The sequence below is a fragment of the Cupressus sempervirens genome, chromosome 8 (genome assembly GCF_028749045.1).
Source record: "Cupressus sempervirens isolate cs-2001-9-10 chromosome 8, ASM2874904v1, whole genome shotgun sequence".
Lineage (NCBI taxonomy): Eukaryota > Viridiplantae > Streptophyta > Pinopsida > Cupressales > Cupressaceae > Cupressus > Cupressus sempervirens.
In genome coordinates this window covers 147074276-147146364 of record NC_143125.1, presented here as the reverse complement: position 1 = coordinate 147146364, position 72089 = coordinate 147074276, and the positions used below count along the sequence as shown (strand labels likewise).

General features: G+C 35.1%; 1 protein-coding gene across 4 annotated transcripts; it reads right to left on the bottom strand.

The window, feature by feature from the left end:
- Nucleotides 1-17548: 17548 nt before the first annotated feature.
- Nucleotides 17549-69552, bottom strand: LOC149541973 (uncharacterized). Of its 4 annotated transcripts, XM_089797020.1 has the most exons (9): nucleotides 68224-69552; nucleotides 67673-67789; nucleotides 27974-28033; nucleotides 27807-27877; nucleotides 27473-27684; nucleotides 27238-27340; nucleotides 26762-27132; nucleotides 26045-26579; nucleotides 17549-18876 (listed from the first exon to the last, which is right to left on the bottom strand). In XM_089797020.1, exons 1-9 carry the CDS (start codon nucleotides 68492-68494, stop codon nucleotides 17737-17739), a joined length of 2880 nt encoding a protein of 959 aa, XP_089653146.1. In that variant the 5' UTR covers nucleotides 68495-69552; the 3' UTR covers nucleotides 17549-17736. The 4 variants fall into 4 exon arrangements, with proteins under 4 accessions (XP_089653146.1, XP_089653144.1, XP_089653145.1 ...); XM_089797018.1 differs by having other exon boundaries at nucleotides 27807-28033; nucleotides 68224-69549; XM_089797019.1 differs by having other exon boundaries at nucleotides 26069-26579; nucleotides 27807-28033; nucleotides 68224-69540.
- Between the last annotated feature and the right edge of the window lie 2537 nt (nucleotides 69553-72089).

Below are 72089 nucleotides of genomic sequence, written 5' to 3'. Positions count from 1 at the left end.
GGCAAAAAAATAATTTTTTATTTATTTTGGGTTTTTTGGTCAATTTATTAATTAAATAATTAATAAATAAGGAAATAATGTTTAAATAAGATTTAAACATTTTTGGGAGGGATTCCTTAATTAAATATTTTTAATTAAGGTAAAGGGATTTAATGGCATAAAAATAAATTAATTAATTAAATAATTAATTAATTAATAAATGATGATGTCATCAAAAAAATATCAAAAAATAAAAATACTTTATTTTCTAAAGGTTTTTAGGTGTCTACACTAGTAACTTTAAAAATTACATCAATGTTGACAATAACCTTTCAATTGTGCAGAGTAACCTTACCATTCTCCCACGTCTTCAAGAATTGTTGAGTTATCTCCTTATCAATGCCATGGAACTTCCCAAAAAACTTCACAACACAACCTTTCTTTAGATTTCTCCAAGTTTTTTTTATTATCCTTCCACTGGCAATCCTTCGGCTCAAGAAAATTAAGATCAATCCCCATGGTCTATTTCATTCTATGAATATTAAGCCCCTATAATGCCAAAATGTTCATACTACTTGCTTTACTTATACAATCCTCTTTCCAATTTTTGTGAATCTTGAACCACACACAATCCCAACAGCCAATGTTGTTCCTCGTGAGCAAGGTACTGATGTTAAAAAAAAATGATTAGTTTTTTCCTTCATTCTAATTATTAATGACCCCTTCCTAGGAGTTTAATCTATCATGAATAATAGTATTAATGATCTTGCCCTCCATCTTTTTTGTGCCTTTCATTATAATGTTAGTACTCCTCGTTGCCAAATTAGCCAACCCATTAATAGTTTTATTTTCTTCTCTAAATTCATGAGACACATAAAATTTCTTCAAAAGTTTGGATTTCAATTTTGATTTTATCTATGATATGAATAATTGTGATGCTAGGATTTTTCTGCCCTTTTGTACTATTAAAAATATTTTTTTAATCTCTGACAAGCCAAACCCATTTACTACCATTTTCCCTAGCCATATTGATAGTAGTGAGAGTCATCATTGCTTCCATACAATGACTAGTTTGAATACCCAAAGGCATAGCAATCACACAAAGACAACTCCCAACCCTATTTCTCAATACACCACCATAGCCAACAATACTTGGGTTCCCTTTGGTAGCACCGTCAAAGTTTTCTTTGACCCAACATTGAGGGGGAGAAGTCCAAATCACATCTTCCCTATTTTTATTTTTATCTTTCTTGAACTTAGAGATCTCTCATCTCTCAAGGATTTCCTTACCATTCACCTTACAATTGTTTTTTTCATCATTAGAAATATAAAAATTTACATTAATAAAAAAGACAATTCTTTCCACATTATCTTTAGCCTTCCTATGCTTATCCCTGAAAATATGGTTGTTTCTCTCTTTCCAAGTATGCCAAATTATATGGGGATCTATGAAATTCCAAAGCTTTTGAAGAGTTGAGTTATTTACATGGCTTTTCCATTGCTCAAAAAAATCTTGAATGCAACTAGGAAAGATCTAGGGCAGGTCCATTTTAGCAAGGATCGAGTTCAAAATTTTCTTTGTGTATTGACATTTCAACAAAAGATGGTTAGCACTTTTTGCATCCTACTGACACAGATAATATCTATTAGGAATAATCATTCCCTTTTTAACTAGATTGTCAGTAGTCAAAATTTTATTCTAAGGAAAGAGGTAGTAAAAAGTATTGAATTTTGGAGTGAAGTCTTTGACCTAAGCCTTAGCCCAAAATGGTTTTCTGTCAGTTTTAAAACATCCCTTACAAGTAGAATTCACACTGTAGTTTCCATCTGGGTTAAGTTTTTAGATGAACCTATCCTCCACATTCTCTCTTATAAACCATTGACTAAGATTATTTAATATCAAATTTAGATCATAACTGATGACAGTCAATTTTACCCAAGTATCATTCCTCTGGTAGTTGGTCACATTCCTTCCAAACTTGATAATACAAGTATTATGATGAGAAGAATAGTTAGGGTAATCCTTCAAAGGTTTCTCCATCAACCATTGGTCATCCCAAAAATTGATCTTTAGACCATTACCCAAAACCCACCCAGTACCAATTTTTGTTTGATTTCTACTCTTCTAAATACCATTCCAAATAACTGAACCGTTAATTTTCTCTTCAGAATCTAAGAAGTAATACAAATTATTAAATTTTGAAAGATATTTATATTTAAGAATACTACTCCATTCATTGTTTGAGTCAAACACTCTCCATAACTGTTTAGCAAGAATAGCTTTATTCGTCAACCTTATAGATCTTAGCCGAAGCCCACCACAATTCTTTGGTTTACTGACATCTTCCCATTTGACCAGATGAAATATGTTCTTCTTCTTAGACCCCATCCACAGAAAGTTTCTTTGAATCTTTTCTATAGCATCAACATTTTTTGTCGATATAGAAAAAAGACTAAAGGCATAGATAGGAAGATTTTGTAGAGTAGCTTTGAGAACCTGAATCTTACTAGCTTGACATAGAAGAGCCCTTTTCCATCCTACAAGTTTAGCATTGAATATGTCAATTAAATTTTTCTAGAAAGAATCATCCACCTCCAATCCCAAGGGAAGACCAAGGATTTCTAGGAAAGCTCCTATCTTACAATAAAAAATATTAGCAATCCTGACTTGCCTATTAACATGAGTATTCATTAAAAAAATAGAGCTCTTAGACCAATTAATAGGTTGATTAGAGGCTTTAGTATAAGTAGTGAGAACTTCCTTAAATAGTTTTGCTTCATTTATTATCGATCTTCCCATCAGGATAGTGTTATCAACAAATTGCTCATGAGAGCAAGTTTTAGGCCCAGATGAGGAATTAAGACCCTTTATCCTATTAGTTTCAACAAAGTAACTTTTAAGTCTCTCCAAAGATTCAACCATAATAGAAAACATAATAGGTGAAATAGGGTCACCTTGTCTAATACCTCTAGAAGGTTTAATTTTTTTTTTGAAGAACCATTCACTAAAATAGGCGTTGAAGAAGTGGTTATAAGTTGTCTAATCAGATTGACAACTCTAATACTAAAACCCATCAAACTAAGAACCCGAAAGAGGAAATTCCAATCAACCCTATCATAAGCCTTGGATAGGTCAAGTCTCATAAGGAATCCTTCTTTGTGCGACATCTAGAGGGAATGAATATTTTCATGCACAGTAATAATAGAATCCATAACTTTCCTTCCTGGGACAAAACCATTTTGTTGCTCTGAGATAATAGAAGGAATAATAGCTAACAGTCTTGAAGTGAGCACCTTTGAGATAATTTTGTATAACAAATTGCATATACTTATTGGTCTAAAACCTTCCACTTTGTCAGCTCTAGGACTTTTAGGAATTAAGGTAATAAAAGTCACATCATTGAGTTCAGTAAGTAGAGTTTGGGACCCAAAAAACTCTTTGACAACATTAGTCACATCACCTTCCACAATATGCCAGAAATTTTGAAAAAAGAACATCGGAAAGCCATTTGGGCCTGGAGACTTTTCCCCTTCAAAAGAAAAGATGACCACTTTTATTTCCTCAACTAAGGGAATGACTATAAGATTCTTATTTTGATCATCATTTATACCTTTGGGAATTACTTCAAGAAGACTATCCTAAAAATGAACATCCAAATTTTCCTGCTAATGAAGTTTAGAAAAGCAATCAATCATAATCTTTTTGATTTGGTCATCCTTATTCTAGATACCATCCTCAGTTTTAATAGTGTTGATTCTTAAGGAAACTTTGTGCTTGGAAGTAGTCATGTGGAAGAATTTAGTATTTTTATCACCAGCTTGAAGATATAAGACCCTTAACCTTTATCTCCAATAGGTTTCCTCTTTGGAAATAACATTATGGGCTTTAGTAAGATAAGCTTCTTCCTTTATATTTAGTTGCTTCATAAATCCAATTATTTGGATAGCTTCTTGAACTAGAGATAAATTTGAGACAATCTCCTCCTTTTCTTTAAAAATGTCTCCAAAAACCTTTTTATTCCAAGTCTTGACTTTGGTTTTAAAATTACTAAGTTTTTCAGCAACTTTGAACATAGCAATTCCTTCAACCTATATATTCCACCATTCCCTTATGCTATCATCAAGATTTTTATGAAGGAGCCACATTCTTTCAAACCTAAAAGGGTGGTTGACTTACCTTGAAACAACCTCAGCATAGAAGCACAAAGGTGAGTAATATGACCCCACACGAGGAAGCGATAACAACTTACAAGTGTAGATTGACAACCAATTCAAAGAAATTAGAGCTCTATCAAGTCTACCTTGTACTTGATCATTTCCTACCCTTATGTTAGACCAAATAAATGAAGAACATCCAATAAGATCCACGTCCAACAGAGCATAATCATTAATAAATTCTATTAAGTCAAGTCTACTATCTAGATCTACAGTTATCTCTCCGGATTTTTCATTATCTTTGATAGGGGTCTTAAAATCCCCCATAATCATCCATTTGTCCATTAAATGTCTGTCTCTAAAGTTTTCAATTTTATTCCAAAAATATTTCCTACTATATCTAAAGTTGGGGGCATAAATATTAGTCGTTATCCATTCAAATCTATCTCTGATGAAAATGAACCTAATTGCCACCAAATTATTATTATTAAAGAGAGGGTTACCTAGCACATGATTTTGATTCCAGGAGATGGCAGTACCACCAGAAGCTCCTTCAGAGTCACTACCTTCCACTCCACCATTCTTAAAAATCTATATTCTCTCCACCTTTTCCCTTCATATTTTAGTTTCTTGAATCATGACAATATCAAGTTTGTGGTCTCGCACCATATTTCTTAAAATTTCTTGTTTATGAGGACTATTTAATCCTTTAATATTCCAAGATATAATTTTCATAACTTCAAAGATTGACAGACCTCCTAGATGGTTTTTTGTCTTCCATCCTCTATTTCCTATTGAAATTCTTGTTCTTGCTATTTTTTCCTTGACAATATTCCACAACTTGGTTTATTTAGACCAACATCATCTTTTCCAACATCTGACTTCACTTTTTGTCTCATGTTGGCACCTCCTTTGGATGTTCCAAAGATTTCTTTGTTGTCGGTCCCCTTCTTTCTCCCTCCATTCTTCTTGGAGAATGAGTGAGTCTATTCATTTATTATTTCTTCCTCTGGATCTAGAATCTCCTCTTACTAGACTACAATCTGTGAATCATTCATTTCTATAATAGCTTGGGATTTCCTTCCATTCTCACTAGGTGAGTTATAGATTTCAAAACTTTGATGTTTACTATTTTGCTGATTAACATCACCATCAGGTCCATTAATATCATTTATGTCTTTTGAATTGATATTGATCTCACTTTCCTCAATAACTATTTTTATGGGGTTGTTTCCCTTGATTTCCCCTTCCTCTTGATTTTCTTCATTCTCTTGATCTGCCTCTTTCGATGTTAAATCATTCTCTAGATTCACCTATTCTAATGTTAAGTTTTCTCCCTTGGATCAAATATTCTTCTGTCATTTTTTTCCATTTCTTTCACATCTTCCTTAGATTTTTATTTTTTTGCCATATTTTATATCATTTCTTTCCCTTATTTTTGATTTCTTCCTTAGCCAATATTTGAGGACATTGTTTGTCCAATGACCTACTTTTTTGCAATAAAACTAGGAGAATGGGAAGATTTCATAATCAACTTCGTGCCGATTTACCAAGTTTTGAGTGAAAGAAAATAACTTGAGGCGATTTGGAGTCTTCTTTAATGTTGACACAAATTCTAGCATAAACTCTTCTAGATCTAGAGGTTGTCATCGAGTCAATAGGTAAAAGTTAACCAAATGAGCTAGTCACCCCTTTAAAGATGTCCTCATTCTAGTATTCTAATGGGAGGCCTAGGAGTCTAACCCATACGGGGACAAAAGAAAAGATGGACTTATTCTTATCCATATTAGCAGACCATTTAACTAAAGCTAAAGAGACTTTTCTCATCATCCAAGGTCTCCCACACAAAACACTTGATAAATCTTCCTCGTTAGTAAATTCAAAGGAAAAGAAACCTTTGTTCATAGTTGCTATCTTTACTTGACCCTTTAGAGACCACTTTCTCTTAGAAAAGTTTCTCACCACATCAATATTAGGTCTTGATCCAACAAACTTACCTACTAGAGTTAGTTCCATAATTTTAACCAAATGATCTATTAATGAATCATGAATGTTAATGGAGAATATACCTTTAGAAGAATCAGAGATATTGTTAACCTCGAGAAAGGTTGATTTACCTAAAGGTTTAACCCCAAACAATGATCTCCACTTGGTACCACCTAGGTTAGTCTTTGGATTCGCTAACAACACTTTCTTCACAGGAATTTTCAACCCTGAGGAGTCAGTCAACATATTACCTATTGAAGCCCATATGTTTTTGTGCTAGTTCAATTTGATGCTAATCACGTTTTTCATGGACCCCAAAAGGTTGCTAGAATTCCCATGACATAGGCTTCAATACTTACCATCAATTCCATCTACCATAAGGCCCACATATGGGCCAGGATTGAAGCCAACCCTATGCCCACAAAAACCAAAGCTTCCAAAACCACCTCTTCCATGCCCTACTCCTCTCTCGCTCATTTTTTACCATAACCCTATCATATTGTTGTAAATGGTAGAATTAAGATTAAGTTCAGTGTATGATTAGTCTTGTTTTCATAATCTCATTATTAGATAAAACTGAAATTTACAACAACAAAAATTGGAGGGATTTGAGCCCTTCTCACCATCCCTAAAATAGAAAAGACCATTATATGGGGTTGTCCTCTATCTAATTTTTAGTTTCAAACTCAATCACATGTTATAAGGATTTATGTATTTTTGGACCTTTTAGGCACAATAGTGAGGCATATCTTACTCCAAGAAGCACCTACCCTCAAAAAATGGGAAGTGATTCTCAATTTTAAATCTCCAATACCATGCCACAATTATGAAAAAAAAATCATAGGTACACCAATTTAACTAATAAATCCAAAAACCTTCCCAAAGTAATGAAATGAGAATAATTTCTCGACTGCTATATTTCTTTTCTATGGAGAGATTTGAACACAACACTTTACAAGAGCCTACAAATCACTAAGTCATTATAATATGATACAAATATGATAAGTCAACCTTACTATATTGGTAAGGAGAAAAACTTACTTTAAAATTGAAGAAAAAAATGTTGTGAAAAGTAAGGTTACATCGACCTTAAAAAATGTATGTTATGTGATTTGTTCCAACATCCTTTTCAAAGTGTCTCTATGTTCCTAAGATGTCTATGGAAAATAATTTGTAATTGTATTCCACTTATAGTTTATAAAAAATATTCATATGTGGTGAAGGAGTTTATTAGTAATAATAATTAATTCGTTGTGACAAGATCCGGTTTCGCAATAAGTTGGGTACTTGGCAAGGAGAGATGTGTCTTTTAATTATAAATGCATGTGATTCATGTCTTCTCCAAGTTAAGTTTTTGAAAGGATTAGAAAACATCTTTTGGAATATAATAATTACCGACTTGTCTTTGCATATAAATATCTTCCTATAAATCCTAATCTGGAAAAGTTCTCTTTACATCTAATTGTTTAATACGCAAATATTCTAGTAACAATAGACTTAACATAGTTCTAATTGAAGTCATTTTAACAATAGGAAAAAAATATCTCGTCCAAATCAATACCTTTCTTCTAAGTAAAATTATTTACACCAAGTCTTTCCATTTACCTCATTTTCCCATTATCTTCTTCCTTCATCTTATAATACCAAATATTTTACAATGCTTGCCTACAACAAATTGAACCAAGTTCAAAGCCTAGTTTTGTATTAGAGATTATGACTCTTCATTTCTTTCTTCTACTTTCTAGTTTCAACCTATATTTCTAATTTTAAAAAATTAGTTTCACTTGAGTTACTAAAAAACCTAGAGTATTATTGAAGGGTTCACTCAAGTGACTAGATCTTCTTGCAAGAGTTTGAAGTACTTGGTATTGTTCTTGTATTGAATATTTTTGTTTATTTTTGGCACCTTTGGAATTTTATTTTTCTAATTTCATCAAACACCATATATTTAATGTTTTTTTTTTTCTTACTTTTGGCACCACAACTAATCTATGTACATGACTTTCTCGTTGAATAACACATATCTACTCCCAATGATTTAATGATTTGCATGATTCCAAGTGAAAACATAAATCATTAACTTTATATCTAATAGAAGTATACTTCTTGAATTTTGCTTGAAACTTTATCCAATCTTCTATATCATTATGGAAAATTATTTTGCAATTTTTTTAAATCATGAATAGATGACCAATCTAGTTTTGTTCTTATCAAAACTTAACAAAAAAAATACAAAATAGATATAAGGAATATGGATCTTCAAATAAGATAAAGATGAAATTGTTGAGAACTCTTATATAGGGCACATCAAAGATGATAATATCATTCTTAAACAAAAGTACAATGTTATTAACAAATAAAGATTAACTAGGAAGTGGTTAATAAGGTATAATTTTGAAGAGAGTCTAAGCTTATTGTTAAATTTTATGTATGACAAGCTTACTTGAGACATGTTTTTTAAGCATTGTCAAAACTTATGAGTTGATGTTTTGAGTAAATCTTAAACAGAAAAACTTCGTAGAATGAACTTTTAATCTTTGGAAATTATAACTAGGTTAGCGTTAAGGCCACTTATAAAGATTTGGTCAAACTCGATTGAATATTGTCATGCCCAAAACACCAACAAGTTTTGTTTTAATCTTTAAAAGTGATAATAGGATTAAATGTAATAAACAAGTATTCAAATAAATTCACTTACCTTCCTCATGCACATGTATAATTATAAAATTTAAGCACAACTCAAATGCAAATTTTCTTAACATACTTTAAACTTAAAATTGCATAGCTAAGTATATATCAACATGCTATCTGATTAATCTAATTTAAATGAATGTGATTACCAATCTAATTTCTACACAATCACATCTAATTGTTTTAAGTTACATATGCAAAACTAAAAACAAGCTACAAGACTCAATGCAAGCATATATACTCAAACACCATTTTATTGGCAAACCTGATTCAAAGGCTCAGCCAGGAAAGAACCAGGAAGAAAACTCGGCTTCGTTGCCATTACAACAAGGTTTTGAGATACAAATTACATAGGAGTTCAATCTCAAATTACAACAATTTCAATGGATTTTCTCCATGACCCTCATCAAGGGATTCATAACAATTTCTGCAACACATTTCTATGAACCGTGGAGGGAACAAATATCTGATCGGGTGACAACCAAGCATAACCAAGAGACAATCAACCAAGCATAATCATACGTGGTTTACACAATAGGATTCACCATGAATCAAAACTAGGGAAAGGTGGATTCTTCCAACCAGGAGAAGTCAAGCACAACACCAAACAAATGCCCAATCGGGGCTATATACCAAGAACTTCCGTTCTTCCATTTCAACATACCAAAATCATACCAGGTTTGTGCTGACAGGTAGGGGCCCATAACACCCTACCCTTTCTCCCTCTTCTCATCTTGAGAAGAGACTCTACACTGGATGGAGTCCGACTAAACAGACCTCTCCCAAAATTGGTCACTTCTGCCCTCTCCAAGGGTGAGTAATACCAAAACACCCATGCAAGGAAAAATCAAAATTTCAAACATAAACAAGAAAGGAAAAACAACCAAAATAACATGGTTATCAAATCTTCCCAACATACCCACATCCATACAAACAGTGAAACAACAACAAGGTAACATGAACATGAAACAAAACATAAAAACTGAATAAGGGAGATGAGAATTTCCTACCTTCACAAAGAGGTAATGGCAATGAACAAGTTTGAGTAGAGTATCCCTTTCCTTCCTTCAACCTTCAAGAATTCCTCTCTAAATGTAGAGATTGGGTAACAACCTCAACTAGTCCAACAAAGGCCTCTAAGTAAGCCTCTAACTCAACCACCAAAGGGGATCAATAACTACAACCACCCACCTACAATTCTAGAAACTCCTAACTCAACCCTTACTATGGTTAGACACTAAAAAGGAGGTGGGGTAAGACAACTCATGACAACCATTTGCAATTTTCGCACAAACGCAAAAAGGGACTTTTTGAGTAACCTCAAAAGTCAACAAAAGGGGCTTAGGGGTTGGAAAAGACCCCTAACCCATACCCATACCCCTTGGGTATAATTATTTGATGTTTTGAAGCCTTAGGAAAAGGTTTAGAGCCAAACAAAAGCTAGGAAATTAAATAAGACCATCCAACAACTCTAACAATGCAGATTAAGCACTACTCTGGATTAAGGGTGACTAAACTCGATTAAGGCCCAAATTAGCAAACTGACACTAACTTATACCAACTTGGGTCCAAAGGTTACACAACTAACCCTAAACAGCACGCTAAAGGGCATAAACAATTCACGAGTGCCAAGTGACACTATAAGAACATAGTTACAAACATTAACATTTATTGACCACGGAAAGATACATTCATACATCTCACAAAATAATTAAGTTACGAGCAACATGGTTTCCATGAATGACACATAGGGATCAGTTTCGTTCCTCCGTTGGGTTTCTCGGCTAAAATCCTGCACACTCATTGCAAACATCAATAGCCCCAAAAATCAAATGCACATATATTCAACACTTATCTGGATCATTACATAAATAAAAACATGAATCTCTCACATAATTAACTATTTAATTGATTTATACTCACATTTAATCATCAAAAATCACATAAATCAATAAAACATAACTTATTCATTAATTTAGATTAAAATGCTAGAAAAATCATCGTTAGACATGCATATACTTAACATCATAAGCATTTCCATTTAAGGAATACGGAACTATCACAACATAAAACTTAATCATCGAGATATCAAAATCAACACCCTTACCATCAGGTGAAAATGCCTTGTATCATCGTTAGTAAAAAAAAATCTTAATGTTTAAACAGTCGAGATAATGTAGTTTGTTCTTGAATTACGTAATTATTTAAAACATGAATGTATTAGGATCACAATTCTTATTAGGACATCTAAACCATAAAACATTATTTCATATCCATTCTAATCGCCTACAACAATTTTAAAAAGGAAATTCATATTTAATAAGTACATGTGAGGAGGGACCTTACATCCTCCCCCACTAGCCTTTGACTTACTCTTGGAAGTCACACAACCAAAATGTTCATGCCATGCTAGACCTCATCTAGACTTATTCCAAGATTTACTCTTATAAAAATAACAAGTAATAATACACATGCATACACGGGGATGATAACCTATTTACCTGAGTACCATTGTTAAAAGAGAAGTTCAATCCAAAACTCTAATTTGGTTACATTTTTTTAGGGTCAATTATTCCTTAAAGCATATTGGTCACATACAAACAACATTCTAATCTAGTACTAAAATACTTATAAAGTCTCTAATAATAATCAACAAAGTAAGGTATTCCAAAATCCACGTACCCACTCATAGAGTAATAGTTGTACGAGACTCCCTCAAATGAGGTTTCATATTAAGCAACTTGTCCCTTTATGAAGGGTTATTCATTTTTTTATTAGAATTTCCATGGCATATAGATTCTCGATAGGATACTCAACGAGTCCATCACTACACATGCACCTTTCCATCTGGTAGTCCTTTCAATTAACCCATAATCTTAACCAAATTTATGTTGGGGTTCAATTTCATTACTCATAACATCCAACAGATATCACTAGTCCTATACTCAAAGTCTTGGGAGAGGGTGGGGCATGACTATTCTCACTAATAACCCCAAACCCTAAAGTTGTGAATCCACTTGATTGTTAGGAATCCCTTTGGTAGGCCCATCATATGTCAGTTGCCAACAAAAATTTAAAAGAAAGTGTCTCATAATTTAAATCCAACATCAAGGATGAAACATCCAATGCAAAAGTCAGAAATCAAAGAAATAAAGAGTGGCCACAATAGTAAATTTTTAATCAAGAAATAAAGATATAACCAAGAGGCAAAATAGAATCATCAATAACACAGTTGGCTAAACAGCCCCACATCACATTGTTGGCAAAAAGGAAAGAACATTAAAATACCAAAATCTAAAATTAGACAAATAAGGAAATAAATCCAATTACTCACAAAATTTACATTACTGACATAAATGCGGCCATACCAAGGTCTCCGAGAAAAATGAGGAATCTTAGGTCTTATCATGCCTCGGGGCTTATAGTCCTCTTATTACTTAACTCTGATACCTAAACCTTAAGTTCGTGTTAGGTTGATGACTTCATCACAACTTTACCTTCTCTATATTGCAGGGTTATAATTGATCTAAGAATTTCAATGTTAGAGTCTACGAGCATTCACTTGATAGTTGAAAACTTCTTTCTCATGCTTACACAATAAGCTTGCAGACATAATTGAACTCACATAACCCTATCTCAGAAGTTTATATTTTTCACCATAAGGCTAATTAAAATCTACACTTAACATTTATCTAATATTAACAAACGACATTATCTAACCCAACTTATACTTAAAAATAAATAACAATTTTCTAACAACTAACACAACCATTATGCTAATACTAAAATTTAAAACAATTCCATACTTAAATAAAATATTAACTAAGTGAACTAATTCTAGCTTTACTTTATTAACCTTACTAACTCAAAACTATATATAATTTTATCACCAACACATAGTAATAAAATAACTTTAATCCAAACTAAGAACTATCTATTAATCTATCTTAATACAAATCTTATAATACATTCTACTAAACTAAATACTCTAAAAAAAATCCTAAGCAAACTAAAAACTAACAACTAACAACTAACTTTAACTTTAACATCAAAATATTTATTCTAACATCAAATTTCAAACTCTAACTATTAACTTATACAAAAAATAAATAAATAAATAAATTACTAACAACTTTAACTAAAATATTAAACAAATATAAATGCTAACATAAAAAAAAAAAAACTAAGTAACTAATATTTTAAAAAAAACATGTAATTTAAATTGCTTCAACATAATACTAACTAAGTTTCTAAAATTTTAATCAACTTTAATCAATTCTAACATTAATAACCTATCTAACCTAACATCCTAACTATAATGCTAACCCACCCCACTTATTCTAAACTCTAACCTACCCCATCTCCCTACTCCCACGTCCTTCGCACTAGCGCTTCAATGCGCTTAGTGCAGTGAGTATGCCCTCCAACGTGACACGTGGGTCAAAGACCAGCGAATTGATTGGGCAGAAACACATGGAAAAAGGTGGTTTAAAAATTTATTCTTTTAAACACTCTTCCCCCCCTACTCCCTAACGCCTTGCTACTCCATTGGTCGCTGTCAATGGTGCCACGAGACTGCACCGTACTCCATCGTAAATACTTGGACTAACACTACAATTGTTTGGGAATAGGGTCAGAATGGTCCATCCCATCAATGTAAAAGATGACGCCTACCCCCCATCAAATTAACATTTGGTTACAAGGACCCTTGCCCATTTTCCTTGGGTGGTTTCCTATCCTCACGTCGACCAAGGAACTTAAGGCTAAGTGCGCCAACCGAGGAGAGTAAAGGGAGTTGCTTTGAAAAGAAGCAAGGTGACATTTATTACTTTTTGACTTTAAGCTCCCACTACAAGCTGCGTCCAACCTTAAAGGAGCAAGGGATGATGTCAGTTATAATATGATGGAAAATTTTCCTATTCAATGTCCAAGTTAAGATAAGATACATGTGGAAAAAAAAAAATAGATAAGACTTTAAGGGGGAATGGGTAGTTATTACATAAAGTTTTATGGGTGGGACTTTAGGATATTGTAAGATAGATATTATTTACCCCTTTTTTTTTTAAATGGTGTCAAGGTGGATTCTAAGATAATATTCTCTGTTGTTTTTTTGAATTTAACAAGCTCTCGTACATTTACCAGCATCCTGTAAATGCCTATTTTGAAAAAATGTATATATTTTTTTGAAACTTTTCTCTTGTTCCTATATTTTTTCTTTTCTCTCTCTCTTTTTTCATTTTTTTATTTATTTTATTTTATTTTATTTTAGTGTTTAAGATTTTCAAATTTAATTGTATAGCCAAAGGAGATTTTTTTTTTTTGAATTATAACATAAAGTTTAGATGTCTTCTTAACACAATAACATAGGATTATTTCCTCCTCCAATACAAGAATGAGAGGAGATTCAATTCGTGTAGTTTTAAACGTTCACACTTTTCATGGACCCATTATTGCCCAAGTGTCACGAAACCGGGCGCTCTGATACCAAAATGTCATGCCCAAAACACCAACAAGTTTTGTTTTAATCTTTAAAAGTGATAATAGGATTAAATGTAATAAACAAGTATTCAAATAAATTCACTTAACTTCCTCATGCACATGTATAATTATAAAATTTAAGCACAACTCAAATGCAAATTTTCTTAACATACTTTAAACTTAAAATTGCATAGCTAAGTATATATCAACATGCTATTTGATTAATCTAATTTAAATGAATGTGATTACCAATCTAATTTCTACACGATCACATCTAATTGTTTTAAGTTACATATGCAAAACTAAAAACAAGCTACAAGACTCAATGCAAGCATATATACTCAAACACCATTTTATTGACAAACCTGATTCAAAGGCTCAGCCAGGAAAGAACTAGGAAGAAAACTCGGCTTCGTTGCCATTACAACAAGGTTTTGAGATACAAATTACATAGGAGTTCAATCTCAAATTACAACAATTTCAATGGATTTTCTTCATGACCCTCATCAAGGGATTCATAACAATTTCTACAACACATTTCTACGAACCGTGGAGGGAACAAATATCTGATCAGGTGACAACCAAGCATAACCAAGAGACAATCAACCAAGCATAATCATACGTGGTTTACACAATAGGATTCACCATGAATCAAAACTAGGGAAAGGTGGATTCTTCCAACCAGGAGAAGTCAAGCACAAAACCAAACAGATGCCCAATTGGGGCCATATACCAAGAACTTCCGTTCTTCCATTTCAACATACCAGAATCATACCAGGTTTGTGTTGACAGGTAGGGGCCCATAACACCCTACCCTTTCTCCCTCTTCTCATCTTGAGAAGAGACTCTACACTGGATGGAGTCCGACTAAACAGACCTCTCCCAAAATTGGTCACTTCTGCCCTCTCCAAGGGTGAGTAATACCAAAACACCCATGCAAGGAAAAATCAAAATTTCAAACATAAACAAGAAAGGAAAAACAACCAAAATAACATGGTTATCAAATCTTCCCAACATACCCACATCCATACAAACAGTGAAACAACAACAAGGTAACATGAATATGAAACAAAACATAAAAACTGAATAAGGGAGATGAGAATTTCCTACCTTCACAAAAAGGTAATGGCAATGAACACGTTTGAGTAGAGTATCCCTTTCCTTCCTTCAACCTTCAAGAATTCCTCTCTAAATGTAGAGATTGGGTAACAACCTCAACTAGTCCAACAAAGGCCTCTAAGTAAGCCTCTAACTCAACCACCAAAGGGGATCAATAACTACAACCACCCACCTACAATTCTAGAAACTCCTAACTCAACCCTTACTATAGTTAGACACTAAAAAGGAGGTGGGGTAAGACAACTCATGACAACCATTTGCAATTTTCGCACAAAGGCAAAAAGGGACTTTTTGAGTGACCTCAAAAGTCAACAAAAGGGGCTTAGGGGTTGGAAAAGACCCCTAACCCATACCCATACCCCTTGGGTATAATTATTCGATGTTTTGAAGCCTTAGGAAAAGGTTTAGAGCCAAACAAAAGCTAGAAAATTAAATAAGACCATCCAACAACTCTAACAATGCAGATTAAGCACTACTCTAGATTAAGGGTGACTAAACTCGATTAAGGCCCAAATTAGCAAACTGACACTAACTTATACCAACTTGGGTCCAAAGGTTACACAACTAACCCTAAACAGCACGCTAAAGAGCATAAACAATTCATGAGTGCCAAGTGACACTATAAGAACATAGTTATGAACATTAACATTTATTGACCACGGAAAGATACATTCATAGATCTCACAAAATAATTAAGTTACGAGCAACATGGTTTCCATGAATGACACATAGGGATCAGTTTCGTTCCTCCGTCGGGTTTCTCGGCTAAAATCCTGCACACTCATTGCACACATCAGTAGCCCCAAAAATCAAATGCACATATATTCAACACTTATCTGGATCATTACATAAATCAAAACATGAATCTCTCACATAATTAACTATTTAATTGATTTATACTCACATTTAATCATCAAAAATCACATAAATCAATAAAACATAACTTATTCATTAATTTAGATTAAAATGCTAGAAAAATCATCGTTAGACATGCATATACTTAACATCATAAGCATTGCCATTTAAGGAATACGGGACTATCACGACATAAAACTTAATCATCGAGATATCAAAATCAACACCCTTACCATCAGGTGAAAATGCCTCGTATCATCATTAGTAAAAAAAAATCTTAATGTTTAAACAGTCGAGATAATGTAGTTTGTTCTTGAATTACTTAATTATTTAAAACATGAATGTATTAGGATCACAATTCTTATTAGGACATCTAAACCATAAAACATTATTTCATATCCATTCTAATCGCCTACAACAATTTTAAAAAGGAAATTCATATTTAATAAGTACATGTGAAGAGGGACCTTACAAATATAAATTCACAAAATATATTCTATGTGATTGAACCAAACTTGTCTTCCCAACAGTGGCATGTTGTAAAGGTTAAGTTGATGTGTTGACATCCTTCCTGTTTAGATTCAAATCCCATTGTGGATGAGGTCCTTCGTTTGTGGCTTCACCAATTCATAGATTAGGGTCAAGGTCTTTACCCCTCTTTTAAAATTAAAAAAACTTGTTTATAAGACAACACAAAGTTAAAATTACGATTTCTAAATTTGGATTTTTAATTTAAGATTGAGACAATCATATGGAGTTGCAAACTATGATATTTTGGGAAAAGAAAAATGTTCGAAGATAGATTGACAAGGTGTCTTTATCAAAGGTTTTTATTTTTCTTGAACAATTCAAATGCCCTTGGTTGACTGGGGATTCATCAATATGTTGCCCACCGATTATATCATGCCTAGGTATTCAGGATAGGATAGTCACAAAATCTACAAATTTGATTTGCCCAATGAACTTTATTACTTAACATTGAGAACAATTGATACAACACAATATTTCATTTGAACATTAAAAGTAAACGACACTATCCTTTCTCTATTCTAATACATTACACTTTGAAATTTTGACTCTAGGTAAATAAATTTCAATGCATTAAACTTGACTTCTGAATTTTTTTAATGAATATATTTTTTTAAATTTTTAAGGTCAACTTAAATAATGGTAAGTAGGAGATAATGGTGTCATACCAATAGTACTATCCATTGTTTTTTTTAAATGTTGGTATCAAAAGCATCATATACATGAAAAGCTATGCTATTGACAATCGTGATCAATATGGAAGAACAAAGCTTTCTCATTTAATAGACCACCTATTTTTATGCAAAAATATTTTGATGTACAACTCCGGAATATGTTCCCACTTTCTTGCAATATCACCAGGAAGTTATCTTCCTTGGAAGAAATTGAACTTTTTTACAAATTACAGCCATCTCTTGAAAAGACAACACAAGCCATACTCACATGTTACAGCCATCTCTTGAAAACACGAATATAAGCCATCTTCACAAGCTGGCCAACAAAGAAGTAACCCAAAATAGCTATAACCAAAAAACCAAAGTAAGAAAATGGCAAGTTCTCCATGCCCATTATTTTGCCAATCACAGTAAATGGAAAAGCTATGCCTATTGCAGATATAATCACAGTCGCGCATATCAATGGCCATGAAGCTCTCCTTTGAATGAAAGGAATTTTCTCTGTCCTCATCATGTGGATGATGAGAGTTTGCATAAGAAGTCCCTCCACAAACCAGGCTGAATGAAAAAAATCTTGTTTGGCCACTACATTTGCATCATAATACCAACATATAAAAAAGAATGTAAGAATATCAAATATGCTACTTATGGGACCATTCCACAACATAAAAGTAGCTACATCATTTGCTGACCATTGGTGGGGTATTTTAACATATTCTGGATCCATTTTGTCCCAAGGAATGAAAATTTGGCTGATGTCATAAAGGAGATTTTGGGTCAAGAGCTGCATTGGTGTCAAAGGATCAAATGGAAGACAAGCAGTTGCAACAACCACAGAGACTACAGTTCCTAAATTGGCTGCAACTGCCATTTGTATGTATTTCATGCTATTGCCATGTGTGATTCGACCACGTTCTACTCCAGCAACAAGAACATTAAGGTCCTTTTCTAATAGAACTATTTGAGCTAGATCTTTGGCGACAGATGCACCTGAATCCACTGAGATTCCCACATCAGCACCTTTGAGAGCTAATGTATCATTGATTCCATCGCCAAGAAAACCCACAATGTGATTTCCCATTTTCAGTGACTCAACAACCTGCAGCTTTTGTATGGGTGTGAGCTTTGCTAAAACAGTTGCCTTCCTAACAACATCATGGAAACTTTCATCCTCAAGTAATGCAAGCTCAGGCCCGGTAATAACATGTGTTGTCAGTATGCCAACTTCTTTGCATACTTTTATCGTAACAGGAAGAGTGTCCCCTGTCAACACCTTCACCTTGACGCCCTTCTCTGCAAGTTGCCAAAGAGCCTCCTCAACAGATTCCTTTGGGGGATCAAAAAATGCTAGATAGCCAATGAACACCATGTTCTCCTCCGCAATATCATTGCAGCTGATTTCTGAGATGACCTAAAACAGGAAACAGAAATAAGAGGAAGATAGCATTCCTTTCTCTTCTTTAAATTTCATTTCATTACTTGAAAACTGTTTGGTTCTAATTGTCTACAGTATATATTTTTTTCTTTCTATTATGCATATTTTCTTCGTTGAATGGCTGTTAAGTGGGGCAGTAGGTGGGTGGGTGCATGTGTGCATGCACTGAAACCTAGAAAAAACTTTAGCGACAAATGTACCTAACTCATTTTAAGACTATACCAAGTCCACAAGTAGGCAGGAAAAAAGAATGTGTATTAACATTCCAATATGAAAGTGATAAAAAGGACTGAAATCTAAATCACTTATAGACTTTAAATTGAGAACTTTAAGGCATTGCCAACATAACAAGTCATAAAGGGTTCAAGCAAAGCACAAACGTATAAAGTGAAGGGCCTTCAAAAATGAATCTCAGGGTCCTCAAAACACAGTTTTAAAAACAGAGATAAGCAGGCTGTTTCTCCAGGAAGCCTGTTGGCAGATTGAAGAAAAGAAATTCACCATTACCAAAATAAGTTAATAGGTCTTTAAGATTACAATGAGGCAGCAGGTAAAAGGAGATCCCAAAGCATATCCCACTCAAGGATAAAGGTCTGTATAATTTACAATGTCTTCAACTCATGAAGGGAATAAGCTACTTAGAATAAATTAAAGCATCCTCGAAAAAATTTGAAACAGACAACATTGGTAAAGAATGTGGTTTAGAAACAAAGGTAAATATGTGACACTATCTCCAAGACTTAAGTAAAACAATGGTACTTCATAAAGGGTTACACAATGTAACGTCACATTTGTCTGATCATTTTCTCATCCCTTCCTCATGTATACTAGTTCAGTAAAGCTCTCCCTAGGCAAATAAATAGTTGCATCAAAATATAAGAAGAAATAACAAACTAACATTATCCTTAAAAGTGTTGATTAGGAATCCTCACCAACTTCCTGGCAGAGTAGGTTTGTTGGAGGTACATCAACAATGATGGGGTATTTGAGGAGTAATCCTACATCAAGATTCCTAAAAGCATTTCAGTGAAGAAGGAAAGCGGTCCTGGCATATGAGGCCAAAAAACCCTTGATTTCAGTGAAGAAATTGGCAAAAACATAGCTCTGCGTGAGATCTGCTGATGAGTAGTTCTAGCTGTCCTCCAGGTCCTCACCCTTGGGTGTGACAGACTTCGGGTATCAAATAACTTGGCTTGAAGAGCAATGACTAGTAGGACTAGAAATGTTGATTATAAGAAATCAATTAACGAGAGTTATTTACCACTACCAGTGTGCATATGATGAGAAAAAAAACAATATCCAGATTCTTCACAACTAAAGCAGAGAAGCACTGAAGTGGTCAACATATGAAAATAAGCAACTCTCTAAGTGTAATTACACGTACAACTTAACAATGAACATAATAATACAACACTAACAAGAATATATTCAATAATTAATAACTATCGAAATTGACAAACTCAAACAAAAGTAAATATTGATTGGGCACAAGAAAATTGACTACAATAAAAGAGTACTTATCCAGAAAGAGAACAGGTCCATAAAGGAGGTGAAGAGAAGAGGAACTTTTTTCAACTATATTCTCTTCTAGGTATGTTTCAATTAAAGAATAAAGAAATCTAAAATTCAATATACAAAAGGCCTGCAAGACATAGAATGTTTGAACAGTCTATCTCCTCTAAAATGTTCAAACTAAATAATAACACTGTATAGAAAACCCCATAAGATCTGTATCAAATTCCAATAGCTTATCTTCAAGTTATAAATAGCTTAGAAAATACTGAAGAACAAAATGCAGTGTTTGTGGTCAGAAACCTTAAAAAGATAAAAGAGACCAGCTTATGTTCTAAAAGTTGCCAAATCTTAATCTCGTGATGAACTAAACATACAAAGATGAAGTTCACTTCCATCTATGCCTCACTAAGGAGAAAAGCCAACAACATTAGTTGCTGCTCAGAATTGTAAGTCTGTCCCTGATCTAAAAGGATGAGAACTACTGAGGATAAACTTTGAGTCTATGTGACCAATGATACCAGATCAATCGAGCTCGGTAACAATTTGATTTTATATTCAGTGAAAGTGTTTTGATTTAAAATCCAACTCAAGACTAAAACATGATGTAGTACCTAGAATCTTGAATGACGCTCCTGCAGATGTTATTTTTAGTTCTAGCATTAATCTCTATCTTGAAGAAAAGAAGGCCAGAAGTCATATGGAGGAAGCTTGACGAACAAGATGTCAATTGTCTATAACTACACGTTTCAAATACTCTCTCTGATTAGATTGGCCCAAGACTCTTTAAGAAGCTAAAAATCAGATATTGCAGTTCGGAGAGCAGATCAATGGTCATGACTTTATCATTTTCTCATTTTATTCCTAATCCTCCATTGTCTATTTTGCTCACTCATTTTATTGAAGTGAGTAACTAGTGGCATCAACGGTTTGGCCACTTAAACTACCACTATAAGCAGCAACTCGGTCAGCATGACATGATTACAGGATTGCCTCCAGTTCATTTTTCTAATCGTGTTTGTCAATGATGCAGTCTTCTAAAGCATCTAGAAGAACAATTCACAAAAGCAAAAGTTTGGGGAGCTTCACAATTTTTTGGAGTTGGTACACAGTGATTTGAATGGACCATTTCCACAGCATCTTTCAGTAGATTTGACCTTTATTGATGATTTTTCTAGATACACTTTCCTATATTTTCTCAAACAAATGTCTGGTCTTTAATTTATTCTTGGACTTCAAAGCATCTGTAGAGAAACAGTCTAGGAAGTCTGTCAAAGTTCCACATAAAGATAATGGGAGGAATATGTTAACAACATATTTGAGCAATTTTGTACTTCAGAGGGCATTGACTTGCAGCATACAATTCCCTACGATCCTCTGCAGAATGGAGTTGCAGAACGGAAGAATCAGTCCGTGAAAGAAACTGCCAATTGTATGATACACTCCGAATCTATAGCACTGCCATATTATGCAAAACCCATTAACTGTGCATGTCATATCCAGAACTAAGTTCCTCACAAAGTTGTGAAGGGACTTACTACCTTTAAAGCTTGAACTAGTCAGAAATCCTCAGTTAAGCACTTTCGAGTGTTTGGCTCTCATGCTTGGGACCACATTATCTGCAGAGCAAGCATTGTATTTGTTGGATACCTAGATGATATCAAAGGCTATAGGCTTCTAGATCCTACAACTCATGATTTGTTCATTGGAAGGAGTGTACATTTTGAGGAGGTCATGCTAGCTCTTCTTCTAGCAGTTTTCCATCCACTATCACTTTGGAGCTAGTGCATCACAATGATAGTTCATTCTAGGATTTTAATCCTCCTTCAAATGAAGATTCATCTTTCTCCACTTCTTATAATGACAAGGATTCACATTCCTCCCACTGTTATCATTCAAAGGATGATGATTCTCCTCAAGTTGTCTTGAAAGACACTAGAGTCCATAGGTGGTTGGGTCGGCGGTCCTTCAAATGCAAGGAGGTCATAATTTCAGCTGCTCCACATCTCTTCACTGCTTTAGCTTCTAGTCAGCAGTCCTTTCGGGAAGCTTTAGGTATCCCAAAGTGGGAAACAACTATGCAGGTGGAGTTAAATTCCCTAGACAAGAACCAAACATGGGCTCTTGTCCTTCTTCCTAAGGGAATAAAATTTGTTAGATGAAAGTGGATATGTCGGCCAAAATTTTCTTCAAGTGGACCAACTGATAAACATAAGGCTCGCTTGGTTGCCAAAGGTTTCTCTAGATTCCTAGGAAGGATTGACTACTCTAAGACTTTTGCATCAATTGTCAAAATGAATTCCACATGACTTGTCCTTGTTATTTTTGCATATCATAGATGGGAAGTTCATTAGATGGATGTGAAGAGTGGATATTTTCATGGTGACCTTCAAAAGGAAATATACATGGGGCAGCTAAAAGGATTCATTCAGGATCCTTCACTTCTTTGCTCTCATAGGAAGGGCCTAAGGTGTAACCAAAAGGGGTTGCCAAGGTTACATAAGTAGGCCATCCTAGAATGGACCAGAGGAACTTTATGCTGAAGATTCAAGGAACCCACTTACGACCTCTCCCCAACTCCACAAGATGGGAATAGAAAATAGTTATGCATATTGTCTAAAACCCACATTGAGAGAAACAAAGCCTAAGGTGAAAGAAAAGGGGGTTGCTAAGGCTACATAAGTGGGTCATCCTAGAATGGACCAAAGGGTCCTTACATCAAAGAGCCAAGGAAAATACTTACAACATCCCCCCAACTCCACAAGATGGTATGTGTGGTAAGTGTTTTTTGGAAGATGAGGCAAGAGGAAAGTAGGTAGAAGTTTCCAAGTGGGAGAGTTGTGGTAGATATACCTTTTGGACATGGTGTAGATATGACTTCAGGCAGATCCAACATGTCTTTTCTTTCAAACCTTAATATACTTGTGGAGTATTATTGATAATCTATGAATATTATGTGGTTCCTAACCCTAATTGTATATGTGTGTGTGTGTGTGTGTGTGTGTGTGTGTGCATATTTGTATTTTTTTTTTTCAGGATTCAAGTCTCGAGGTGCATTATCACAAAGATGTTTGATTGGTGAGATGTAACCCTAATCCTAACCCTAGTTTGTTGCAATTCTGATAATTCACCTCGAGACTTGAATCCTGGAAAAAAAATTACAAATATGCACATATACGCACACATGTACTTGAATCCTGGAAAAAAAATTTACAAATATGCACATATACACACATGTATACATGTGTGCGTATATGTGCATATTTGTAATTATTTTTCCAGGATTCAAGTCTCAAGGTGCATTATCACAAAGATGTTTGATTGGTGAGATGTAACCCTAATTTGTTGCAATTATGATTTTAGGGTGAAGTAGGAAGAGGACATTACATCTTCAAATGTCTCTAAGCCCCTCACACTTAGTATGCCAAGATAGAATCCTTCCTTCTGAAAATTGGGTTCACTCGTTACCACTCTAATTTGAATGCCTACATTTTTCTATAGGATTATACTCTCACCCTTTTGGTACTCTATGTTGATGAGTTTTTTATCACAGGAAGTCACTCATCCACCATTCAATTAGTGAAAGCTTAGGCCTTTTGAACTACTTGGGGATCGAGATATGTCAGTCCTCTTTAGGGATATTTCTTGCACAACTTAAGTCTCATCTTGATCTGCTCTCTAGATTTCGTATAACTGATTGTAAGCCTACAATGACTCCATTTTGGGGGGATCAAACTTGAGATTCAATGTTCTTCACATTTGGTGGATGGTACTTTGTATCGATAGCTTGTTGGTAGTCTCATATACTTGACTCACATGAGACTTGACATTTCATATGTTGTAGGTATGGTCTCTCAATTCATGCAAGAGTCCTATGAGTTGCACTGGAAAGAAGCTGAGAGGATTATTCACTACATCTAGGGTATTCACAATTATGGGATTCACTATGTAGCTAGCATAGATATTGACTTAGTGGGGTACACAAATTCAGATTGGGAAGGTGATTCTCAAGATCACATGTCTACTTCAAGATATTGCTTCTCTCTTGGTTCTAGTCCAGTTTGATGATTAAGCAAGAAGCAATCTACAATTTCTCTTTGATCAATAGAGGTTGAGTATTGAGGAGTAGTCAATGCTTCTATTTAGACTATTTGGATTCAAAACATTCTCAATAAGTTTGGCATTTCTTTTCGAAAGCCTAAAGTCATCTTTTCTGACAACCAGAGTACCATACAGATCCCTCACAATCTAGTACATCATTAGAGGACCAAACATGTTGAGATCCATATGCACTACATTTTGGAGCTGATTCATTTAAAGATCATTGAGCTTAGGTATTGTTCGACATCAAATCATACTGCAGATATTTTTACCACCCTTCACTAAAAGCAAGTTCCTTCATTTGAAAGCTTTGTTGGGGTTGCAACAGGGGTCAACTTTGGAGGAGGCTTCTTAGTCCTCTTTACTCTCTTGACACTTTTGGGGAGTGTTCTCTCTCTTTTTTTTCGAGGGAGCTTATTCTCTTCTTGGGGGACTTTTTATACATGGGTAGCTCATATGGCCTCATTTGTTGGGACCCATCATCTTTTCACCCACCTACGCTGCACTTAAGGGGTGTGTTAGTGCAGTTATTTTATTTCCTAGTTGGTTAAGTATTTTCCTATTCCTAAGATTTTCCTACAAATTTAATTAAACTTGCTTGGATTTTATAAAGTGAGTATTAGTGTGAGTGGGTGCAAAGTGTAGGCATCTTGCATGGGAGTTAAACTTGCCTTTTAGGCTACAGTAGTGGTCTCTTCCCATTGGTTGCATTTGCCACCTCTCTCCTCTATCATTTCCTATATACAGCCACTGCTAGCTAATCTTATGGTATTCTATTGCATTGTAATTGCATTCTGCAGATTTTGCCCTTGCATTCTCCTAATGCTATTTTGCTCCTTTAGCATTTGCAATTCTCTCCTGGAGGCTAACTCTATTATTATTTGATCTAATATCATTTACATTCATAGTTTATTTCTATTCGTTTGCACTAGTTTTTGTTAGGTTATTCATCTTTTCATATTCTAATAACATTAAAGAACCTTACATGCTGTACAACTGAATGTAACGAATTTTGGCTGAAGGTGTATATGAAGTTGAACTAGTCTGAAGTTCAAAGCTGTTGTAAGCACTAGCACATTCTATGGCTCATATGTTATTTTTTTTAAGATACTTTATGCATTCCGAGACTGGTGTGATCTCTTTGACACATCTAAATTGTAACATGTTCCTTTTTAGTAACAGTTCATCAATAAAAGAGATACGTTAGAAGTATTCTGGAGATTTGGAGAAAATATTTTTGTAGGCAAAGCACAAAAAATGGTATGTACACATATGCATGTATATATTTATGCATTTGTGTATTTGTATACTTGAAGCAGAACACCAAAGAAATAAAAATATGACAACAGGTGTGCAAACAATTGACAGGGTGACTAAAATCAAAAGGAGATGGATTCCAGCAATGTTGAGAATTTTGGAGTGATGACAGTGCAAGCTTTTAAAACAGGGAACAAATAAGTTATTCACGTTTCCTTTTCATACAAGATATACAATGATTTTGAGCAATGCAGGCAAAAATAATGTTGCTCACAAGTTTAAGGGAATCTAGACATACTGACTTCAGCTTTCTTGTTGCCACAGCAATAACCCGCAGGCCATCATTGCTCAGTTCTTCAGCAATACTTAGCAATCTCTGATAATCCCGTGAAAGTAGAGGTTCTACAGCATCTTTATTGATGTCATTCTGAAAAAAACTGCAAACCTTCAGAACCTCTTCATAAGCTCCTTTCAACAGCATTATTCTCTGCGAATGAAATTCATGTTTTTTTCTACTGGCCTGATTACCATTGCTTTCCTCCAGTACAACTGACATTCTTCGTCGAGTGAAATCAAAAGGAACTTCATTTATTTTTTTCCATTTTGTGGGCTGAAATCTGTACCCACCAGTGTAAGCATACGCTAATATTGCATCATCCAGAGGATTTGTGGACCCCGTCTGAAAGTAGGAATTAAGAAATGCAAAATACAGAATCTTATCACTTGACATGGCCCGGCAATCAAGATGATGAACCAACACTAATCTATTCATGGTGAGAGTTCCAGTCTTATCTGTGCATAGTATGTCCCTGGATGATGGAAGAAAAAATAGTTATGAAAAGAATCCAAAAAGCAGATCTCATCATTTCTGCCTAGGAAATGATTATTGATGTGCATTATTGTGTTTGTAAGAAAGTAAATTATCTTAGAATTATGTTTGAGGAAGTATTCATCATTTCAAGATGGTTCAACACAATGAATAAATACTTACATGGCACCCATATTCTGAATTGCCACTAGCCTTTTCACAATGCACTTATCTCTTGCCATTGCAAGGGCTCCTCTTGCCAGATTGGTGTTCACAATTAGGGGTAGCATCTGAGGTGTGAGTCCAACTGCCACTGATACACCAAACAGAATACTGCGACCCAAATCTTTTGTTGTAAAATAATCCACAATTACGATAACAGGGACAATAGCAAGCATAAAGGAAATGAGCACGTAGGAGACACCCCTTACACCCTTCTCAAATGCATGTGGTGGACTTCGTTTTCCCAGGGCAGAGAGTATAGTGCTTATGTAGGTTTTGTCACCAGTGGACACAACAACTCCAGTACCAGAGCCAGAAACTACACTTGTTCCCTGCCAAGAGAATACAGGCACACTCATGTATCAGAACTTGCAAATAAACAACAATTTGAGAAAATAAATGCAACTAAATTTCATTCTTTTACTGTAGAGGATTACCATAAAGCATATATTTCTCAGCTCAAGCAAGGGAGTGGTCGGATCTTCTATGACATCTGCCAATTTCTCTACAATCCCAGATTCACCTGTTAATGAAGACTGACTGCAGCGAGACATGAAATTGTTAATTATGTTGCCAGAAATCATTTCCAGAATAGGCATGAAGATGTACAAAGAATAAACAATGTATAAAACATATATTCTGCAAAGAGAGCATTGAAATAGGTAATCATACCTCACAACAAGAGACTTAGATGATAACAACCGCACATCACCAGGAAAAAGATCTCCAGCACTAAAAATTATGATATCTCCTGGTACAACATCTTTCTGATCAATCTGAACTTGCAACTCTGTCTGGACCTCCCTCCCTGCACATCGTTGCACTTTTATTGATGCTTTAACTAGCTCGGATAGTTTTAGCGCGGCCACTGAACTGCTGAACTCCTGATATCAGATATAATACATAGCTTTTTATCTACGAATGTGCAAAATGCAAGGATTGGAATAAAGAAAAGAAGATCAATTCGAGAGAGTTATTACTTTGGCTCAAATCACAGAATAAGTACCTGGTAAAACCGCACACTAACACTTATAATAACCATAGTAACCATAATGCTTCCATTGGCCTTGTCATTTGCTATGAAACAAAGCGCAGCTAAGACAAAGAGAATAATATTGAACGGATGCCATAATGCAGTGGAGAAAATGTCCCACCAAGATGAAATGAGATTACCAACAGGAATGTTTGGCCCAGCTTCTTTTAGACGCTCTTCTGCTTCCTTGAAGCTGAGACCTGGAATGAAGAAGAACAACCTTGAGAAATATCCTGTTTGCACTTAAAATCATTTGATGTCAAGCAAAACTAGTTAAGTACCACTCTGCTTCGTATCTTATTTAGACAAGGTCTAAGCATTTGTGTACATGATGTTTTTTAAAATGGTGCTAGAGAATGCAAAATGCCAAAAAAACATACAGCAGCTCTCAAATAGTATACTACCGTCAAGGTTGAGCATGATTTAAAAATCAAATAGCATAAAATGGAGATTACACAAATAGGTTCCGACCATGAAGAAATAAGATTATGTATTAAAATGCTTCTGGAAAATAATATGTGAGCTTCTTGAAGAAACATTTAAGATCACCTTCCATCATCTACCATCAAGAAAAGGAAGAATCTTGATGGATCATGAAGTGGGATCCAAAAATGTTGATTAAAAAAGCTCACATATTTTTTCAGGGAGCATTTTAATACATATACAATACACTGTAGAAAAGTAAGATTGTGTTCATCTCCTGTAACTATTCTAATTGGCATAGACTTTCAAATATGCTCAAGGAGGAATGGAAAAAGCTTACACAATTCTGATTTATGAGCTTATTGCATTGTGTATACCAAGCAGACAATAGAAGAAATGTTTGGCTTGAAAAAACTGCTCGATTTGGTTTTAATCATCCTTCCTCAAGTAAAATAAATTCAACTGATGACACTTCATTTACGTTGGATCTTTAAAAATGACAGATATTTTGGGATATACTCTTAACAGCAAGCTCGGGTATCTCTATCCTTAACTAGTTGAAAAATAAGGGGTATATATGATTCACTTGATGTGTATTAGGTTACACTTTTCCTGGTATTTAGTTGACAATGTGATAATCTATGGATAGTAGGAAAAATAACACATTAATAATATTTTTTATGAGTTAATTGCTCCTTTCTGGAAAAACATTTTGGGATGGGGATGGTAGGGGACAGTGGGATAAGTTTCTAGGGCAGTAATTTTTTTTGCCAGGTATGGTAATGACAAAGGGAACGGCTATATAAAATAAAGGGCAATTTGCATATATACATAACATTCTTATGAAAATATGATAAAACATGCCATTTAAACATTATAAAACGGACAACGTTTCAATGTTTTAATACTAAATAGTCCACTGATTCAATAATCATTATACATTCATAATTCGGAATTCATTGCCAATGTATTTGTGATGTAAAAAATAACATAGAAAATGCCCAAAGACTAAAGTGCTACCATATGGTTTCATGCTTGATATAAAAACCAAAATACAGAAAAACATAGCACATTGTTGCTTCAGGTCATTTTGACGATTTTGATTTTCAGCCATACAACAGATATAATTGAAGAAATTGATTCCTACTTTTGTGTCACTGAAATATCAGCAAACAAACAGCTAGATACAATAGAAAGGAAAAATAATGGTAATTCAACTTTCATTAACTTGGGGAATAATAATTTATCTTTCTAGTAGCATCTAGCCTAGTTTCTTTATTTTCTGCTGACCACTTAGAGAGAATTGTATTAAAATGTTTTTTCAAACACATGCTCTAGCCTTCACTTGTCAAAAAATTTGGTCAAAATCTTAACGTCTGATTTTCTTACATATATATGTTGATAAAGATTTTCAATTTAAAAAATAGAAATTTTGCATTATTTACCTATTATTGCAACCTGAAGTAGCTAACTTATTATTGCAGCTCAAAGGTGTTAATGTTATTGTAGCTATGGCAGGATTCCTTCAGTCTGACATAAATAACATAAAGGTTGTGATAATATGATTATTGTGGTATAATAATTATACAGATAATATTATTGTGATACAATTATTATATTGTTATTGTGATAGTATAACTATATTGATGACGACTAATGAGTTATATGATACATGATCAAATATTAATTATATTAATTATAAATAATTATAATTGTATGAATTTGTTAATGTTTTTATAGCTTCAGTCGAATAAAACATAAGATGTAAACATAAAAGTTAACTCATTGATTATATATATATATATACTTTTTGTATCATATATATAATATATTTATATTTATAAGTATACGACATATATAGATTATACCTAAAATAATTATTTGTTGTTACATAGTTTCTTACTCCATCCTCTATGACATAAAGACCTAGGCTCGAGTACATTACAAGAGGCTCGCCTATGTGTGAATAAATGCTTACCTTCTTCTCCTCATTGGTCAGCGCATGTTTTTCTTATACCACTTGTGATCAGGTATCTAATATCTGATTGTTTTGCCACATTAACCTGAGGTGGTACAGGAATGCGTGAACTGGCATTGAACAGTTATCGTTAATGTTAATTGTTGTCCGCGTCCACCTTGTTGGTAATTGGTGTGTCAGTTTTATGTAAGGCTTTTCAAGCGGTCATGTCCCCTCTATGTTACTCCCCTCCTACTATATAATAGAGTATATGTCGATTACTTTGGTGATATGCTATAACAGATAAAGAAAGGAGTTTCAGATTATTATCGTTACTAAATTCAGAGATACCAGTTACCATTATTATCCAATAAACATTTAAAGGTGTAAAGTGGAATTACAAAAAGTGTTATAAGGATTATGAGTATTGAATATAAATTATATTTAATATATATATTGATCAAAATTATATTTTGAGATCATTTATATATTGACATATTGTTAAGAATTTAACCTTGATAATCCTCAGGTCGACTGGTACAGATCATACCTGACTCTTCTCTCTATATATACTCAGGATTGGCATTTGTAATAATTTATATATCCTTTATATGAGCCGGCGATCTGGAAATAAATGTTTAGTTTGTTCTTGACTAATCGTTAGTTAAATCTAACTAACACTTATCTCTTAGTCACCTACTTAGGATAATTAAATATTGGTTATGTGCCAAGGGTTATGTCCCTTAAGGCACATACCCTCTAAAGAGGATATATAGGCGGGTTATGACTACAGTTTGGAGACACACAGGATACATACAGTCTGATCTCCAAGCAGTCATATTCCCACGAGTTCAATAAGAAGATTATATCATTCAAGTTTGTGATTACTAGTTAGATCTGTAGTTGTCATCTATATCTGAACATAGAATTTGAATCAAGGTTCATTCTAAACCTAAATAAGTTCTGATCTTGAAGTCAGATTTATATCTCTGTAATGCCCCGCCAAGGGATCCAAAGAATTACACTAAGTTTGCCAAACAATTTTTTTTTTTTTAAAAACATGAAAGTAAAACCATACACAACACTTGCGGAAGCAATAGTAACATCCAGCTGAAAATAACATAACATAACAGATTACATTCTTTAAAGATCCCTTAACGTTGAATTACTTCTAACCATAACTTATTCATCTAACATTATGTCCTTAACAATGAAATAATAATGATGCATCCAATGTTCTTAAACCATATACAAGTGTACATTTTAGATTGCTCAATCATCCACTGTATATGTTACAAGGTATGAAAAGCTTAAAACAATAATCATCCATGTAATTAAAGTACATCATCATCCAATATTAATCCATGATGCAATAACGTAATGAAACCATAACCATACATGATACAACATCACAAAAGATATAAACATCCATCATGTAAGATAACCATACATCACAAACATAACTAACTAAATGCACGGTTCCTCCCAACCATAAATAGCATCATTAGACCATCGTAGATCCTAGCCATCCCTCCGTGCGTAGCATTCCAAAGCACCGAAGAGATCATCGGCTATTGACATAGTAGGAATGTCACTCCTAAAACATCCTACTAACATGTAATAGTAAAACATAAAATAACATCAACTAACATATGCAAATCATCAATACAAGAACATACCAGTAAATATATCCATCATAAGGTATATCATCTACCATAATGCTCCAAGAACAGAATGAAGATAAATACCAACCAATAATACTCCAGCCACGGTGTCTCAGACGGATCTCAAATGATAAGAGTGATAAAACACTACCACCCGACCACATGGAACCTAAGTGGTCCACTCCCACCGTGCTGAGGAGATAATCTCAAGTCCCAAACAGGCTATCAAAATCACATAGCACAAATCTCTAAAGTCCAGGAATCCTAAAAGTATACTAACTCAAGGTTCCATCACACACAAAATTGACATCTAATTCCCAGAGGCACAACAATGACATGTAGGAAACCTACTCTGCAAGCGGGAAAGTGTCATCGCATTTATCTCGTACAAGTTACCCTGGCAGTTAGCTAAACTCCACGGGTCCATACAGATCTCATGCGGCCACTAGTATCCTCTCATACTGACGAGGCATACTATGGAATGCAAGGTCGCAACCATGCGTCTCACTACTCCCATCCTAGCCTGTACAAGCGCTCAAGGCATGGGCGAGAACATCCAAAACAATTATCTTTTTAGGTTCATTTAATCCCCATTTAGTGTGTAAATGTTATCACTTATTAACCAAACTTACAATGAGTTATCCTGGCAGCCACTTAGGGCCCCGGCCCCCATTGCAAGCCACTTCCCGACACTACAAGTAGATAACCTACCCTAATGCTCATGGAATCATAAATCACCACAGTCTTGTACAAGCGACTGTAAAGAAAATCCAAAAGATAAACCATAAAAGAATCATCAAATATCCACAATAAGAATCATCAAATATCCATGATAAAATCATCAAATATGCATAAAAGCATCAAATCTCCATGAGCAATATCCATAGAAAATCATGACCACAACAGTTCTCTATTGGCAACTGAAGGCATCACTGATAATCATAAGTATCCATTGGTTCTCAATAACCAAAATAAATCATCACATCCATTGGTTCTCAACAAGCAACCAAGAATATCTCAAAATCATACTGATCGAAGACTCCAAAATGGTTGAGTCATACATGTCACAACATGACATCATCAAGAAATAAATCCACATCATAGTCCCATCATGGCGACTAGAAAATAATCCAAGGATAACTGATCGATGACTCAAAAATAATGGTAAAGTCAAGTATCGCAGATACATATACATCTCAGCTTCACACATAAAGACTGATGAACAATAACAAACATTTCATAGAGCATATGATCACATAACCATGGTTGGGCTTATAAAGATCGAGACCAAATAAGATCAACATGTCAACACATCTCATAACCCTCGAGCCTCTGGTAACAACCTAGGACTGGTCAACACTAGTCAACCCAAAAACCCAAAACAAAAAGCATATAGAATACACGATGCAAACACATGTTTTTGGTTTACTAATATCACATAGTTGAATAATGTGTAGAGTTTCAGTTTCCATTCTCAAGTGTAGGGGTTTCAGTTTCCATTTTTAAGAATACTTCAAATGTCTAAGTTTCATCATTTGACCTACAAATCAACCCATTTGATTCCCCGATAGCATTATCCTTCCATTATTAAGAACTACATTCTAAGAATAACTTAAGGATAAATATTCACCAAACCTGATCATCATTGACTTTTAATTAAATTGTTCTCTTAATTTGACCAAGATCCATATTACTAATTGAATAACTCTTCCTAAATGTTATTTCCACATTTCAAAATTAACAAAGGATCATTATTCTTTTATAAAAGAACCAATTATCAATCCTTAAATAAGAAGAATTATAACTTAATTAAAATGATCAACTTGATCAATCAATTAACATAGCTATACCATCCTTGACCAATTAACATTATAATAGTCCTCAATTAAATATTACTAAGTCTCACTATTAAAATCATCTAAGGTCATTATTCAAGTCAATAGAACAAGACCTATCAATTTTGATATCAATATTTTTTTACAATCTCTTTAAAAGATTCATAACAATTAAATCTCTATTTCATAACATGATTATTAATTAAATCCAATTAGCTCAAGTTAATTGATCTAATTAATAATCGCATAACCATATCATCAACCCAATGATTATCAGTTGACTAACATTAGTTGTACGTAAAAAGTCAACTTCAATCCAAATATTAATATTTCAATAATACTAATAATAGCAAGTTATTTTGAAACTCTTATCCATAATGACCACATTCATCATACTAACATTGATTAACACCCATTAAATAACGTTTAATATTTATTTATATATATATATATATATATATATACTAACTAACAATCATTGATTCTAATTAATAAATATAAAATACAACTTATTAATAGGATCACCAATATTCTATTAACATCTGAAATAAACTTCCAATGAAAACTTCCCCTCTAATTTGATCTCAAATCCATTGATCCTAACTTATAACATTATTTCAATTATTAATCAATGTCAATTACATTGAACTAATTAATAATTATATCGACTATTTATACTATCATTTATTAGTAACTTGTTATACTTAGCAATCATTAATAAATGATAGTCTCATTGATAATTTTAATAATTACTAATAACAATTAAGTTATTAATACTCAAACCATAAACCTTTCATTCATTCTCGAAATAATATGCCATATAATTAAAAGAAATGAATTAATAAAAAGGAAATTTAAGTGGCATATATATAAAAACTCACTTACAACCATATTTAATAATCATAAAACAAAATAAAACGTTTTAAGCGATTCTTATATCGCTAGAAGTTTATGCGATATTGATGTTTATATATTCGCTCTTTGTATTGACAAATTACAAAGTAGACTTTACAAACCGCGAAATCAGTGAATGACTGAGCGGATGCATCTAATAGAACCACATTCCCTACGATTAAACTTATCTTAAAACTACTACAAATGAAGCGATTATTAATCGCTCGGTCCCTTCAAAGCCATCCATATAGGTGAGAGGCCATGTGGCAGTTAGAGTACAACGTTATTGTTGCGGGCAAGCCGTGGGTTCTAAGATATGAATGTGCGGCCATCCTACCATACTGCAGGTACTCTGCGCAATAAAACTACTTGCCAACGCATGCATAGCATGGGGTGCAATTTAAATTTTATAATAATAAAACAAAACTTAAAACTTTACCAAAGCTTTTTAAAGGGGTCGCTGGCCTGATCCATATAGCCGTGTGACCATAATGACATCCTCTACGCACAATGCGCTGCGATATGCAGGTACCGTGCCAGCACAAAAATAGTGGGGGTACGACATCCCTCCCCAAAACAAAATTAATACACTTTTTTTTTTTTTTAAATGATTTGTTATATTAGTCGTTCCTCCATATTCAAAAGATTATATTTGCATTTTAGACTAGTATTTCGTTATTAGAAAATTTCTCAATAATAACAAAGTCTTTTTTTTTTTTTTTAATGATCGAAATTTGTTTTATTATAATTTTGTAAATCACAATATTTTAAAAAAATCAAATATACTAAATCATACAAATATATATAAAGATTAATTTATAATATAGGATTTCATAGTAGGAGCTCGAGTGAGGCGACCATAGTCTAATAGGTGAATTACAATCAATTATTCAACTTTTCGATATAGGAATCCCTTTACAATCTAAATTTCTCAATCTATTTAATTTGAACCCAAACCCGTTTAGATCTAATTTCTCTTAAATTGGATCTAGGGTTTTCTAATGTTTTCTACTCAACCAATAACATATCTAGATTTCAATTCCAAATTTCAAATTCATTCATGGAATATAATCAAACACATATAACAAACATGATGAAGACAGGAAGAGAAATGGTGCAAAGAGAATATGTGATTATCATGAGTGCACCTGGACACTGATGCTAATCCGCCATGCCTCAGAAGTCCATAGAAAATCCTTTCCTTCTCCATCATTCGCAATCCTTCCAAGATCCAAGCCAACCGAGAATCTCCAAGTGACTAAAATTGCTAGAAGAAGCATGGAAGCATATAGAAGCATATGAGCATGAAGAAGAATATGAACTTGTAGCTTGTAGCTTCCATTAAGCTTCTACTTCAGCTTGTCCAAACACACAATGAGAGCCTCTATTTAAAGGCCTCTAAGATGCATCTAGAGTGTCTCTAGAAACAACTAAAAGATAAGCATGACAACCAAGCATAAGCCTTCTCCAACCTTCTAGATAAGTCTTAAGGTTGTAGACACCATGTGCTCAAATAAAATGCTAACTTCTAAGTGTAGACAACTAGTGCATTCTTAGAGTGCAAACTTCTGTGTTGTCTACATGACAACTCTCGAGAATTTGCCAACTCCTATGTGAACAAATATTAAAAATAATGCACAATAATTAATATAATATTTAATTTATTCTTTCCAATTTAATTTATTTATTTATTAAATCTCATGCACTAACTTTAATAATTCCACTTTGCAATCTTAATATATTTATATTTTAATCACACGAGATTTAGAATCTTTTAAATATATCTTCCACTTATTTATTAGCTTTAATAATAATATTATTTAGTCATTTATTTAAAAATGAACTCCAAATATATTATTATTAAAATAAATATTGTCACATTCCAAATTTAATATTATAACTTTTATCTTCAAATTTAATTATTTTATTTAATTAATTTCCCAATTAATTAAATAAAATAAATATTAAAATATCATATTAATTTTCTATTAAATTAAACCATTAATTAAATCTTTTAATTAGGCTTAATTAATAGAAAATACATCAAAGACTCTCAAGGTAAAAATATGAAAACCCATCACAACCAAAATACATACAAAATCAAACCAAGGGTTTATATCACAAATTACGTTATCTAACGTATTCGGAGGGTACTCAACTCGGATACTTGTCCTAATTTTCCAATTAGAACAAATGGCTTAAAGGGTTGGGATTTGGACTTGAGAATTTATCTCCCCTCTCTTATCATTGAGATAGTGTGATAAGATACGCTCATCCTGGCAATTCAGGGAAGTCGATACCCGGTACCTGCAACCTGCATAAAAGCAACGCATGTACAAGCACAATATATACTAAGCTAAACAGGCAATGGCAGGAAGTGGTGCATCGTGTAGATCCCGACTAGCAGGTGACTGCGACTCCCTTCCTTAACCACATCAGACACGCCATACAAAAGCAAACACGCAAAGCAAACATGCACACCATACACATGCAAGTATGGGGTAAGTATCCATAATAAAACACATATGATAATAAATCATCTAATCTAATCATTATCAATAACTGAAATCACTTGAATAATCATCATGCATACATGAAATATAAAGTCTAAGTGATCTCATCATATAATAAACTGAATCCATAGCACAATATCTGATAATCCCAAAACAATGTTGCTAACTAACAACATAAAACTAGCTCTAAAAGAGTTCAGCAATGATAACAAAATGCGAACTAGGGGCAGGCACTACAATCTCAAAATTGCAGAACTGTACACATATAAGTATAATTCAAGGACTTAGGAATTCAATTGTAAATTAAAGTAAATCTGATCATTGATTTTTAATAGAATTAAATAATTGGACTAATTTGGAAGAGTAATTACCCTTGGTGAAGGGACATCGCCAATAGAAATAAATAAAAATTAAATCTTTTCCTCTTGGCAAGAAAAGAGGCACCACCAAGAGATTGAAACTTAATCATAAAGGATATTCCGATGTTTTGTAGTCTATGTTTGGAAGCAATTACTTCATCCGTATAAGTCAAGGGCAAACATTTATTTGGTGGAAGCTTTAATATATTGGCTGGTGGCACCCAGAGAAGAATAATATCACAGGTCATAGTTATTCACTCATACATAATATATGAAGGAAATATAATATTATATGACTGCTTAATAAAGAAGTTTCCTTAATATTACAGTGGAACTATTATGGGAGTCAAATATTTCAGAGCTGATAAAGTGGAGCTAATGTTCGTTTGAGATTAAAGAAGTTTCTATTATATGGCTCTGCAATTTAGAGACCACAGACAACTAAATGTTTCCTTGCAAAGCCTTCCTCCTTTGATGATGGGACTGAATCTCAAAAGCATAAAGGATAGTAGCAGTAGGAGTAGTTAAGATGAACAGCATAACAGAGATCTGAATTAGCTGAGTGTAGCCTTGGAGATTTCAGGAATTTGCAGAGAAGTGGATACAATAGGAATTTATGTGGTGTTGAATACAGAACAGTGTACCATTTTTTGGGGGGATTCTTATGGAGGAATAATTGAAACGATAATATGATCAGATAGAGAAGATAATAACCAGAATATAATGTGTCAAATATTATATCCCAATGGGGGTTCAACAAGGATATGCAATTATAGGATTGGCATTGTATTAACTGGAATACTGAATAGAAATATTAAATACATTATGCACAACTTGGAGCCATAGATGCAGATGAACTCTTAGAAGACATCATCAATACAGTAGAATCTTAGAGAAGTTGCCCGATGCAACATAAGAATACTATACAGTTCATGATTACAACAGAAGCTCAACACTCTTTAGTGACACCACTCAAACAGCAATTGCACCATTCTTTGGAGATTCGCAACAACCCTAGTAAGGGAAACAATATTGGCAGAAAAATATATTGAAACCATTGAATATAATATTTCCAAAAGACTATCAACAGAGGCAGTTAAATAAGTTCATTCTTTCCTTAAGTCGGAGATGAATATATTAAATGGTCCAACCAAAATGCTCAAGACTCTTCTATGCGGAGGGTCAATGCAGAAGCGTGAATTTGTGGGCGGAAAACATTATAGCCTGCAGTCAAGAAAGATGTAGAATTGAAATGCGTCCACAGAAGGGTTGGCATCTATAATATACTGACACAATGCTCATATAGTGAGATGGAAATGTTTTCGGTGGCTCAAGTATTGTTAAAATCATCATTGTTTGAAGAGATATACCAACACACTCTCTGATCCCATTGACCTCCATGACTTTATACCAGCATTGTTTGAGTATGTCTCCTTATATCTAATATTCCAAGATAGATAATCAGTGACTTTGACGGAAGCATTTTGACCCAATTTTGATGAGTTCATTTTAATCATTGGCTGGAGAATCTCAGGCCTTCTAGGAGTTAGCAAACACACCATGTTCCATGTTTGAGACTCACATTTTGCATCAGATAAATTGAATGGGCAGGAGTGTTCAAGGTGGGTCTAATTTATATTGTATATTAACCTTGCTCGAACTCCACTATCCTTCTTCTGTTGTCTGACGTGATATTTCCTTTGGTATTTTACTGTGGAGCCTGCTAGAACATTAAGGAACAATCTCATATTTGGCGTGAGAAGTTTTAGCATGCAGTCTCCTAAGAAACACCATGGCCAGAGTTGACTATATTTGCTGCATCAAGTGCAATGATTGTTGATAAGGAATGTGCACTTGTTGCAGTGACTTGTGGGAGAGTAGCTGATGTAGACATCCTTATAGAATCACTATTTGAAGCTCAGCATGTCTTTGAGAGAGCTATTGCTCAAGGGGTCTTGGGGAAACAATCAGTATTTATGGTTCTAGAAAGACAATGTGCTCAAAGATTGACGATGGGTTGTAGATGTTGTACTAGTTCTATTCAAAATCAAGGTTCCTTTCTATTTGGTACAGTCAGCCAATCGTTATTGAAAAAGGATGATGATTTTTCTGCAGTGCTTAATCTTGTAGAAGCTTTGTCTTCTTCTAGCGACTTGAGAGTTAGAGAATTTGTAAGTACATTGTACACTATAATGTTCAAAGTGTATGGAGGTGAAGGTTATTGTGAGAAGGGTATGCTTCTGTGACAGAGGAAGCAGCTAGAGGATTTGCTTGAGTTGACTTTCGAGGATCTTGGTCATATTGGTTCAAAGGGAGTGGAACATGTCAAGATGGTTGGTTTCTCTAGTGATCCGGGAATCACAGCAGTCAAAGGAGTATGATTCATGGAATGAAGTTCCATGTATGTAGGCTGGAAGGCCTTTATGCTGACACCTAGGTCATGATATTCCTAGATAGATGGATACATGGTGAGCTTGGAACTCACCAAAAGCCATGCAGATTCCAAACTTGTATTTCATGACAAGTCAAAGCATGTTGAGATCAAATATCACTATATTAGAAATATGGGGCAAATGCTATTCTATTGAGATACATTAGCACGGACGATCAGATGGTCGATATTCTCCCCAAGCTCCTTGCTAGAGTAAAGTTTGTGCATTTTGAGACAAGCTTGGAGTTGTAGAGAATAAAGCCGCCCTAGCTGAGAGGGAGTCTCAGCATTAATGATTTCTTGAGCTGTACTTTAATAGATTTTTCTCTAAGACAAAGGAATTTGAAGTGTCATCTCTCATAGTGCAATTTTCTCTAAGATGGAGAAATTTCAAGTGTCAACCCTCATAGTGCATTTTTTTCAGAGATAGAGAAATTTGAGATGCCAGCCCTTGTAGTGCATTTTTCTATGAAATGAAGAAATTTGAGGTCTCAGCCTTGTAGTGTATCTTTCTATGAGATAGATAAATTTGAGTTGTTAGCCCTTGTAATGCATTTTGCTCTAAGACGGAGAAATTTGAGGTGAAAGCCCTTGTTGCTCTTTCCGCTCATGGGAGTAGCCATAGTGGACGTCATGTTAAGAGATTCCATGACATCACATTGAGTAATTTTGTGATGAAAGCATGTGTACATATTTCTTTCCACACATGGGAGTAGCTGTGGTGGTTGTCATGTTAAGTGATTCCATGATGTTATCACATTGAGAAATTTCACAATAAACTTCCTTCCACACTCTAGGTGTAGTAATGGTAGATGCCATTACATAATTCAAATATCAAGAAGGATTCCTCCCTGGCTAAGAGGGAGTGTTAATGTTATTGTAACTATGGTCAAATTACTTCAAACTGACATAGATAACATAAAGGTTGTGATAATATAATCATTGTGACATAAGAATTATATTGATTATATTATTGTGGTATAGTAATTATATTGATATGAATTATATGAGATATAATTATACATTTGTTATATGGGTAATAATTATATATTACGATAATTATAAGAATGAATTAATTGGGCCTATTTGGAAGAGTGGTGGCCCTTGGTAAAGAGGCACCACCAATAGATATAAAGCAAGCTGCAAGATTAAAACTTCCTCTTGGCAAGAAAATTAGAGCACACAATCTGCATTGTTCAAAACTGGCATTTGCATGAGACAATTGGGTATTGTCTATGGTTGAGAGGGTAAATCATTGCAGGTGGTCAATCAGCACTAAAAATTACAAAAGGAGTTATGTATTCCTCAATAAATGTTCAACATAGTGGACAACTAGCAACATGAAAATAATATTCGAGTAAATATTTGAATTTCCAACAAGAAATATATTTTAGGGCAAATTTGGGAGGGGCTTACATAACAATAATAAATAATGTGTATTTTATGAGATTGTTTTTGCTGCTCACTCTTTTTCATCAGGGACAACCATCTATACCAAGGGTGATCAAGTGATGACTAAGTTGTCCCGGGACATATGACAGTCCCTAAAACAATTGCAACATCCTTGGATTTCTGGGATGTCTAGAGGATTAGGTAGGAAAATCTTCAGTATGACAACAAAGGTTTTAGGTTAGGGACATTTCCTCAGGTTACAGTGAAAAAATATGAATGCCTCATTACTCTATCCCAACGTCAAACCAAAAAAGTAAGAATTTCATAGCAAAACAATAGTTCGAAAGCACAAAATGTTTGGACTTAAATTAAATATTCAAAAGAAATGGGCAACATTAATGTACACAATCCACATTGCAAGAAACCATCAAAAAGTGTAAAAGTGCTATATTGAATCAGCATGCTACCAAACTAATAATAGTGTCCCCAAGAAGGAAAAGATCGACTCCTATACAAAAAATGAGCTATAATAATTAATGTAGCAAATTTTGGGCCTCCATCCCTTCACTAGTGCTTTAACCATACAGCCATACCCTTTTTCCTATGAGCCAAGTCATAGATTGATCAAGGGATCCCAAATCAAAGAGAAGAGCCACGACCTCCTTTGTGATGTACTGACAGGCAATTTCAACATATGAAGCCTACAACCCATAATACTTTCACCATACGACCATCCCTATGATTTCTCTAATGGAAATATGGCTTGTACAACTAGGTTGTTCACCCTCTTTACTCCTTGACACCCATATAGAACACTTAGCCCACCTATGTGTTGCCACTCTACACCATTACCCTTTGTTGCTCAGGTCCCCTTTGACTACCTTTGACACTCAACACTTAGCACCCTTTAAGACACTTTGACTCCCTTCAACACCTGTCGACACTCCGCACCCTTCAACACTCGCTAATAACCAGAATGAATAACAAAGAACAGAGAGTTTGTATTTTCAAATTATATATCTCAAATTACATCAGATTTGTCTTCAAGTGAAGACTTCACAAAGTTGAACAATAATGCACAAGTGAAATATTTGAAACGATATCTCCAAAGGCAAACTAGGGTAGTTGCTAACCACTGAAACTACAATTACAAACAAGGGAGGATCTTGCACCTCCAAAATTGTAATTACAAACTAGGGAGGGTCTAGCACCTCTAAAGCTGCAACAAGGACTCAATTCCAATTGGAATTGCAAATACGCAAGAAAATAACTCCATGATGAGTTCCTAGAATACAAATCATGGCCTTATAAAGAGCTCCAAGAAGTTTTCCAAAGGGGCTACAAATAGGCTGATATACTTTATTTATTATTTTATTACTTGGGCCCTTTTTATTTATTAATTAATTAAATAGATCTTTATGATATTATTATATATATTTTGAAACCACTTAATTAATTATTTCACTCCATTAATTTTGGGACATTACATGCTCTAGGAAATCCAACTCTTTTGATTCAATAGTAACTCATAACTTCCATGAAGTCTTTTCACAAAAAGAACAAAAGAACAACTAGATGTGCAGAAAAGTGTTGAGATCTTACATATCCAACCAAATTGTGATGTGAATATCAGGATTTAACTGTGTGATTTTGAGTCAAACTCGATGACCCATGTTTCATGAGTAGTGATTCAACATGAATCCATCTCTCATGAGAATAAATGGAACACTTAGCACTCATTGGATCTAGGTGATGCTCACAGGGGTGAAGCACTGGGACTTCCCGGGAACTTTTTATAAGATCATCTTTGAATCATCCAAATACCAAATCGGACAAGAAATGGACAAAATGGAACAAAGACTATGGCTGCTAAAGGAGCAACCCACTCTGCTGGTTCATGGATGCATATTTCAGACTGAAGGCCTCGTACTACTTAGTTCAAGATAACTATAAACCTATAGGATGAATGTATCTCATAATGAAGTCTAAGGGAAACTTCCTTGCAGTTTTCATCTCTAAAGAGGCTGTTCATAGAACATTGGAGCCCAAGTTTTGACACAGTGGAGGGCGCTCCTAGAATACCATGGTTTAGGTAAGATTGTGCCACTTTCTTCACAAAGATGGCATTCAATGCAGCAGAAATTTAAAAATTGGTGAATTTCAAAAGAAGATTTCACATAGTATACAGCATAGATACCCCTTGTTTATAGTCCAAACCACTTTGTGGGTCAACATATAATGTCACCTTTCTTGGCTAACTTGGAAAACCAGGACAGTTACCTAATTTCTCCTTCTTACTTTGTCAAATGATTGCAATTAAAACCAAGTAAAGATGTTACACAAGATATTAATTGAAATTCCTGATTTATATATATGAATATGTGCAAAATTAATATTGAATGGATAGCAATGTCGGTATAGAATGATTAAAGATGATATGAATGTTATTGCTTTACCACTTATAGTGATAGATGATTGATGCTATGTCTGATATGTAATATGCTTATGCAATTGATATGCATTTCTTTTAGGGTCTGTTTGGTTCCTGGAAGATGACGGGAATTGGCTTTTTCAAAATCTGGATTTCAAAATTTGTGTTTGTTTCAAAATTGGCAAAATGGAAGTAGCATACTAGACTTCCAATTTTGCCTCAAAACCAAGTTTTCCAACTTCCTACTAGCAAGTGGGAATTGAAAATCAAAACTAGGTTATGTTTTTAAGGAGTGTAAAAACAATAGATTGGACTACTTTTTGAAATTTGCCTTCAACTCCAAGCTTATGCATAAAAATGTGTCTTCACACACATCTTCCGAATGAAACAAATGGTTTAAGTAAAATCCCAAAAATTGGAATGAAGATTTACAAAACCTTGATTTGGCTAAACCAAGGTTTGTAGAAATCCCGGTTTTTTTAATTCCATGAACCAAACGGACCCGTAGCAATTGGATTGCTATGTCTAATATGTCCATCTGAATATGCAATGTGGAAACATCACTTAACAGTTATAGGTTGTTCGTTCTGTTTTGTATTTGTAATCTTGCAAATTTTAAGATGGATGCTATTTATAATTTACACTTCATAAGGCCTGCAATGTCTCCAATTATCACTTTGAGCGATGATATTTCTATGGTAAGTAGGAGATATTTTCCACAGCATGTCAAATTATGATATTGCTTTCAGGATTTAACTATGTAGTTTCTGAGTCAAACTCATCGACCCATGTTTCATGAGTAGTGATTCACAAATCCATCTCATGAGAATAAACGGAACACTTAGCACTCATTGGATCTAGGTGATGCTCACAGAGGTGAAGCATCAGGACTTCCTAGGAGGTCAGCCATCTGAACTTACAAACATGCAATGTTTAGGTTGTCTCCGACTGCAAACTTAGGATTCTATGCCACTAATATGCCAAGAGGCAATTCACTGAATTAGAGTAGATCAAATACTCGATAAAATAAAATAAATGTAATTTTTGATGATGTCTGAATGGACTATTGAAATTTCTTCTTATATTGCTATTCTTGAATGAAGCGTCTTTTGTAAGGGATGTGAAATATGTCCCTTCATAATCGTCCTCCATAATGATTCACTAATTATATATAACAAATTCTAATCACTGTACATAAATCGTACTCTTCCATTAACATTACTAATAGCTGACCAAGTTTAATCGCCTCAGCCTTATTACTTAATCGATGCACAAATCAATATTAATAATGCTCTTCCCATTATATTATAATCGATTCATAATATCAATTAAGTAATATCGATCAAGTCAATAACAATCTCCTTTATTAAAATTTGACCAATCTTAATCTTGACCGGTCAGCTTTTACACTTACCGTTATCACTGGCCTTAATAATTGATACTTCTTTTCAAGGTTATATTACTATCCTTAATTAACTACGCATATCTTTATGATTGATATGTTATGACTAAGATACTGATTCGGCCTCGCTAGAGGCAGATGCGGATGCGGACGAGTGTTGGATGGGTTTGGAAGCCCCGTGGATGCTTCCAAGAAGCCATCCGTAGGCTCCTGAATGCATCCAGGAGCCTGCAAATTGCTTCTTGGAAGTATCCATAGGGCTTCTGGTCACCATGAATTATCTACTCAGTTTCAATCAATATTCTCAGCATGTACAGTTTGTTCTATGGAGAATAAGGCCACAAACTCTTTGAACAGCAAATCTACCCCTCATTGCTCCCCAAATTGGTATTACTCAGCCATGTAAAGTATAAACAAGTTCAGACAGCATTTTATAAGTCTATGGAAATACAGACCTAGTAACATATAACCTAGCAGACCCTCAACGTTCTCACAATTTACAAGCTGTAAGTACGTATTCAAACCCTTAAATCTCCTTCGGTCTGCATGCCTTTGTAGTGAACAGCAGTGTCCATAGATGGCAATCAATTAAGGAATAATATTAAGCTTCAATCTGACATGTCTGAGCTTCCAAGAGATGGATGGCTGGGAATGACTATGACAGAAAGTGTACCTTCAAGCTCCTTAACTACTTCCCAAATTTTGCTATGAAGTTCAAACTATCAACCAGAAATCTAACACTTTCATGCATGTTTGTTACAATTTAATGATGTGTAAAGATTGGTTCTCATGAGAGTTTCCATCCTCACAAACCCTTGAACACGACCACTCCAAACAATTTGCAATTTACCAATTCAATCCAATATACCACATGAGCCTCACTTTTTTCTTTTATCCAGCATACCACATGAGCCTCATGGCTTCACTCTCTCCTATAGTCAATGTGGAATAAACTTTTCTTGTATTTTGAAAGGGTGAAGTATCGTCGTCATACTATCAAATGATTTGTTTTTGTATATTTCTTACATTTCTTTGCATGCATATATATATATATATATATATATATATATATATATATATATATATATATGTTAAGAGTTTTAGGTGACTCTACAACACCCCCAAGATCAAATGAAAGATCAAGATAACTTCCACAAGAGATTGGCAAGACAATTGCATGAAGATGCAAGAATGCTATTATTGATAATGGACTTGATTGACATCCAATGGATTGCTTTGAAATGTACATAATAGGCCTCCTTATATAGGAGAGGCGATAAGAGACAATGATAAGGAGAAGATAAGATATCACCCACACAAGGTAGAATCACATGTCCATGAAAGGTGAATCATCCACCATTATGCAATGAAGTATGTGCAATGATGAGGATGATAATGTGATATGTGCACTAAGGGTGGAATGAGATAACAACTATGACCACCTAGAGTGGAATTCTCCTACACCATGTATTTAATTGAGGTAGAAACTCCTAAGTGTCTCAATCACAAACTACTATGAAATGCATTATCTTAAGTAAGCCTAAGTGTAATTAGTGAATATTTAATTACACCAACACCCCCCTTAAGTGCAACTTAGTGGAATGCACTTAAACTCACAATACAAGATGGGTCCCGGCTACAAGGCCATTTTAGGTAACCATGTACAATATGCAAAGCAATACATGAAATGTAATCTCTCATAAAGTGGAGAAAGAGAGAAAACCTCATGGGAAAAACCCTCCTCCAAAAAGAGAGATGAAAACAAGATGCATGGATGGATGTAGTACTCAAGAAGCCCCAAAAATTGCATACATCATGTATATAAAAAGAATGATCCTCCCATAGGAAGGAAATAAGAAGACATGATATCCCCCCCATAATGAAGAAGATCCAATGTAGATGAAGAGTACCTGCAAACAAGAGATAATAAAATGCCTGCAAGAAACATGTCTCTCTTTAGGAAGAGATAAATACATCAAAAGATGAAGAAGCCATTCCATGTAAAAAGTGAGGAAGGAGGAAGAAGGTCTCCATGTATGCATCTCTGAAGACTGAATAGGTGTCTCCAAGCTCAAAGATTTTGTCACACCATCAAGCTGACCTATGAGATGTGAAAAACCAAGAGAACATGAAGAGTTGGGAAATCCAATCTCCAAAGAAGGTGAAGAAGTATCTTGAAGAGAAACTCCCTTGGATGTATTAACCAAATCTGCATTATGAAACTCATCTAAAAGAGCATCAGGAATTTATCCCACATTGTAAGATCTGAAGCATAACGATCATCTTGCTGAATAGTAGAACTCATGTCTGAAGAATCAGGAGGTGGAGGAGTAGGAAGTTCAACACTTGTCTCAAGAACAGAATGATTCAAGTGTCCAATGTTCTACTCACATGAATTATTCAACCTTGATAAAGGGTTAGGTACATCAAGAATATCATCATCATTATCAACAAAATGTGCAAAAGAATACAAGCGTAATGTATGATCAACAACTCCCATAGCTATGACATCTCTAGTCTCCATGTCCCTAATATAGACATAATTAGGAGTGAACTCAAAAATTTTACCTTGTGCTCATGAGTAATTTGGTAAATGAAAAGGAGATTAGTGGTCAAGGATGGTACACAAAAGAACATTATTAAATGTACCCTCTCCCATTGGAATAGAACCTTTCCCACAAACCTTCATGTATGTATTATTACCCATCAATATATGTGGAGAAGTACAAGGCTCAATAGAAGAAAACATATCCATAGAAGATGCCATATGATGTGATGCATCTGAATCAAGAAGCCATTTACCTTGCTAAGGATGTATGGAAGCAATGAGTGCTTGTCCTTTGCCTCTAGATGATGTAGATGTAGCAGTTGCCTAATATTGTGAAGAAGGAGAAGACACTGATGAGGGGAACTGGATATTGTTCTTTTGAAGAATGTGAGTTAGTTCATCAATCTTCTCATGGAAACATTTATGCTCATCATGTCCTAGGTTTTTGCAATAAGCACATTTATCTCTCTTTCTTCTAGATATTTCCTCTCTTGAAGAGGACTTGGATTCAATATTAAGTTGTGAAGGAGAGTCGTCACCTTTGTCATGTTTCTTAGGATCTCCTGGTGTTGTTTGTTTCCCTTTCCTTTGGAAGCCTTTGGAGAGGAGTCATTTGCAACCAAAGCTTGATATTTGGAAGACTTCAATTGACCCATGTGTGCTAACTTTGCTTGTTCCCTTGTGAAATGAGTTGCAAATTCATCAAGAGAAGGCATTTTGTATGCACTACCAAGAGCATCCATAGTAGCATAGAATGTGGAAACAAAGATTGAATATTCAGGACCTAACTTGGAAAGAATAGATAATATCAATTGCTCATCATCTTTAGTAATGCCACAATTAGAAAGCTCCAATCTAATAGAATTAAACTTAGAGAAAAAGTCTTGAATATTGTCAAAATCACATGGACTTAGACCTATAAGCTCATTCTCCAATTTATTCTATTAGGTTTACCAAAGATCCCTTCCAATGTTGTCCAGGCATCATGAGGATGTGTGCAGAATGCAATATGATATAGCAAATTATTGGAGATGGTAGATCTAAGAGGGCCAAGTGCTTTATCCCTTCTATCAAACCATTTCCTTCTTTCTGCAACACCTGTAGCTAGTTCTAGATCCTGTCTAAGAATCATTCTAAGCAATCCAATACTCATCAACTGATTAGAAACTGCTTGTTTCCATTCATCATAGTTATAGGGAATGAGTAATGGAACTTTTGAAAAATCCATAATGAACCCAAAGAATGATTTAAATCAACTGATAACTCCTTCAAATTATTGATTCAATTAAGAAAATTGAAATCTAAGTATTCACCAAGTGCAAATATAGCAAAAACGGACCTATTTCTGAAAGTGATATGCCCACTCCAAATCACTAAAATCTGATTACAGATCTAAAAAGTAGAGGAAAAATCATGCACTTTCAAAAAAATTGCACTTGAAAATGTTACCGGATGTGCCCAAATAAAGCCTTGAAAGTTGCAAAAAATGGGATTTGCAATTTTCAAAAAAATTCAGATACAAAGATCTAAAATCACCTGCACCACCATGTAGATTGTGAAATTCTACCCCAAAACAAAAAAAAATTGCTCAAAAAAAGGAGTCCATATGAGGAAGATATCACTATTTGAAAATTGCCTCTAAAACTTTTTTTTTTTGAATCGCCGTCGCCGCACCTTCAAAAATCAAATGGCTCTAGATTTGGCCTCAAATGTCCGATTTGGATGAAACAAAATTTGATTTAGGGGTTTTTGGACCTCCTCTATATGATGCCAACCTCTAATTTGCACCAGCAAGCTCCAATTTTCACCTAAAATAGAAGGTCACAAAATACGACTCCTAAAATCTCCTCCAAATTGTGATGTCCAAATTGCCAAATGCTGCACCAACAATGAGTCAAGCCAAGATTGCACTTCTTGAGAAGAGGTTTTCACACCATGAGAGCTCTGATACCATGTTAGAGTTTTAGGTGACTCTACAACACCCCCAAGATCAAATGAAAAACCAAGATAACTTCCACAAGAGATTGGCAAGACAATTGCGTGAAGATGCAAGAATGCTATTATTGATAATGGACTTGATTGACATCCAGTGGATTGATTTGAAATGTACATAATAGGCCTCTTTATATAGGAGAGGCGATAAGAGACAATGATAAGGAGAAGATAAGCTATCACCTACACAAAGTGGAATCACATGTCCACGAAAGGTGGATCATCCTCCATTATGCAATGAAGTATGTGCAATGATGAAGATGATAATGTGATATGTGCACTAAAGGTGGAATGAGATAACAACTATGACCACCTGGAGTGGAATTCTCCTATACCATGTGTTTAATTGAGGTGGAAACTCTTAAGTGTCTCAAACACAAACTACTATGAAATGCATTATCCTAAGTAAGCTTAAGTAAGTATAATTAGTGAATATTTAATTACACCAACAATATATACATTTCCTCCTGCATCTTGCATCCAAATCAATAACTTAGTGTTATGATTATATATCTGATCAACATCTCTTCTTGATAATTGCCTTGTAATGGAGTTTGACCTTCATATTGACATCCATTCTTAATATATCGTACTCACTGCTGATCCTTCATTTATCAATAGCCTGTGGTTATAATAGATGGTGCAAGTTGTCAATAATCTATTAATATTTTAGTAGATATCCTCCTAGATGAAATTGACCACAATCTACTCACAATTATTGTCAGGATGACATAGGAAGTCTTCTTTCTTAATCATACTCAACAGTTCTGCCTGAATTGGTTTTTGTATCTGGTACTGCTTTATCTCATAAGTGATTGTTTGACCTTCTATAGTGAATATGTTAACGGTTATCTTTATTGTCATGTCTTCTTCTGATCCATATGGAAACCTACTAATTGTTGACCAATATATAGGTGTGATTGCTTATAGCTTCAATCTTGGTCTTCAGAGGAATTACAGGTTCATTAAGTAATCTCTTCCTCTCATGTTGTGCGATGATTGGTGATGCTTATGCTTACTTCTTGCTGATCGCTTAGCCCAATCCTCATCATGATAGATAATAGTTCTATGTCTCTCTCTTGATGCTCTTATCAACCAATCAGAACTAGTCAATATGCTTGAGGATCTGTTATTGTATCTGCTATGCTTGATAATGAAAAGACTTCTATTTGAATGTATGGGCTGACTGTGCTTATCTTCTCCTTAGTTCTCGTTGATATAGAAAAAGTTACTCCTTGCTGCATCATTCATTTATCTCCTTACTCCATTGTATGATGGATACAGCCAAGGTAATCATTATAGCCTTAATACCTTACAACCTTGGCTTTAGACAATCCATTATCAGTATGGAGACACTTGGTATTCTTATCTTAGGAAACCGTCTTATTTAGAAGAGTTCACAATTTCCTCATCTCTTATTCTTTTACTAACATCTAGATATAGTTACTTCTAACTAATTCTACTAACCCCTATCGGCTATTGGTGTCCAAGGACTCCCATGACTTGTCCACAAAGCTATCTTACTGTTTTAGTGGGATTGATTCAAGAATGGGGACATTAAACTTCTCTTCAATTAAATTGGATCTAGAAAGGTCTTCTACCTTTCTCTATCTAGAAGATCATCAATCGCAGAAACCTATTTCAGGCCCAAAACAATATTTTGATGAGACAAATAGGTGTCTTTCATGGCTATTTAGGTGAGCCCCTATTGCCAGAAAATCGTAGAGGCATAGATGAGGCATGTTCTCATGCTCACTATCAGCAAGTGGGGAAGCAACAGAATCCATCTCCTCCTTCAAATATGCAAGGAGACTCAAAATCCAAAGGTGAAGATAAAGGAAGATTAGCTTAATACTTTTAACTCTATCATATCTAATAAACATTGTGCACAAATTCATGTGAACAAGTTGGAAGCTACACCTAGAATTATGCCCATGGAAAGCTGCAAAGAAAAGGAACAAGAAAATGAATTTTTAAATTGTATGACTTATTTTGAGGGATAAGATGCCAAATGTAATTCAAAGGTTGATGTAAGACTTGTTCGACATCAACCTTTGGTAGAAGTAAGGTTGGCAGATAAACCAATCCCATCTGCCAAATGACCTGCATCAACCTTTTAATAAGGTTGATGCAGGTCAGATGGGGTTGGCCTATCAATCGGTTCCCATAGGCCAGCAAATTATGTAAAGGATCCCTTTCAAGGGCTTACAGAGACATATCAAGGCTTTATGAGCCAATTTGATCAGTTTTTAGCAGCCTTCTAGATTTTAGGAGGAATCCCTATTTTTTAGAGATGGACTGGGAGTTGGCAGAGACATACCAGGAAGCCTCTTGGATCAGTTTGGAGACTTGTAGTACATTTCCTAATTTTTAGGAGAGTTCTTAAATTTTAGGAAGGGACTGCCAGTTAACTCGCAATGCTCAGATAGCATCAGTGGATAGGGGGCATCAAACATAATTCAGATCGAAGTCCACATGTGCAAGCTATAAATAACTACAACATTATTTAACGATTTCCTAAGTTGGGATTAATAAAATAATAATAAAAAGGTCATAATATAATCACTTTATAATATAATAACAAGTTATAATTGTTGTCGGGTAATCGGGTAGTTAGACAGTTTTGTGTAACCGAGGGCAGTTACCGATGCGACGGTTCACCTCACATCCCTCGAGCTACTATATGTACTAGTCTCCGTCACAAGTAAAGACATGTTATGTATTGGCAATGTTAATCTTGGATTTGATAATGAATGAATACACAAGTTGCTTCTGAGTTCCATATAACTTGTGTTCAATATCATATTCGGTCTTTATGCATTAGTTCTTATTAAGCCAGAGAGGAAAACATGATGTTGTTGGGTAATTGGGTAGTTAGACAGTTTTATCTAACCGAGAGCAGTTACCGACAACAATAATAAGGGGGTTATGCCAAAGTCCCTAGGAGATCATTGTTATAAGTTGTAACTTAAATTGGGGACCATTTTATAATGATGAAATCACCCTAATGAGGATCGATCTTATTAAAGGAGAGCTACAAGATTAAACTTAGCAAAATTTAATTTAATCAATAACCTTAAAGTCCTAAGGAAGTTCGAATATACATGGAGGGAAAAGATAATTGAATAAAATGTGCATTTTAGAGGGGTTTGGCATTCATTGGGTATTATCATTTTTCCAAAGCAGCACTGGTATTGAGCTCCATGAGGGTTTGAGCAAAGTGTGCACTCTTCAACATGAAAAATCTTGAGAGTAAGTGGAATTAAATGTAGCCCACTTCCTAGGAACATATATTTGCAGATTGGATCATTTGGTGTACTGTTAGGAATCAGAATTTGGATAGTAATTTTCAGATCAGAGTCAAAAGACAGTTTTTCTTCATCACCAGCTTGATCATTATTCTAGAAGAGAATTTTCAACACATTGGTGCACCTTCAGCCTAGCTGTACAGCCATAGAAGCCATTCAACAACTCAATTTGTGGGCAAGTGTAAATTTTCTGAGTTCCAGGAAGATTTGGTGTACATTTCCTTTGCTGTAGCACTATCGAGTGTTTTTATGGTGCTGACAGTAAAAATCAGAGGTGCTTCCAAATATTTCAGTGCACTTAAATTAGCTAACAGCAGCAGAGTTGAGGTATTGACAATAAACCAATAAACCAACCAGATCATCACACCAAATCACTGAACTTCAAGGCGTGGCAGCAGATCTAGAAGATTTGGCCTTATACATGACACTTTCTATCATTTATGACATCAGATTTAAAGAATACCTGGTACGGTTTTGTAAAGCTTGAGAAAATTTAATAGGATGCTGACAGTGCCCTCCACCACAAGGATCCTATAGGGAGAGAGAAGCGAGTCCAGGTCTTCTGGGGCAGCTATAGGTGGTCCTTGACTCACTTCACATTCCCCAATATCATTATTACAGTAGTAATATGACTGCCAATGCAGGACGGATGCCCGTGGCTCCACCCAGAAGTAAGAGACCGATCTAAGATTGTGTAGAATCGTCTTCCATAAAGTCACCTATAGGTTTGTCTTCTATTAAATCTTTTAAACTTTCTGTTGAACTATGTTTTTCTTTTTCTGCAAATTGATTCATTCGCAAAGATATTTCAGACAATAGATCATCAGGGTTGAATCCGAATTAGTGCTTAGCTCTAAATATTTGGTTATTTTCAGCATTGGTCTTTGGTTTTTTATATCGCACTTCTTACTCCTCGAAGACAAAAAAACACAAAATCCCAAAAACAAATTGATTAAAACTTTCTGAAAAGACCAAAAAAAAACTATAAAAAATTAGAGCTTCACAAACACTGGTCAAAGTTAGATTTGGAAAAAAATAAAATCAGAATTGGAAACACCAACTGGAGGTAGCTCATTGCAATTTCATCGAAGGGTTCCCAAAGGTTCAAGGTAAGTATTGTTTGTATAAGGTGGTTGTTAGGCTCACTAAATATGCACACTTCCATGCCATATCTTCAGAATTTAGGGATCCACAAGTGGCAGACCTATTCTTTAGGGAAAATCTCAGACTCTATGGGCTGCCAAAGAACATTGCCAATGTCAGGGGTGGCAGGTTTCTCAATTTGTTCTGACAAGAATTCTTTTGGTTGACAAGTTAAGGATTGACACTAGGATCTAACTATCATCCACAAACTGGTGGACAAACGAAAATTGTGACGAAATGGATAAAAGGCTACTTGAGGTACTATGTCACCAGTCACCAATCAGCATGACTCCTTTTGAAGCAACTAAGGTTATGATGCTGCTACTTTTAGGTGCTGGCTAATCTCCAGACAAAATGCACCAAAGACAAAACAAAGTCAAATATGATTCTTTTTCAGATTCATGAAAAACACAGTGAAATTTTCTCAAAAAATTTGTTGTTTTTTATCACAAAATATACAGATCATGAAGATCAAATGCTGAAAATTTCAAAAAAATTCATTATGTTTTCATTTTTTTGAAATTTAGTCAATGGTGCAATTTGTAGGGAGGATAGTAGCGCCCCTTCTTTTATGGATTTGATTTTGACTGATAGTAGAGTGCAAGGCACAAAAGATTTGATACAACAAAGTGAGGATATTTTGGAGGCTCTCAAAGACAATTTGTAGCAGGCCCAAAATCAGCAAAAGCTTAATGCTGATAGACACCGAATTGAATGGGTATATGATGTTAGTGACATGGTATTGTTAAGGCTGCAGCCCTATAAGGTATCAAAGGCATGGAGCTGAGAATCTGAAGCAATGATTTTATGGGCCCTACAAGGTGGTAAGGAAGGTTAGTGTAGATGCTTGTGAGTTGGAACTTCCAACTGGCATCATAATTCACAGTATATTTCATGTTTCATGCCTTACAAAGGCTTTTGGACAATGAATACTCCTACACAACTGCCTACACTTGACTATGTAGGCAAATTAATTCTCGAACTCGAGACAATATTGAATGTGAGAGAGAAAAGGTTAAGGAACAAAATGATTTTGGAATATTTGGTGAAATGGAGAGGATTACCCCATGAAGATGTAACATGGGAGGGTGTTAAATATTTTGAGCATCCCAACCTGAAATTGCTTGACAACAAGCAACTAGGGATGAGAACCCATATTTAATAGTTGAGATTTAATAAATAGAATTACTAATAATTTATGATATCTTTTGGAGGCCGACTTAGTGTGAGTCTTTTTTATAGATAAATAAATTTATTTATTTTAAATGGCTCTAGATCGACCTTGTTTGTGGCAGTTGACCTTAACCAACCAAGAACTTGTATATATGGAGTTGGTTTTAGTGGAAGAACACAGCAACTGTTTTTGTATGTCTGCATTACACGAGTGCACAAGGAGAGCCTGGATGCCAACCAAAGCCTCTCATAGTTGGTAAGGCAAACCATTCATGTTGCTTGCAATTTTAAATGCACACAAAATCAAACTTCATTGCATCTATCATACCAAGGATCTAGAAGTGTGAAATCAGCTTCCCTGTCAACTCGTCTACAGAAATCAATTTTATTACTACATAAGACCATCCACTGTACTCAGGCAATTGAGTACTCATAAACTCAAAGTTGGTTCTGTAAGTCTGCAAACCTGATGGTGTAGGAGCACCCACATAAAATATTTTGGACGTGATTTCTGCATGAAGAATTTATCCCGATTTTGTCATTACGATAAGATCTTTTCTTAGGATTCGTACAGATCATTGTGGGGTCATTCTTCCCCATTCTATATTGATCTAGGGTATTTTGTAAGCTGTTCTTCCTATTTTGTAATAATCTAGCATGTTCTGTAGACTATCTTAGCAAGTATATATAGAGTTTTAGGTTTAGGTTTAGGTTTAGGGCAAGTTTTTGGGATATGAAATTATGGGGAGAAGAAATCTATAGGAGAGGAAGTGTTATTACAAGGTAATTGGTAAATACTTGCTTATTAATAACAGAGACCGAAAGGTCAATTTATACAAAAGGAAGAGACGATGTTTCCTTAGGAAACGATCGTAAAGAATAGAAACATTCTATTCCAGAGAAAGCAAAAAATGAAAGCAAACTAAAGCTAAAAATATTTACAAGATAACCATTAACTAATAATAGACGTCTTATCTATTATTGTAATACCCTCCCTTAATGGTTAATCTATCTAACACACCAAGCTGTCCTCTGAATTTGACAAACTTATCAGGACCAAGAGGCTTGGTGAGAATGTCTGCAGTCTGATCTGAGGTAGGAACATACTGCAGATCTATAGTCCCGTCTTCAACCAGTTGTCGTATGTAATGACAATGAACATCCACATGCTTGGTTCGTTCATGGAAGACTGGATTCCGTGCTAACTTGATAACGCCTTCGTTATCAACAAACAGAGTAGTTGGTCCTGCTGGTGACATCTGCATATCCCCAAGCATCCGACGAAGCCAGACAGCTTCACATCCTGCCTTAACAGCCCCTCTATATTCAACCTCTGTAGAAGAGAGAGAAACTGCCTGCTGCTTCTTGCTGGTCCATGTGACTGCACCGGATCCCAAACTGAACACATATCCAGATGTTGACTTTTTATCATCAACAGAGCCTGCCCAATCTGAATTTGTGAACCCACTGAGTTTAGGATTAGAACTCCGAGAATACAGAAGTCCATAATCAGAAGTGCCCTTCACATAACGAAGCACACGCTTTGCTACCATCCAATGATCAGCCTTAGGAGCTGTCATAAAGCGTGAAATATAGCTGATTGCGAAGCTGATATCAGGCCTAGTAGCAGATAGGTAGATGAGGCTACCTACTAGTTGCCTATACGTAGTATCATCAACGGAAGGAGAATCAGACTTGGCTGATAACTTGAGACCTTTCTCCATAGGTGTAGATGCAAGTTTGCAATCCTGCATTCGGAATTTGTCTAACAAGGCTCTGGCATATTTGGACTGAGAGATGAATATACCAGAAGACTGTTGCCAAACTTCAACACCTAAGCAATAATGCATGAGCCCAAGGTCAGTCATATCAAAAGACTGGCATAAGTGTTGTTTGATTCCCTGAATCAAAGATGCCGAACTGTCAGTGATGATCAGATCATTCACATAGATAACCAGAAGGATGATGTCACTGTCAGTAGTCTTGATGTACAGATTTGAGTCTGAAGAACTCCTCTTGAAGCCTTGATCACTGAGGTACGTATCAATCTTGATGTACCATGCCCGAGGGGCCTGCTTCAAACCATAGAGAGCTTTTACCAATCTGAGAACCTGATGGTCTTTACCAGCAACCTTGAAACCAGGAGGCTGCGTCATGTAGACCTCTTCATGGAGATCACCATTCAGGAAAGCACTTTTTACGTCCATCTGATGGACCTTCCAGCCAAACTGTGCTGCCATGGCTAAGACTAATCTGATGGTGCTCATCTTTGCAGTAGGAGCAAAGGTCTCCTCATAATCAATGCCCTGACGCTGAGAAAAGCCCTTTGCCACTAAACGAGCTTTGTACTTATCCAAAGTACCATCTGATTTGTATTTGATTTTGTAGACCCATTTGCAGCTAATGGGTTTCTTCCCTGGGGGAAGATCAGAAAGGACCCAAGTGTTGTTCTTCAGCAGGCTTTGGTGTTCAAATTGCATGGCCTATTCCCACTCTGGAATTCCTTTAGCCTCGGAATATGTTTGAGGTTCAAACACACTGTGAATGTTGGCCATAAGAGCAAAGTTAACAGAATCTATAATTTTGCTCTTTTTTCGAGTAGTTCTCCCATCAATGAGCTCATCATCATGAAGATCAGCAAGTGTCTTAGCCCACCACTTAGGCCGCAGAAGAGAATGACCAACAGTAGTACTAGGAGATGCTTGATCAGCAGGATCCTGATCAGAAGAATCTGGATCAAACTTAGGTGAAGCATCTTCAAAACGAGGTGATCCTACAGGAGAAGCCGAAGGTGGTTGTACAGGTATCACTGGCAGGATTGGAGTTGTAGGAGCTACTGGAGCCCTCCCATCAGGTGGACCTAATGGAAGCCGAACTCCCAAATCATGAACCTGCATAGGCTGGTCTGCTGGATCAGGAACAGGAGAAACAGGCATAAATGGTCCTCGCTGCTCATCAAAGACTACATCGCGGCTGTATATGAGACGAGATGTCTCAACATCAATAAGGCGGTAGGCTTTGTGAAGACTGCTATATCCAGCAAGCATCAGTTTCTGACTCTTGGCATCCAACTTGGTGCGTGAAGCATCAGGGATCAGGGATCCAAACAAAAGCAAGAGAGCCAAAAACCTTCAGGTGACTGATTCTAGACTTGCGACCTGACCAGGCCTCTTCCGGAGTTTTACCTTTGACCGCCACTGTGGGTGACCGGTTCAACAGATAAACTGCAGTGTTAACTGCTTCTGCCCAAAAACGCTTCGGAACATGTCTGTGTTCGAGCATGGAACGAGCCATCTCGGTGATTGTCCTGTTCCGACGTTCAACTACACTGTTCTGTTGTGGCGTGTGGGGTGTGGTGAACTGGTGTTGGATGCCATGTGTATCCAAGAAGCTGGAGAAAACATTAGAACAAAATTCCCCCCCATTGTCTGATCTAAGAGTAATAATAGATTTCCCAGACTCTTTTTCAACTAAGGGTTTAAACTTCTGAAATACAATAAATGCATCGGATTTCTTTTTAAGGAAATACACCCACATTTTTCTACTGAAATCATCTACAAACAACAGAAAATACTTGTACCCAAGAACAGAAGGAGTGGCCATAGGGTCGCAGATATCAGCATGAACAAGCTGAAGTACTTGAGAAGCTCGCCAAGAATCGCCACTGGGGAAAGGTGTGCGATGTTGCTTCCCAGCCTGACATGCATCACAAACTCCAAGGTGTTGGGTTTGAATCTCTGGCAAACCAAGAACAAGCTCATCCCGAGCAAGTTGTGAGAGATAATGCACATTTAAGTGCCCATATCGCTGATGCCAAAGTGAGCTGATGGAAGATCGCCAAGCAGCCATAGCTAAGTCCTGAGAATCACCAGAATCAGTAAGTCTGAAAAGACCATGATCCTCAAGACCAACTGCAATAGTAGACTTAGTCGCCCGATCAATGATGGTGCACTGATGTGAACTGAAAGTGACTGCCAAGTGTGGAGAATGTCGCAGCAACTGACTGACCGAGAGTAGATTTAGTTCCATCCCTAGAACGTAGTACACATCAAGGAATATGAGCTTCCTTCCAACAGACTGAATTTGAATGTTGCCTTTACCAACAACCGTGTACTCTTCTCCACCACCAAAGATAACAGAATCTGAATAAGGCTGGTAGTCAGTAAACCAGTCTCTGCGGTGAGTGAAATGTCGAGAGGCACCTGAATCAATGTACCAGGCAGATGACTGTACATGATCTGCGGGTCTTTTAGCCATGAAGGCATAAAAGGCAAATTCCACCTGCTCAGTGTGCTCTGCACTGTTCGCTTTGGGTTGCGAACCTGATTGCTTAGACTGGGCAGCTAAGCGTTTCCGACATGGAACCTTCATGTGACCATACTTGTGGCAATAGTTGCATTGAATGTTCTTCTTTTTGGTACCATCGGATGCTAGAGCAGAAGACTTCTGCTGAGATGGTTGCTGAAACTTGCCCTTATCCTTCTGAAAGGATTTCGCAGCAAAGGCTTGCTCAGTGGAGGTGGAACTGGAGCTGCTACCGAATTGTTGTTTCCACCAATCTTGCTGAAGTAGCAGGGTGCAGAGATCAGTGAACTTTAGATCAACACCAGTAGATGTGATGTTGAGAGTCTCGATAAAATGCTCATAGCAATTTGGTAAACTCCGAAGAGTGATTACCACAATATCCTCTTCCTCCATCTTGCGACCGATGGCAAGTAACTGATCACGGATTTCCTGAATCCGATTCAGGTGTGCCTGGAGCGAGGTGCGCTCATCCATGACAATAGAAAACAGAGTGTTTTTCAGAAAGAAGGCTCTGCTCTTGTCGGAAGTCTCATGAAGACCTTTTAGATGTGTCCAGATTTCGGCCGCTGTCTTGCCGGATGGAATCTGAGAAAGCTGGTCATCAGCTACGGAGAGTTTGAGAAGCATTACTGCCTCTCGATTGTTCAGATTCCATGTATCTTGATCAGGACCCGGAGAAGTCGGACGCTGCTTAACACCCAGAACAAGTTGATCGGTGTTTCGATATTCGAAGATTGCGATGATGTGCTGCTTCCAGGTTCCATAATTGCGACCATTGAATTTGGAATTATGCTCGAGCAGAATATTTGTCAGAGATGCCATGGCACGTTTTTCAATGAAAAACTGTGAAAATCTGTGAAGGCACCTTCTTTGAGGCAAAAATACGGAAGACCCAGAAGAATCAGAGAATGACCCAAAAGAGAGCTCGAAAAACCCAGAAGGAATCTGCTGTCGTTTTCTGAATCCGCTGGCTCAAAAATTGAGGCACAAAAATCGAGGCACCCAAAAAAAACGGACGACAACCCAGTTGAGCTCTTGAAAAACCCACCAAGAATCTGCAAACAAAAAAAAATTTCGACCCCAAAAATTAGGGTTTCGAAAAAAAACGGCCCTAGCTGAAAAAAGCTTGAAAAAACTTTAGATTTCTTGATGAAAAATGGTCGAATCTGCTTCCCAGAGCACGATGACAGACTGAGACGACTAAGAGCATGAAGATTTGATACAGAAACATGCAGATTTTCACCCCAAAAACGCGAGTCTTCAAAAAATGGCCACGATTTCCACGCGATTTGCAGACCCGTAATTCGGGAATTTCTCCAAGCAGAAAAACCCTAGGTGGGTTTTGGAGAAATTAGCTGAAATAATTTTGGAAAAATTTAAACAAATAATTTCAAGAAGAAATTATAAATTTTTCCGAAAAAATTTAAGTATTTAGCTCTGATACCATATTACAAGGTAATTGGTAAATACTTGCTTATTAATAACAGAGACCGAAAGGTCAATTTATACAAAAGGAAGAGACGATGTTTCCTTAGGAAACGATCGTAAAGAATAGAAACATTCTATTCCAGAGAAAGCAAAAAATGAAAGCAAACTAAAGCTAAAGATATTTACAAGATAACCATTAACTAATAATAGACGTCTTATCTATTATTGTAATAAGTGTATATATTGTTCATTTGATGAATTAATTAAGAAGAATTTTATTATATGTCTCTTGCTGGTGCTGGTTCCTTTTGATATTGCTTTCATTGAATTTATCTCTGCATCATTTTTGTTATCAGAGCTTGGGGAAAGCTCCTGAGGCAATTAGATTTTATGTTTGGATCAGAGTCAGCTGAAACATCAAACATGGTCACCAATGCTGAACTAGCAAAGAAGATGCAAGAACATGTGAAAATCAATAAGTGGTTATTAGATGAATTTGAGAAGGTGAAGAGCTGGATGGAAAAGAGAGCAAAGGTTTCCTCAAAGCAAGAGGAAGAAGGGGAAGAAGAGGATACCCCTGAGCAGGAGATGGTTAACTTACCTGCAGACCAGGATACTTCATAGAAGCCCTTGAAAGCGTTGGTAAGAAGGATGCCAAAGGTGACCTACCCATCTTCTCGAGAAAGATGGATGTTGATGCTGTTGTGGATTGGATAGAAGCCTTGAACAACCATTTTGAGTGTGAAAATATAGCAGAAAAGGACAAGGTAAAAATTGCCAAGTCAAAGTTGAAGGGACTAGCCCTCACTTGGTGGAATTTCACTCAAGGAGAAAGGGTCAAAGAAGGTAAGAACATGATAACTTCATGGGAAAGGATGTGTGCAAAGGTGAAAGAAACATACTTACCTAAGGATTATGAAATCTAACTTCATTGAAGGAGACAAAGTTTAAGACAAAAGGAGCTAGATGTCACTGTCTATACTGAAGAATTCCAAAAATTAAGCCCGAGGGCAAAGCAGAGTGAATGTGAAAGTGTAAAAGTTGCTAGATATCTCAATGGATTGAGGTTGAACATTCAAGAAGAACTTAATTTATTGTGTCCTGATACAGTACAGAAGTGTTATCAACTAGCATTGAAGGTGGAAACCAAATTGAAAAGAAGGCAAGAACAAAATAGCAGAGGAAGAGGAAAAAATCGAAGGGGAAGAGGAAATTTAAAAGGAAGAGAACAAAACCATGAAGATCATAAGGAGATAAAGCAAGAAACCAGTCAAAGCGAAGGAAATTTCAAAGGTAACTTCAGAGGTAGAAGAGGCAATTCAAGAGGTGGATTTGGTGGTAGAAGGGCAAGTCCGATTATTTGTTTCAATTGCAATAAGGAGGGACACTATGCATCTAGGTGTCCGGATAGAGCAAGTTCAAGTTCACAAGGTGAAAGAAGAACACATTTGGTACAAGATGATGAATACCAAGAGAAGGAGATGGCTGACTCAAATAGTGTACTTGAAAGAGGAGAAAGTTTAATGATGAAAAGAACACTTTTGAAAGTGCCTACTACCATGGAACCACCACAAAGGAAAACTATCTTTAGGACTGCTTGCAAATCTGGAGGTAAGGTATGTAAAGTCATTATTGACTCAGGATCTACTGAGAATTTTGTTTCTCTTGAGATGGTTCAAAAGTTAAAACTTAGGAGGATACCTCATCCTTTTCATTATAAGGTTTCATGGCTAACAAAGGGTCAACAAAATCTTGTAAATGAGCAAGCATGGGTTGATTTTCAGATTGGAATGTATAAAGACGGAATTTTGTGTGATATAGTTGACATGGATGCATGCCATTTATTATTTGGTAGGCCCTGGCAGTATGATTTGCAGGCACAACATGATGGAAAACTCAATAGATACACCATCAAGAAGGATGGAAAGGTGATTAGATTGATTCCATTTGCTGATCATGAAGAAGTGGAAGAAAATAAAGAGAGGGAAGCCAAAATTATGATGGTTGATAAAAAAGAATTTTTACGAGACATCAAGGATGAACCTAAACCTTGTTTTCTTTTGTTGCCTAACCCACAACCACAAGAACCCATTGGAAATGACAGAAAGGAGGCTGAAACAAAGAAGACAATTCCTAATGAAGTTAAAGAACTTTTGGATAAGTATTAAGGTTTGATTTCAAAAGGTATGCCAAAGCCTTTACCACCTAGACGAGACATTAGTCATTGTATTGATTTCATTCCTGGAGCTACTTTACCCAATAAGGCTGCATACAAGATGACACCTCAACAAAATGAGGAGATTGCTAGACAAGTAAAGGAGTTACTCGATTCTGGCTTGATTACGAAAAGCTTAAGTCCATGTGCTGTACCTACTATTTTGGCACCCAAGAAGGAAAGAACTTGGAGGTTGTGCATTGATTCTAGAGCCATTAATAAGATTACATCAGATCTAGGTTTCCAATGGCAAGAATTGAAGATTTGCTTGATTGTTTGGGAGGTGCAAAGTATTTCTCCAAGATTGACTTTAAAAGTGGGTACCATCAAATAAGGATAAGAGCTGGAGATGAGTGGAAGACAGCATTCAAAACCAATGATGGATTATATGAATGGAAGGTAATGCCATTTGGACTCTCTAATGCTCCTAGTACCTTCATGAGACTTATGAATGAAATACTCAAAGACTTCAATGGTAAGTTCATCATAGTATATTTAGATGACATATTAATTTTCAGCAAGACAAAAGAAATTGACATTGACATTGACACCTAGAGCACATTGACATGGTTTTGAGAAGACTTCATGAGGAGAAATTGGTAATAAATTTGGAAAAGTGTTTGTTTATGCAAGAGCTGACATATCTTGGTTTTGTGATCTCCCAAGGTAGCTTGAAGATGGATAAAGATAAGGTAAGTGCTATAATATCCTAGCCACCCCCAAGAACAATTGGAGATGTTAGAAGCTTTCATGGTCTTGCTACATTTTATAAGAAATTCATAAGAAATTTCAGTCATATATGTGCTCCTATGTTAGAAACTATTAAAGGAGGGAGGAAGTGTAATTTTGCATGGAGTCAATCAGCAAATGAAGCTTTTGAATTGCTTAAAAAAAAGGTAAGTGAGCAGCCAATTCTTTCTTTACCTGATTTTAACAAAGTTTTCCAAGTAGAATGTGATGCTAGCAAGGTTGCTATAGGGACAATTCTTAGTCAAGAAGGAAAACCAGTGGCTTTCTCAAGTGAAAAACTCAATGAAGCCAAGCAGAAATACTCTTCATATGACCTAGAAATGTATGCATTGGTTCAAGCTCTCAAAAGGCGGAGACACTACTTGTTGCCAAAGGAGTTTGTTGTGTATACCGATAACCAAGCACTTAGTTTTTTGAATAGCCATGACAAATTAAGTCATAGGCACATAAAATGGATGGAGTATTTACAGGCCTATACCTTTACCATCAAGCATAAGAAGGGCATATCAAACAAGGTTGTTGATGCTCTTAGTAGAAGGAATCTGACTGTCTCCCAGATACAGCTGGGAAGTGTGGGAATTGAAGCACTCAAGGACATGTGTGTAGCAGATCTAGATTTTGATGACATTTACAAGGTATGTATGGAGTTTGGTGAAAGATACCATGTTGATTTTCCCGTTTTTTTTATACAAGACAGACTTCTTTTCAAAGGAGGACAACTATGTGTACCCGGGTGCTCTATGAGGACAAACATTATCAAAGAGAAGCATAGTGGAACAATGGGTGGACATTTTGGTTTGGATAAAACCTTAGAATTGGTTAGAAGGTACTACTATTGGCCTAAACTTTAGACTGATGTTAGAAACTTTGTGGAAACATGTATGATTTGTCAAAGGGCCAAAGGAAGGACTACAAATGCAGGGCTTTATCAACCTTTGCCAATACCATCTAGACCCTGGGAAAGCATAGCAATGGATTTTGTAATGGGGCTGCCACGGACACAAAAGGGGCATGATAGTGTATTTGTTGTAGTAGATAGGTTTAGCAAAATGGCTCACTTCTTACCATGTAAGTCGACCTATGATGCCTCTCATATAACAGATCTCTTTTTCAAGGAAGTCATAAGGATTCACAGGCTACCTCTCAACATAGTTTCAGACAAGGATGTGAAGTTTGTAGGACACTTTTGGAGAACTTTACGGAGGAAACTTGAAACCAATTTATCATTCTCATCGGCCTACCACCCTCAAACTGATGGCCAAAAAAAGGTAGTTAATAGAACATTGGGCAATTTGTTAAGAACACTCACAAGACAACATGCAGCAAAATGGGATGTAATCCTACCCCAAGCTGAATTTGCATATAATGACTCATCAATAGAAGTACAGGAAAGTCACCATTTCAAGTGGTGTATGGAATTCATCTTAGAGGGATTTTTGAGTTAAGAGACATGAGTTCACAGCAACAAGTTAGTGCCCAAGGAGAAGAATTTGCTACAGCCATAAAAGAAATCGATGATGAAGTCAAAGCACAACTCCAACAAACCTCTGACAAGTATAAGAAGCATGCAGATTAGAAACGGAGACACTTAAAATTTGAAGTGGGAGATTTAGTATGGGCAGATCTCAAGAAAGAGAGGCTACCAAAAGGTAAATCTACCAAACTTATGTTGAGAAAACTAGGTCCTTGTCAAATATTGAATAAGTTTGGAACCAATGCTTATCAAATTCGATTGCCACCTGAAATTGGCATTTCTCCCATATTCAACTTAGCAGACCTCACACCATTTAAAGCACCCATTGAAGAAATTAATATAGGATAGATTGCTGATACAGAAGACATTCAACGTCTACCATTTAAGCAGACACCACAACTAGAAAGGATACTTGACACCAAAGTCATAAAGCAAACAAGAGGAAAGGAGTCCAAGCAGTATTTGGTAAAACTCAGAGGTTATTCGGATGTAGATGCTGTGTGGATAACCAAACAAGATATTAAGAAGCAAGGTACCACTCTACAAGCGCTCATCTCAAGTGGGCTTGAGATAAAATTTCCTGGGGAGTATGGTGTAGGAGAACCCACAAAAAAATTTCGACATGATTTCTGCATGAAGAATTTATCTCGATTTTGTCATTACAATAAGATCTTTTCTTAGGATTCGTACAAATCATTGTGGGGTCATTCTTCCCCATTCTATATTGATCTAGAGTATTATGTAAGTTGTTCTTCCTATTTTGTAATAATCTAGAATGTTCCGTAGACCGTCTTAGCAAGTATAAATAGAGTTTTAGGTTTAAGTTTAGGTTTAGGGCAAGTTTTTGGGATATGAAATTATAGGGAGAAGAAATCTATAGGAGAGGAAGTGTATATACTGTTCATTTGATGAATTAATTAAAAAAAAAATTATTATATATCTCTTGCTGGTGCTGGTTCCTTTTGATATTGCTTCCATTGAATTTATCTCTGCATCACCTGAACTATGCTTGGTAGCATTTTGAGTGTAAGAATGCAAGTCAATCTGAGGAGGTAGTCCTATTTTAGGAAGCTGTTTTGAACTGTTGTTTGTTAATATGTTAATGCATTTATATTGTGCAAAAGTCATTCCTGAGTACCTTGATTTTATTCAATTACAAAGTGGCAAACACTAGTGCTTGAACTCCTTTTACAATTAACTTTTGCAAATTATTTAAGCTGGTATATTTCAAATTGTTTTGAAGAATAGGGGGAAAACAAGGTAATCTGGCATCTAATCAGCAAATAGCTTCAGTTACAATAGAGCCCATTAGCATCTTTATGAAGAGATGGAAAAGCATTGCAGAAGTAATGAAGAGCTATGAAACGTTGAATAACAATGGCTGCCTGTAACAAAATGGATCTTATAATTTTCTGATTTTGTATAGAAAGTGGATGCTGCAGAGAACAGGTGTTTTTTGATGGAAGCCAAAAATAATCAGCAGTGGAAAAAGAAGAGCAGCATATTCTAGCTTTCGTTTTGGGTAGACCATAGATAAGATGTCAAGAGAGTGGTTTTGGAGGTGGTTTCATAGAGGAGGTCTGTACATGCTTCTTGTTAGCAATCTTAAACAATGAATTGTTTGTAAGTGGTTTGTGTTGGTGAACTATTTTATAAAACTGTTCGTATCCTGGCAGCTCAACCAGTAATTCTTCTCGGGAGAATATAGTTGGACTTGAAGGATTACTTAGTCACCCCTGATTGGAACCCCTGTTGATGAGAAAAAATACTTTGAATTGAACTTTCAGAAAGGTGTGTCAATTCTATTGTCAATCAAACAGTGCTACCTTAAGTTTTGATAGCAAGTTAGAAAAATACTCAAAGACTAGGAGATGGTATCTAATAATTATCTTTTGACTAACTCAAAAATAAATCTCTAGGAGGTTATTACCACATTAGTAGTGGATGCCATGTCATTCTACTTTGCCAATTTAACTTTGGAAGCTGTGTCAATGCCTTTGAAAACCAAATAACAATCACATTTAATGTCCCATTCTCAAAAAAAAAAATCGAAGAAAAATATATGCTAAGCATTATCTTCTGGACAGATACAGAGCTTTAACTTTATAAAAGGTCTTAGAGCAAGTGCAATACTTATTGTCATTCTTATTTGGCATAACCATATGTTATAATCCAAACTCGATTACAGAATCAGGTTGTTACCTCTCTCAGTGGAATGCACATACTCGAAGACCAAGATGCTTTCTGTCCTTGCCATAGTGGATAACCAGAGATGTACCTTCTCCTGCTCGCCAAATCTCACATCGATCAAATATTTAGCTGCCACACAGTGGAAAAACATGAAAACCTCCATCAAAGACAATTATGAAGGAAAGGAAACATTGTAGTGTGTTGAAAATATCTTAATACTTGAGGAAAAACATATATTTTAGGTGTTTCTGTTGATATGTCCAAAGTATGACCAATTGCACTGTTGATACAGAATGTTGGACGATTATTTGTTGAAAATTTGCTAGCTGGAGATTCTAGCACTGGAAATTCTGTGACACGTAGACAACTGACAAATGGCAAATTAAATCACAGAGTATGATTCGAAATACTGATGACAAAAAAAATCTTACACATTTGAATCCAGGAGTAACAAGTGAATATTACAATTACAAATTAAAATTCAATAACGCATTCCCTGAATAACACAAGTTCACGAAATAACTTGTATAAATAAATAAACTACTTAATCTTAACAACCTCACCTCCTGGCACACAGTCCCCAAAACATTGAGCGATTTTTTGCCTAAATCCTCCATCCTTGTTCCTAGTGTGGACGTTGTTTCTGAAAGGTACATTTTTCAAAAGATTCTGTTGTTCTGAATTGTCATGGTTGCTTTGGGCTGGTATCCCATTGATCCCAAGAAACTTACCTATACCTTGAAACACCATTTGTGCAGACAACAGCACGTCAACAAATCTCCAAACTAATGGGTATCGCGTCCCTGCTCTAGCAAGGCTTCCAATCGGAAGCATTCATTTTCTGATAGAATATGGCTTCTGATTGAATGGGCATCCCCAATTTCCACCCACTAGATGGGCATCCATTTTCTGATCTAACAAGGTCTCCCATTTAAAAAGATATCAACTCTACGTTCCAACAAGACCATCTAAATGGAATTCCCGTTTCATGCTCGTAATGCACTCCACGAGATGCTGGACCATTTCAATTGGAACTGTGATTGGAGTTGATTCAAATAATTGGAGATTATCCCCAGAATTCTTTCATAAAAACAACACACGTCAACAGGAGATCAATTGCATATGGTTGAAAAACTGTCAAAATATTTTTCGCATGAACTTTTCCGAATACACGGTTTAATTTTTTGAAAACTAGTTGGGAGCACGTATCCAGCTCGTAAATAGCACAGTAGTCTAACTAGGCATCTGCAAATGAAATTTAACCAAGGGCTACTTCTCCCTGACCTAAAGCTACACGAAAAATAGCAAGCCAAATCGCAATCAAGGTATTTGTAAATGCAATGAATAGATAGCTATTTCAAACCGACCTAGATTTATGTGGATACAAAATGCAATCAAAAGCACATTCTTCCAATGGAACATCTTAGTTATGGTCATCCAACAAAAAATTGAGACCGTCGGTTCCAACAACCACCCAGAGGAGAGGGTGGACGGTTAGATGGATTTGACTTGATCATCAAGTCCAATTCTTACGGTGGATGCCATCGCCAAACAATCCATGTCATTTTCATCAGATTATATTGTCCTGAACTCAGAAGAAATTTTCTAGATGATGACCACTCTTTTGCACATTCCATTGTTTCGCTAGAGAACTTTTAATTTCTGATACAATCTTGTTACATACTATGCCAGCGCCTCTCTACTTTTATCCATTGACACAGATGCTTCGCCTCCAAAACTGCTTGAAATGGATAGAAATCGGTCGCTTCATAATCCTGTGCGTATGACTTTCAAATAATTCGGATTATACTCACGCTTTGATTATTTTGGTCCGAAGATCCAATGATATTAGGATGAATAGGTATTGTTGTTGTTTTTTCGTAGGTTCTGTTAAAGACCTCGAATAACAGATATGTGTTGGGTGGTCATAACAACTGCAATGGAGTATACTCGTCATATTTAATTTTTGGAATGTACAAAAAATTCAATGATATCAGAATGAATAGGTTTTGTTGTCTTTTAAATATTAATTTAATAGTATGAGATTGTCTTTAATCTTTTGATTATATTGTAAACAAAAGTTGTGATACAACTGGAGTCGCGCCTAATGTAATTATAAATTAAAATTGGAATGAAAAATATTCTTATGACTTTGATAAATGTTAGTGTATATATGATTGGATTTTAAATATCAATAAATTTTACATAATTATTGTATATAGAAAATTTAAAGTTTAGATATATTTTAAATAAATATTTTATAAATAAATAAAATGTTCATTTTATAAAATATAATTTTATTATGGTTTATAATATATAGACATGTCAATATATTTGTATGTTAAATTGTATATATATTAAAGTCGAGTGTTATAAAAGAAAAAAGAAAAAAATCATATTCATATACATTATACTTTGTATAGATATATAAAGTTTAATGTAAGAATATTTTGAATTTTTGAAAAGAAAAAATGAAAAAACCACTAGCAAAAATATCACCAGCCAATAAGAAACAAGAAATAATCTTTACAAAATAAAAAATAAAAATAATAAATTATAAAACATTATAAATATAAGTTTATATTTTTATTATGCTCTCAAACAAATTATAGAAAATGAGGTGAAAACATAAGTCTCTGCCTATATAGGCGGGACTAATAATCATAATTTTAATCATAATTATAATTTCAATAACCTATATTAGTCAATAAGAGTTATTTGTGTATATCATTGAAACTAGCAATCACACCTTAAGGTGCAATAGGTCTATTATTTTGCATATATCTATACAAATTTAATTAAAACATTTGCCTTTATTCTTATTAGAAACATTTAGAATAATAATATGATCAAAATTCTACAAGAGTTTCATAACTCAAATTGTAAACATGGACCTAATTCCCTAACTCTAATCTTGACATAAACCTAAACCATTATCCGAACTCTAACAATAGTTAAGACCTCAACTCTAACTATAAGCTAGCATATACTTGTAAGCTTAATCCTTATTCTAACCATGGTAGTAACAATGACCTAACCTCGTACATTGACCATAATTTTTATGGTTAACCCCATCGAAAACCCTATAATAATAGTAATTGCAACCCTAATGCCAATCAAAACACAAAACCCTAATTTTAAATAAGATCATAGCTTGAGCTTTAAACACAATCATAACCCTACCCATAGTGTAGAGTTTAACCTACCTCAATATAAATCTTAACTAGATTCTAATTCTAATGTAAGAATAAAGATGATGTAAAGCTTAATGCTAACCATGTTTATAATTATAATTATAACAATAAATCCTAAGACATAATGGTAATCCTATCCATGAACTCTCACCCTAGTGAAACCTAACTCTAATCATGATAATAATCTTATGAAACTAATAAACACAAATAACTATAATTAAGATTCATTTTTATTAACTTTAATTATTATTTACATTTTAATATAAAGATATTAAAATTTATACAAAACCATAAATAGTTTTTACAAAACACCTAATTGAAGAAATTTAATACTTAAAATATGAAATATTGTTAATGGTTTTATATTATCAATCTTCCTCATCCATCTATTAGTTAATTAATATACTTCATTTTCCTAGATGCAGATGATTTAAATTTTTTGTTCTGTAATTTAAATATTCATCTTTTTCTTTCATGTTATTAATTGATTAAATATAATTTTTTGTTTTAAATTTCTTTATAAATAAAATAGTTAGTTTCACATATATTAATTTAAATACAATATTTGTTTTATCACAATTAAACAAACATATATTTAAATATAAATGAATAAAGAGAATAATTACTTTAATATCTTCAAAATTATAACATTTCATAACAATTATATTTAACTAAATATATTGTACTATCATAAAATTTTGTTTAATTTTGTTTAGTTACCTATCTAAGTAATTGGTAATTGAATAAAAAATATACATCAAAAAAGTCAAATAAAAGTGATAAATTCTATACATCTCTAATTAGAATCCTTTCTATATTACTCTATTTGATGATGGATTGGTTTAGCGGATGTTACAAAGTTGCACTCTTTTATAATGAGACACTGATGTGTGTTATTGGACTTAGAGTGCCAAATTAGTAAATTATTTCATTAGCCTCCATGATTGAAATTCAATAAAGAGAAAATGACGGGCTCTTACATGCATGTGTGAGGAGGCAGATAGGTAGCCATATTTCAATTATAGCACTATAGAGAATACCACAGCAGAGGTGAAACATGTCCAATCACGGGGAGAGGCAGAGCTCTATGCTCATTTTCCATTACCTTTTTTTTTAAAAAAAATTTTACTTTTACGATGAGTGTTTTTCAAAAACTAGCTGACGATTCACATTGTTCTGATCATTTTGCAAGCCTTAGATTTGACTCACAATACACAATTCAGAAAGACAAAATG

Excerpts from the sequence above, each read along its gene's own strand:
- LOC149541973 (XM_089797018.1), bottom strand. The coding sequence starts at position 68,494 with ATGCTTCCGATTGGAAGCCTTGCTAGAGCAGGGACGCGATACCCATTA. Across the intron at positions 28,034-67,672 it reads TGTGCATTCCACTGAGAGAG|GTCTCAGCTTCAAGGAAGCA; the intron begins GTAACAACCTGA and ends TCTTCATTCCAG. Across the intron at positions 26,580-26,761 it reads ATTCAGAATATGGGTGCCAT|GGACATACTATGCACAGATA; the intron begins GTAAGTATTTAT and ends TCCATCATCCAG.